This window comes from Lolium rigidum, chromosome 7, assembly GCF_022539505.1.
Source record: "Lolium rigidum isolate FL_2022 chromosome 7, APGP_CSIRO_Lrig_0.1, whole genome shotgun sequence".
Lineage (NCBI taxonomy): Eukaryota > Viridiplantae > Streptophyta > Magnoliopsida > Poales > Poaceae > Lolium > Lolium rigidum.
The window spans coordinates 308,654,834-308,718,864 of record NC_061514.1 but is presented as its reverse complement, the minus strand read 5'-3'; the positions used below and the strand labels follow the sequence as shown (position 1 = coordinate 308,718,864).

The 64,031-nt window shown below is 46.3% G+C and overlaps 4 protein-coding genes across 4 annotated transcripts; 2 read left to right on the top strand and 2 right to left on the bottom strand.

Moving 5' to 3' along the window:
- Positions 1-14,962: 14,962 nt before the first annotated feature.
- LOC124673144 (acyl-CoA--sterol O-acyltransferase 1-like) lies at positions 14,963-18,597 on the top strand. The gene is made up of 2 exons (XM_047209274.1): positions 14,963-15,602; positions 18,539-18,597. The coding sequence occupies exons 1-2, from the start codon at positions 14,963-14,965 to the stop codon at positions 18,595-18,597; spliced, it is 699 nt and encodes a 232-aa protein (XP_047065230.1).
- A 1,201-nt stretch (positions 18,598-19,798) lies between these two features.
- LOC124673143 (acyl-CoA--sterol O-acyltransferase 1-like) lies at positions 19,799-20,848 on the top strand. Its single transcript, XM_047209273.1, has one exon. The coding sequence runs from the start codon at positions 19,799-19,801 to the stop codon at positions 20,846-20,848; it is 1,050 nt and encodes a 349-aa protein (XP_047065229.1).
- A 1,764-nt stretch (positions 20,849-22,612) lies between these two features.
- LOC124676819 (receptor-like protein 45) lies at positions 22,613-25,769 on the bottom strand. Its single transcript, XM_047212846.1, has 3 exons — positions 25,058-25,769; positions 24,817-24,963; positions 22,613-24,732 (listed from the first exon to the last, which is right to left on the bottom strand). Exons 1-3 carry the CDS (start codon positions 25,458-25,460, stop codon positions 22,673-22,675), a joined length of 2,610 nt encoding a protein of 869 aa, XP_047068802.1. The 5' UTR covers positions 25,461-25,769; the 3' UTR covers positions 22,613-22,672.
- A 6,089-nt stretch (positions 25,770-31,858) lies between these two features.
- Positions 31,859-34,886, bottom strand: LOC124676638 (receptor-like protein 45). The gene is made up of 3 exons (XM_047212680.1): positions 34,472-34,886; positions 34,231-34,377; positions 31,859-34,151 (listed from the first exon to the last, which is right to left on the bottom strand). The coding sequence occupies exons 1-3, from the start codon at positions 34,869-34,871 to the stop codon at positions 32,080-32,082; spliced, it is 2,619 nt and encodes an 872-aa protein (XP_047068636.1). The 5' UTR covers positions 34,872-34,886; the 3' UTR covers positions 31,859-32,079.
- Positions 34,887-64,031: the final 29,145 nt, after the last annotated feature.

The following is a 64,031-nucleotide window of genomic DNA, read 5'->3' as shown; positions in this document are numbered from 1 at the left end:
GCCCCTACTTCTTCTCCCCCTCGTGAGGATCCCTCCTCCGGGGTACCGTCGATTAGGCAACGACACCCGGTAGCCCACCGTCATATGAACAGGTCCATCCACATTAGACAGCGAAGTTTCATCCACCACAAGGGGACTGCCCAACTCCCTAGCCCCCACCAGGAGTCGATCGCTGTAGCGGAAGGGAGGTGGGACTCCGAAGAGCTTGACTGGTCTCCACTAACTGCTCCACTGCAGCCGGGTCGGCTGTGTTGGACATGACTAGAGCATGGCACTGACTCGATGGAAGCTTGATGTCGCCCCCGCGGACTGCCATCGCCAGACTTTCTTTGGAGGGGAAGACAAGAGAAAAGTCCGTCTCTGAGACCTTTTGCACTTGCCAGTCCCACTCTTCTTCTACTAGATCCTTGAACTCTACTTCAACCTGCTCTGCCGTAAGCTCCCCAGCCTCGATGCAAACGATCGCCGAGGTCTCCACCAAAACCTGCCCAGGAAGGTTCTTGGAGCTTGGAGAAAATAGAACACATGGCGGATAAGTGGCCTTCCTTCTTGCAGTTGACACAGAAGGGATTGGCGGTGCATTCCACTTACATATGCCCTAGTTGTCCACATTTGTAGCATATGATACGAGTGACATCGCCCCCCGACGATTCACCCGCAATAGATTCCGACAGCCCGGCCTGGGGCCCGGATAGATCCGCCCCTTGTGGATATCTTGGCGGCCGATTGCGACGAGGGCCAGCCCCTTGCCTGAATTGCGGCCCCGCAGATTCAAAGGAGGGGGCGGCGGGAGCTGCTGGTCACGGGCGTACCTTTCTTCTTCCATGGGCCGCTGGGAGTTGTCATCCCACGCGCGTTGTTGCCTACGGTGCTCCTCCTGTTCTCGATCCAGACGTTGGCGAAGATCTTGATCCCGGTGGCGCGCCCCTCCGCCCGAGATCTCCTCGTAGTGCCGCTTCCCCGAGTTGTCGCCACGCCAGTTGCGGTCCATCAGCTCGAGGGAGAGGACGCCAGAAGCTGGGTCGATGTGGGGACGGAGAAGCTTGGCACGACGATGGTAGCGGGAGATGTCCTTTTCGGTGGCTGGGAACCCTAATGATGGATCTATTGTTCCAACCCTCAGCCAGAGCCACTTTTGTACCGGCGGCGCAGGGGCAAAAGCGGAAAGAGGGTGCCCTAATCCCCGAGCGTCGATCTGAACCGTTTCTTTTTGCCCCTGGGACACCTGGCGCGAATCCAACCGTTCCCCTGCGGAGACAAGTGGTGGCCCACGGCCTGGCGGACCAGTTTCGCTAGACGGCCCAACTGGCCCCGAAGAGCCGAGGCCCATCGTCGCACCCGCGAAAGGGGACGAAAACCCTAGCCTCGGCCCCGCCCCCACTTCGGGCGGCGGTGGCGCTCCGGTCGCCGAAACCTAGATTGGGACCTCTCCGACCAGCAGAAACGAGGCCGGCGGCGCAGAATAAGAGGCGAGGTTCCGCCCTCTTCCTCCCGAGCAAAGCGAGGGGAAGTCCTCAGAGGCGAACATGAACGATGGCGTCGGTGGTGGCACCTGGATATGGGGAGGGGCCCTCCCCTCCGACTCCGGGATAGCCTCAGGCGATGTTCCGGCGAGGAGTTGCAGCTCGGGCCCAAGAAAGTCTCCGAGCGAGGCCACCCCTGGCCCCGCCGACGCGGACGCACCTCCGTTGCCGTCAGAGACGCCCTCGTCTCCGCTGACGACGGCATGCAACACCGAGAGGAGCTCGCGAGCTTCTGCACCTCGATCTCCCCGGATCCGGCGCGCAGAGTTGCGGTGGGCAACACGGCGGGGTGGAGGCGGAGAGCTCCCTGCTCCTCGTGGAGAGTCGCGCGCGTCGCTGGTTTGCCATGGGCGTCGCGCGGTCAGACACATCCCTCCACTTCCGGAGTTGTTTCAGTTCGCTAGATGACCATGAATCATGAGTCACATTTTGTATAAAGTTGTATTTAAACATCAAATCATACATATATTAGTATATTAAATCACATATCAAAGTAATCCAGTATATAAGCTTGCAACTATACCTGAGCATTTCTCGGGCTGAGCCGAGCCGACCAAAGCCCAACATGAAAAATCTTGGCTCAGGCCCGTCGGGCAGGAAATCTTGGCCCAAGCCCTGCCCATTACAAGTAAAGCCCGTCGGGCCTTAGGCCTCGGGCCGGGCCACATCACTAAATCGGGTAAAATCAAGGCCCAGGCCTGGCCTAGCCATCGGGCCAAAAAGTTAGGCATAGGCCCAGAGGCATGGTCAGGTTGGGCTTGGCCCGGAAATTTCGAGACGGGCTGACCGGGCCGGGCTGCCCATGGCCAGGGCTACTTGCAACAAACAAATAAGAAGCTCAGAACGTTTTTTTTGAGATTAAGCTGCGGTATATTAAACATGAGATAGATCCATTACAAGTTCGGATTCAATATGGCTGGAGCTACTTCAAATCACTCATTACAAACAAGAAGGCCTCCCACAGAACACTCCATCTCCTCCCGTGAAAGAAAAATAGGCGGACGCTAGGGTGGAAACCCTAGCATCCGCTGCCATCTGCCTCGTCCCCGTGGTCTACGATTAAGAATTAACGGGTTCCTGCCTCCTCTGCTAGCTGCTATGGTGGCTAGAGGGGTGGGGAGACCTCGGATCTGCGCTCGGCGCTGTAAAAAGGTCCCCGAAGTTATAGTTTGGTCAATCAATGCCGTCATTATGGTGGCTATGATGGCATTGTGCGGGACACAAATAAGGTATACCTGCCTAGCTCCTCATCCATCTCGTCAGTGACGATCTCACCGGTTGCATTGAGGAGGGCGGGGTTTGTCTAGTCGTCTCTTCCATGGAATAGATGGAATAGATTTATTATGTTTGGGTGCTTTGTACTTCTTGTGAATTCATGGAATAGATTTTTTTAAACATAAAGCCTTAGCCCAGCTATATATATAAAGCCCCACACATCACCTTAGCCCAGCTATATATATGGTGTCGCATTGGGTTTAGTTGTGGGCTCTACTGTCACCGGAGGGACAGCGGGATTCTATGGCTACTGGATGCACACGGCTCCAGATGACCGCTCAGGATATCTTGTGCCTGGCTGGCTGGCGGCACAATAGACGGCTACATTGATGAGTAGTCCAGTTTATCCATGTTTTTTTCGCTGGTTGATTCTTGTATCAATGTTGGGCGATGATTGAGATGTTCTACAACTTTTTACTCATAACTATTATTAATAAAAGGCCGTGTGCATCATCATGATGCAGAAGCCGGGGTCTTACTCCCCATTTCGAAAAAAAAATCACCATAGTCATACAAACAGTTCCGATTCCAAGGATCACACACACACACACACACACACACACAAAACACCACCAAATACATGGTCTCAAGGATTACAAGCATACTAAGCAAATTTCTGTATGGGTGACACGCGTACAGCACGCGACCGTTGGGAACCCCAAGTGGAAGGTGTGATGCGTACAGCAGTAAGTTTCCCTCAGTTAGAAACCAAGGTTTATCGAACCAGTAGGAGTCAAGAAGCACGTTGAAGGTTGATGGCGGCGAGATGTAGTGCGGTGCAACACCAGGGATTCCGGCGCCAACGTGGAACCTGCACAACACAACCAAAGCTCTTTGCCCCAACGAAACGAGTGAGGTTGTCAATCTCACCGGCTTGCTTGTAACAAAGGATTAGATGTATAGTGTGGATGATGATTGTTTGCGAGAGAACAAGTAGAACAAGTATTGCAGTAGATTGTATTCAATGTAAAAGAATGGACCGGGGTCCATAGTTCACTAGTGGTGTCTCTCCCATAAGATAAATAGCATGTTGGGTGAACAAATTACAGTTGGGCAATTGACAAATAGAGAGGGCATGACAATGCACATACATGATATGATGAGTATTGTGAGATTTAATTGGGCATTACGACAAAGTACATAGACCGCTATCCAAGCATGCATCTATGCCTAAAAAGTCCACCTTCAGGTTATCATCCGAACCCCTTCCAGTATTAAGTTGCAAACAACAGACAATTGCATTAAGTATGGTGCGTAATGTAATCAATAACTACATCCTCGGACATAGCATCAACGTTTTATCCCTAGTGGCAACAGCACATCCACAACCTTAGGGGTTTCTGTCACTCCCCGGGATTCGACAGAGGCATGAACCCACTATCGAGCATAAATACTCCCTCTTGGAGTTACAAGCATCAACCTGGCCAAAGCATCTACTAGTAACGGAGAGCATGCAAGATCATAAACAACACATAGATAATAGATTGATAATCAACATAACATAGTATTCTCTATCCATCGGATCCCAACAAACACAACATATAACATTACAGATAGATGATCTTGATCATGTTAGGCAGCTCACAAGACCCGACAATGAAGCATAATGAGGAGAAGACAACCATCTAGCTACTGCTATGGACCCATAGTCCAGGGGTGAACTACTCACTCATCACTCCGGAGGCGACCATGGCGGTGTAGAGTCCTCCGGGAGATGAATCCCCTCTCCGGCGAGGTGCCGGAGGCGATCTCCTGAATCCCCCGAGATGGGATTGGCGGCGGCGTCTCTGGAAGGTTTTCCGTATCGTGGCTCTCGGTACTGGGGGTTTCGCGACGAAGACTATATGTAGGTGGAAGGGCAGGTCAGGGAGCCACACGGGGGCCCCACACGCTAGGGCCACGCGGGCCCCCCTGGGCCGCGCCACCCTAATGTGGCGGCGCCCCGTGGCCCCACTTCGTCTTCCCTTCGGTCTTCTGGAAGCTTCGTGGCAAAATAGGCCCCTGGGCGTTGATTTCGTCCAATTCCGAGAATATTTCCTTACTAGGATTTCTGAAACCAAAAACAGCAGAAAACAAGAATCGGCTCTTCGGCATCTCGTTAATAGGTTAGTGCCGGAAAATGCATAAATATGACATAAAGTATGCATAAAACATGTAGATATCATCAATAATGTGGCATGGAACATAAGAAATTATCGATACGTCGGAGACGTATCAGCATCCCCAAGCTTAGTTTCTGCTCGTCCCGAGCAAGTAAACGATAACAAAGATAATTTCTGGAGTGACATGCCATCATAACCTTGATCATACTATTGTAAGCATATGTAATGAATGCAGCGATCAAAACAATGGTAAATGACATGAGTAAACAAATGAATCATAAAGCAAAGACTTTTCATGAATAGTACTTCAAGACAAGCATTAATAAGTCTTGCATAAGAGTTAACTCATAAAGCAATAATTCAAAGTAAAGGTATTGAAGCAACATAAAGGAAGATTAAGTTTCAGCGGTTGCTTTCAACTTGTAACATGTATATCTCATGGATATTGTCAACATAGAGTAATATAACAAGTGCAATATGCAAGTATGTAGGAATCAATGCACAGTTCACACAAGTGTTTGCTTCTTGAGATTGAGAGAGATAGGTGAACTGACTCAACAATAAAAGTAAAAGAATGGCCTTTCGCAGAGGGAAGCATTGATTGCTATATTTGTGCTAGAGCTTTGATTTTGAAAACAAGAAACAATTTTGTCAACGGTAGTAATAAAGCATATGTGTTATGTAAATTATATCTTACAAGTTGCAAGCCTCATGCATAGTATACTAATAGTGCCCGCACCTTGTCCTAATTAGCTCGGATTACCTGGATTATCATTGCAATGCACATGTTTTAACCAAGTGTCACAAAGGGGTACCTCTATGCCGCCTCGTACAAAGGTCTAAGGAGAAAGCTCGCATTGGATTTCTCGCTATTGATTATTCTCAACTTAGACATCCATACCGGGACAACATAGACAACAGATAATGGACTCCTCTTTTATGCATAAGCATGTAGCAACAATTAATTTTCTCATATAAGATTGAGGATATTTGTCCAAAACTGAAACTTCCACCATGGATCATGGCTTTAGTTAGCGGCCCAATGTTCTTCTCTAACATTATGCATGCTCTAACCATTTTAGTGGTAAATCTCCCTTACTTCAGATAAGACGGACATGCATAGCAACTCACATGATATTCAACAAAGAGTAGTTGATGGCGTCCCCAGGAACATGGTTATCGAACAACAAGCAACTTATAATAAATAAAATGCATAAGTACATATTCAATACCACAATAGTTTTTAGGCTATTTGTCCCATGAGCTATATACTGTAAAGATAAAGAATGAAAATTTTAAAGGTAGCACTCAAGCAATTTACTTTGGAATGGCGGAGAAATACCATGTAGTAGGTAGGTATGGTGGACACAAATGGCATAGTGGTTGGCTCAAGGATTTTGGATGCATGAGAAGTATTCCCTCTCGATACAAGGTTTAGGCTAGCAAGGTTTATTTGAAACAAACACAAGGATGAACCGGTGCAGCAAAACTCACATAAAAGACATATTGTAAACATTATAGGACTCTACACCGTCTTCCTTGTTGTTCAAACTCAATACTAGAAATTATCTAGACCTTAGAGAGACCAATTATGCAAACCAAATTTTAGCAAGCTCTATGTATTTCTTCATTAATAGGTGCAAAGTATATGATGCAAGAGCTTAAACATGAGCACAACAATTGCCAAGTATCACATTATCCAAGACATTTTAGCAATTACTACATGTATCATTTTCCAATTCCAACCATATAACAATTTAACGAAGAAGAAACTTTCGCCTTGAATATTATGAATAAAGCCTAAGGACATATTTGTCCATATGCAACAGCGGAGCGTGTCTCTCTCCCACACAATGAATGCTAGGATCCATTTTATTCAAACAAAACAAAAACAAAAACAAACCGACGCTCCAAGCAAAGTACATAAGATGTGATGGAATAAAAATATAGTTTCACTAGAGGAACCCGATAATGTTGTCGATGAAGAAGGGGATGCCTTGGGCATCCCCAAGATTAGACGCTTGAGTCTTCTTGATATATGCAGGGGTGAACCACCGGGTATCCCCAAGCTTAGAGCTTTCACTCTCCTTGATCATGTTGTATCATCTCCCTCTCTTGATCCTTGAAAACTTCCTCCACACCAAACTCAAAACAACTCATTAGAGGGTTAGTGCACAATTAAAATTTACATGTTCAGAGGTGACACAATCATTTTTAACACTTCTGGACATTGCACAAAGCTACTGAAAGTCAATGGAATCGAAAAATCCATCACGCATAGCAAAACAGGCAATGCGAAATAAAAGGCAGAATCTGTCAAAACAGAACAGTTCGTAAAGACGAATTTCTAAGAGGCACCAGACTTACTCAAATGAAAATGCTCAAATTTAATGAAAGTTGCGTACATATCTGAGGATCACTCACGTAAATTGGCATAATTTTCTGAGTTACCTACAGAGAATTTTGCCCAGATTCGTGACAGCAAAGAAATCTGTTTCTGCGCAGTAATCCAAATCTAGTATGAACCTTACTATCAACGACTTTACTTGGCACAACAATGCACAAACTAAGATAAGAAGAGGTTGATACAGTAGTAACAACTTCCAAGACTCAAATATAAAATAAAGGTACTGTAGTAAAAACATGGGTTGTCTCCCATAAGCGCTTTTCTTTAATGCCTTTCAGCTAGGCGCAGAAAGTGTGTATCAAGTATTATCAAAAGATGGTGCATCTACAGCGGGGTGTGAAGTTTTCTCAACTATGCATTGTATCTTATCTATGTAAGTTTCAGAGGCTCCCTTTTTATTACCCTTAGGCTTGCTACTCTCATCAAACAAATCTTCAGGAACAATCCAATCAAAATTCTTTTCTAGTGCCTCGCACATTCCCAAGAGCTTGCAAGGTATTGATGTTTTAATATCCCCCTCATAATTAACTTTATTAGTGTACTTTTGTCTATCTTTTTCCATCTTTTCAAGGGTGCTAGCAAAGTTTGTATAAGATCCAAGCATATTATATTTAGTAAAGACCTTTCTAGCTTCTCTTGCTACATCACCAAATTCTTTGAGAAGGGTTTCTAGGACAAAATCTTTCTTCTCTCCTTCTTCCATATCACTTAGTGTAAGGAACATATGCTGCATTACGGGGTTGAGGTTAACAAATCTAGCTTCTAACATGTGTACTAAAGAAGCAGCAGCAATTTCATAAGTAGGAGCAAGTTCTACTAGGTGTCTATCTTCAAAATCTTCAACCGTACTAATATGAGTGAAAAAATCTTCTATATTATTTTTCCCGAGGATAGACCCTCGGCCTACCAGTACATCCTTAAGAATAAACTTAGGAGGGAACATGATGAAGCAAGTAAAGTAAATGCAAGTAACTAATTTTTTGTGTTTTTAATATAGCAAACAAGATAACAAATAAAGTAAAACTAGCAACTAATTTTTTTGTGTTTTGATATAATGGAACAAACAAAGTAGTAAATAAAATAAAGCAAGACAAAAACAAAGTAAAGAGATTGGGATGTGGAGACTCCCCTTGCAGCGTGTCTTGATCTCCCCGGCAACGGCGCCAGAAATTTAGCTTGACACGCGTACAACACGCGACCGTTGGGAACCCCAAGTGGAAGGTGTGATGCGTACAGCAGTAAGTTTCCCTCAGTTAGAAACCAAGGTTTATCGAACCAGTAGGAGTCAAGAAGCACGTTGAAGGTTGATGGCGGCGAGATGTAGTGCGGCGCAACACCAGGGTTTCCGGCGCCAACGTGGAACCTGCACAACACAACCAAAGTACTTTGCCCCAACGAAACAGATGAGGCTCGTCAATCTCACCGGCTTGCTGTAACAAAGGATTAGATGTATAGTGTGGATGATGATTGTTTGCAGAAAACAGTAGAACAAGTATTGCAGTAGATTGTATTCAATGTAAAAGAATGGACCGGGGTCCACAGTTCACTAGTGGTGTCTCTCCCATAAGATAAATAGCATGTTGGGTGAACAAATTACAGTTGGGCAATTGACAAATAGAGAGGGCATGACAATGCACATACATGATATGATGAGTATTGTGAGATTTAATTGGGCATTACGACAAAGTACATAGACCGCTATCCGAGCATGCATCTATGCCTAAAAAGTCCACCTTCGAGGTTATCATCCGAACCCCTTCTAGTATTAAGTAGCAAACAACGGACAATTGCATTAAGTATGGTGCGTAATGTAATCAATAACTACATCCTCGGACATAGCATCGATGTTTTATCCCTAGTGGCAACAACACATCCACAACCTTAGGGGTTTCGTCACTCCCCGCATTCAATAGAGGCATGAACCCACTATCGAGCATAAATACTCCCTCTTGGAGTTACAAGCATCAACTTGGCCAAAGCATCTACTAGTAACGGAGAGCATGCAAGATCATAAACAACACATAGATAATAGATTAATAATCAACATAACATAGTATTCTCTATCCATCGGATCCCAACAAACACAACATATAGCATTACAGATAGATGATCTTGATCATGTTAGGCAGCTCACAAGACCCGACAATGAAGCATAATGAGGAGAAGACAACCATCTAGCTACCGCTATGGACCCATAGTCCAGGGGTGAACTACTCACTCATCACTCCGGAGGCGACCATGGCGGTGTAGAGTCCTCCGGGAGATGAATCCCCTCTCCGGCAGGGTGCCGGAGGCGATCTCCTGAATCCCCCGAGATGGGATTGGCGGCGGCGGCGTCTCTGGAAGGTTTTCCGTATCGTGGCTCTCGGTACTGGGGGTTTCGCGACGAAGACTATATGTAGGCGGAAGGGCAGGTCAGGGAGCCACACGGGGGCCCCACACGCTAGGGCCGCGCGGGCCCCCCCTGGGCCGCGCCGCCCTAGTGTGGCGGCGCCCCGTGGCCCCACTTCGTCTTCCCTTCGGTCTTCTGGAAGCTTCGTGGCAAAATAGGCCCCTGGGCGTTGATTTCGTCCAATTCCGAGAATATTTCCTTACTAGGATTTATGAAACTAAAAACAGCAGAAAACAGCAACTGGCTCTTCGGCATCTCGTTAATAGGTTAGTGCCGGAAAATGCATAAATATGACACAAAGTATGCATAAAACATGTAGATATCATCAATAATGTGGCATGGAACATAAGAAATTATCGATACGTCGGAGACGTATCAATGGGCTCAGCATCAGACCTATGCTAAATCCATCTCCCCGATCTTGGCATGGAGTCCTCTAACCGCGCCTCGCGCCTCGTCTACCAGCGATCAGTCCTTCGCTCTGACCAGAACCCTCCAACTCTACATATGAAGTGATATGTGGAAGAAGACATCAGCTGGATTTTTCAAGATCTTTCCTTCAATAATTAGTTTGTTATGTATGAGCCAAAGCGCCCAGCACTCGCAAACGTAAACCTGACTAAAATGCGGAAGGAGCCTGAAAGCCCGTGGGTAATGGCTAGGAACTCCTCAGGGTTCCAATCGCACGAAGAATGTCCCGTATCCCGGCCCACACTAACCTTACCAACAAGCAAGCAAAGAAAATGTGGTTGCAATCTTCCGGCTCTCCACACAAGGAGCATAAGCCGTTCGAAGGCCCCTGCCTTTTCGCAAAGTTGTCACTTGAGGGAAGACACCCCCTGATGAGTTGCCAGAGGAATATCTTACTCTTGGGCGGAGCCCTAGTGCGCCACACAACCTTAAAGTGAGTGACCGTCGCCCCGTGCGATAGTCGGAGGTAGATGTATTTTGCACTAAATGCTCCAGAGGAATCCATCTTCCTGGACACCTCGTCCTCCAAAGGAGAGCAGGGGTCAGATTGTAATTTCCTACACAAGTTGTCCCATTTGAACTTTTTCGCTAGCCCCAACTGCCGACAGGACCCCACCCTCCAACCAGACGGAAAGTGAACCCCACTCACGGTGACGTGCGGGTACGTGCAACATCCATACAATAGCGGGAATCGATCTAGTATCGGTACACTCCATGTCTACCAATCCGACCAAAAGAAGGTTCGCCGCCCATTTCGAACCTTGTGCTTGGCCCCCACTTGGAAGTACCATTTGATCTTCTATAGCGAGTTCCAGAATTGGGATCCCTTGGCCGGGACCTCGCGCGAGAAGAGATCCGTATCCCCTAGATATTTCGCGCGAATGAGGTCAGCCCACAGACCCTCCCCGTTCTAATATAGCTTCTAGATCCATTTAAACATGAGAGCAATATTCATGACCTGGTATTAAGAATCCCCAGACCCCAAACGCATTTGGCTTACACACTGTCGGCCAATCCACCAAGTGGTACTTCTTTTTCTGCCCCACTCCCTCCCGAAGAAGTGAGAGCCTGCCGAATCCATCTTAACATGAGAGACCTTGTGGAGCAGATAGATACCCATGACGAAGAGCGGAATGCTCAATAAACATGAGTTAGTTAGCTCTAGTCTTCCTCTCGAGACAAGAAACAGCCCCTGCCATGGATCAACCCTATGAGCCACCTTGTCCGGGCAGGAAGTCCTAATCTTTTTTTCTTCCCGATTCAGGAAGTCCTAATCCGACATCTGAAGTTGTCGATCGCTGACCGGCAGCCCCATGTATTTAATGGGAAACTTACCCGCAAAAATGAGTGGACGATGCTTCTCTCAGTCCTCTACAACATACGGTTAAATAAAGCTTGTCCGATAAGATCAACTCTCACAAACAATTATATTTCGAGGCTTGCTCCCGTACAACCCCCCCCCCCCCCAAACTCAGTTCACGGTTTTATAATTTATTTGTTTATTTATTATGAGCCCTCGTAGGCCCAGATCTAAGCCCGGTACACCCACGTATGGATACACCATGTACCGCATAGGGAGCTAACATAGACCGCGGCTGTCAACACCGGGGGCGTGCGGTTCGTGGTGCGGACGGTGCACCTGGGCCATCCGGCATCCCGGAGTTGCTCCGGCAGGTGAAGAAGTACGGCTCCCCCACAGGGTGCCTCGCGCTCCCAGCGACGTCTTACGTCGCGACTCCTTGTCCTCCATCAAGTGCCTCTCCTGCCGTCATTGCCACCGCAACGAGCGGCCGCTGCTACAAGGGGTGGACGCGGAGAAGCTCGTTTTCTGATCGTCTGAGGTGACATCGTGCTTACCGGCTTTGCCGCGGTGCCGGCCAATGATGGAAGAAATTCTACACCCATCTCGACACCCAACTGTGGGCACAACCGCACAAGGCACAGCCTACACGGCGCGTGGTCTCCTACACTGCGTAATGACAACACCCACGATAGCTAGGTATAGTGGATAGTATTTCCATGTACCAATTGGTTAAAGATGACAAGGATTTTTGAGATTGTTTTCCCTGTAACTCTGGTACTTGGTTGTGCAAAATTAGAGATTGAATGGTTGATGCATTGCTTCTGTTTTACATAGTACAGTTTGTCATGTTTGCTGTCTATTAGCATGTGAAAAACTTCATCTACATGTGTTGCCAGACAGTCCGGCAATTTGGGCCGGACAGACTGCACATCTTCGTTTCCATCGCGTTGGATAGGCCGGCCAAAATGCCGCCAGACTGTCCGGCGCCGCCGCCGTTGTGTTCTTCCTTCGGTGCCGCCGCTTCTGTGTTCTGCCTTTACGCTGCCGAGACCCCTTAGTGGCCAGCAAGCACCGCTTTGGCATGCCTCTCGCCTGCTGGCCACGAACGTCACCGCCGTGCAAAGTCGTCGGCCGATGAGTTGACAATGGCTTACATACATATACTACTCATACGTATACATATGCGTATGTTACATATTTGTACAAATAAGTTGGGCCATACGGGTTTTATGTAGGGCTACGTATACCCATTTAGTTTTTAAAAGGCCACCATACCCTTAACTATGAAGGGGTATCGAGCGATCTCAGCCGTCTTTGTGTTTGATTTTATTTGAGTTTAGGAGGAGGGGTTGTACCGGAGCAAACGCCTTATATTTCCGAGTCATGTTTGCGAGCAGCTAACATCCCTGCGCCCCTCCCTCCACCCGACCCACTCCTCCACGCTAGCTCCGCCCATGCAAGCCCCAACCAGCAATTGTCCGGCCTAGATATGGGACCCAACACCGCACCTACGACCAACACGGGCAACGCTAGAAGCTCCACCATCCCATAGAAACAACACACGATGGCCTCCAACGCGACCAAGATCACGGTTCCACCGTTGTCATCCGCCGACTGGCTTCATCGACGGCATCAGCAACGATAGTGGGAAGGTTGTGTTGCCGGCCAGACAGAGCTAGGCGGCTGTTAACAGGGAATTTCGTGGCACTTCCCATTAGGGCATCTCCAGCGGCGCGATACATTTTAATGTCCGCGAGCATCCATTTGCGTCGCGCTGCGAACGCAAAAATGACCGTTTTTATCCGCGCGTCCGTTTGCGTCTGAGGTCTGCTCCAACGGGGCGACGCATTTTTTTCTTCCTTTTTTTCCATCTTCTCTATTTAAACATAGTTTCAAATATAACATTTTGAAACATGATTTTACACAAACTAACACATAGTTTGGAACATGGTTTACACAAACTAACACATAGTTTGAACCATGGTGGACATAAATATAAAATTTAAAAGAAAAAGAAGACAGTTGTGTTTATTTCCGTATGTTCGTTGTCAAGAAAGAACATTCGAGGGCACACTCAATCACCCAGACTGAAAAATCCAGCGGGAGGAGATGGTGCCCTTGTTGGTTCTACCGATGAGGCGAACATCCAGAAACCTCGACTACTGGCTTCGTCTGGCCCGTAGCCAAATTCGCTACAAAGAAAGAACACTCAACGTTCTAACTATCGGTGTCGGAGCTGGAGTCGTCAGTGTGGTAGTGCCTGCGGCAGGCTGTGTCATCGAGCACCTTGACGATCATCTCGCCGTCCCCCTCGTAGAGGAAGGTGAGCTGGCAGCCGGGCTCGAGCTCGAGGTCACGGGCGAACTTGTCCCACCCCGTGTGCAGGTACATCTTGCCATGCCCGTCGAACAGGACCTCCACGGACCAGCGACAGAAGTTGCAGCTGGCCTCCCGTAGCTGCAACTGCGCCGGCTCGACGCCGTCGACGAACTCGGCGAACTTGTCTTGTAGCCGCTTGATGGCAAGTGGGTCGTCGTCGATGCGGAGGAGGAACTCGAAGCAGCGCTCCTCCTGCGAGGACGAGGAGGGCGCAGGCGACGGCGAGCGTGGGCCCAGGGCCGCGTCCTCGACCGCCTCACCGGCCACCAGGACCGGCTATGGACTTCCTCGTGGGCTTGGCTGCGTCGCAGGAACACCTAGGCGGCGCTACGGTCGAGCTTTGTGGCGGCTAGGGTTTCTTTGGAGGAGTGGATGAGGAAGAAGAACGCGCGCCCCTTTATATAGGCCGGCGGCATGCGGTGGCCGCGGGACGCGTGGCGTCGCCATTAACGTGGTTGGCGGAGGTGGGCGGCCGCTCGACAGCCAAGGCATTGTCGCCATTAACGTGGCGCAGAGTGCCGAAGCGACGTAGCGACACAGCGGCGCAGTCAGTGGCGCGTTTGAGAAGACGCATCGACGCAGGGTCGCTGCCAGGCGGGCCCGACGAAACGTCCGCCAGACGCGAGCGGACGTTTCCGGACGTCCGCCAGACGCGAGCGGACGTTTCCGGACGTCCGCAGAGACGCATCCGAGGCGCATATTTGGACTAGGTTTACGTCTCCGCGGACGGCCCGATCACTTTGCGTCGCCCCGCTGGAAATGGTGTCAAACGCATTTCCGATCCCTACGGACGTAACCGGACGCGCGCCGCTGGAGATGCCCTTAGCATTTTTCCGAAATGTTTTTGGACAGCTTGCAAATAATTATTGTGCCCATACTCTTTAAAATAATACTCTTGACAATTAAAAAGTCGCGCTACCCATGCATGTAGAACTTCCAGGCATATCACAACCTGACATAGACGTGACACTGTCACTAAAATACACTGACAACATCCCAAACAGTGTAACATTTACTGCAATGTGCACTTCACAGCGACCAAATCATCCAATCCAAGAGCGTCAGGCAGCCAACTAGCGGCGGCAAGGCAGCAAGTCCCGAGCGACGACCATGGAGTTCCTGCAGGACAGCATCCCCATGGTGTCCGTGGCGGCGGCGGCCGCCGCGCTGTACGCGCGCGCGTCTTCGTCCGTCCTGCGCCCGGGCTTCCCGCGTCTCGTCGCGCTGCTCCCGCTCTTCCCATTCCTCGTCGCCGCCCCCTTGGCCTTCACTTCCTCCACCATCATCCGGGCCACCATCGCCTTCTTCCTCGCCTGGCTCTGCGCCTTCAAGCTCGCCCTACTCGCCGCCGGCCGTGGGCCGCTCGACCCCGCCCTCCCCGTGCTCACGTTTCTCTTCACCGCCTTGCTCCCCGTCAAGCTCCGACAGCGGCGCGGCGGTGCTGGAGCGGGAGCAGCGGCGTCGACCAAAGCCAGCAAACCGGATCTGTCACTGGTTTCTTGCGCGGTCAAGGCCGCGGTCATAGCCGTCATCCTCCGCCTCTACCAGTTCAACAACCAGCTGCATCTCTACGTGCGTCTCGCCGTGTACGGTGTCCACATATACTGCTTCCTGGACCTCTTCTTCCCCTGCATCGCGCTCGCCGTCGGCGCGCTCGGCATGGAGACGGAGCCGCAGTTCGACCGGCCGTACCTGGCGTCGTCGCTGCGCGACTTCTGGGGACGGATAGTTACAACCAAGAGTTTTGCTGGTCCATGGAATACTAGATAGGTATACAAACTTCAATTAGATGAAGTGAGTATCGCGGAGTTGGAATCTTCACCAGATGAAATAATCAAAGAGTTTTTGATTTCATCAGAGACGATGAAGAGACTTGCATTTGCAAGAAATTAAGTGGGAGCGCTGAGACATATTTATAATACTTATGTAGATGACATATAGTTGGTTATAAATGATGTTATTATATACTTGATTAAAAGGTTTCATTGAGAAATTAACTTCAATGAAAGGATATGGACTGAAACAAATTTTGTATCAAGATCTATTAAGATAGATTGAAACACATAATATGTTTAAGTCAAAGTACATAGAATGGATATTGAAATAGTTCAATATAGAAATATTAAGAAAATGTTCTTGTCATGTAAAGTTTTAACAAGACTTGAGTGTATCTGACACTCAATGAGTAAAAACACATGAGTGATTATAGATCACAAATAATATGTACACAATCAGATGTCATATGCTCTAAAAGTGTTATGAGCATGTACCAGAATGATTCATGTGATGATCATTGAAAAACAGTTAGAATATTCTTGAGTACTTAAGAAGAACCAAGGATATATATATAATTTTATATGGAGAAATGACAAACAAATTGTTGTAAGGTGTTGCACCGATGTTTGTTTTGTCACATATGAAAGTAAAATTTCAATCTCAAATTAGGCTAAGTGTTGTTTAAAAGGTACCACAATGAGCTAGAAGTTGTTTATTCTAGATTTAGAAGAGTTCTAAATATTGTGACGGATTCTACAAAAGAAGGCAGAGTATGTCATTGTTTTGACAATGACAAAGGATGTTAAGTCAAGAGGTTCTTTGAGAACTTGGTGTAGTTCCGACAGAGTCAGAACTTTCAAGCTATATTGTGTGTGACAATATTAGTGACATATTTCAGACCACGGAATTAAGGTTCCACAAGAAGACCAAACATATTCAATGCCGACTCATTTGGAAATGAGTGATGCGTTGAGACGCAAATGAATTACAAAATACATACGTTTCTGAGCGTGTCAGATCCGTTGACTAAAACCTCTCCCGTGAGCAAAACATGATAAAGCACCGGAAGGCCAAGGTGTTATATCTTTACAAATGTAAACTAGATTATTGACTCTAGTGCAAGTGGGAGACTATTGGAGATATGCCCAAGAGGCAATAATAAAATGGTTATTATAATATATCTTTGTGTTTATGATAATGTTTACATACCATGCTATAATTGTATTAACCGAAACATTGATACATGTGTGTTATGTGAACAACAAAGAGTCCCTAGTATGCCTCTTAACTAGTTTGTTGATTAATGGATGATTAGTTTCATAATCATGAACAATGGATGTTATTAATAACAAGGTTATGTCATTATATGAATGATGTAATGGACACACCCAATTAAGCGTAGCATAAGATCACGTCATTAAGTTATTTGCTATAAGCTTTCGATACATAGTTACCTAGTCCTTATGACCATGAGATCATGTAAATCACTTATACCGGAAAGGTACTTTGATTACATCAAACGCCACTGCGTAAATGAGTGGTTATAAAGGTGGGATTAAGTATCCGGAAAGTATGAGTTGAGGCATATGGATCAACAGTGGGATTTGTCCATGCCGATGACGGATAGATATACTCTGGGCCCTCTCGGTGGAATGTCGTCTAATTTCTTGCAAGCATATGAATGAGTTCATAAGAGACCACATACCACGGTACGAGTAAAGAGTACTTGTCAGGAGACAAGGTTGAACAAGGTATAGAGTGATACCGATGATCAAACCTCGGACAAGTAAAATATCGCGTGACAAAGGGAATTGGTATCGTATGTGTATGGTTCATTCGATCACTAAAGTCATCGTTGAATATGTGGGAGCCATTATGGATCTCCGGATCCCGCTATTGGTTATTGGTCGGAGTGAGTACTCAACCATGTCCGCATAGTTCGCGAACCGTAGGGTGACACACTTAAAGTTGGATGTTGAAATGGTAGAACTTGAATATGGAATGGAGTTCGAATATTTGTTCGGAGTCCCGGATGAGATCCCGGACATCACGAGGAATCCCGGAATGGTCCGGAGAATAAGATTCATATATAGGAAGTCATTTTATAAGATTTAAAATGATCCGGAAGGTTTTATGGAAGGTTCTAGAAGGTTCTAGAAAAGTCCGGAAGAAACCACTAAGGAAGGCGGAGTCCCGGTGGGACTCCACCTCCCATGGCCGGCCAACCCTAAGGGGGAGGAGTCCGAAGTGGACTCCCCAAGGGGGGCCGGCCACCCCCTCCCAAGGAAGGTGGGAATCTCACCTCTAGTGGGAGTCCTAGTTTGGGTAGGTTTCATGTGTTATGGAAGGTTTTGGTTTGGGGTCTTATTCGAAGACTTGTAGACCAACTCTTGGGTGTTCCACCTATATAATGAGGGCCAAGGGGAGGGGGCCGGCCACCCCAACAACACCAAGGTGGCCGCACCACCTAGATGGCCGGCGCCCCCCTCTCCCAAACCCTAGCGGCCTCTCTCCTCCACCACATCCCGCACGCTTAGCGAAGCTCCGCCGGATTTCTCCACCACCACCGACACCACGCCGTCGTGCTATCGGATTCAAGAGGAGCTACTACTTCCGCTGCCCGCTGAAACGGGAGGTGGACGTCATCTTCATCAACAACCGAACGTGTGACCGAGTACGGAGGTGCTGCCCGTTCGTGGCGCCGTGATCAAGATCTTCTACGCGCTTTTGCAAGCGGCAAGTGAACGTCTACCGCAAGCAACAAGAGCCTCATCTTGTAGGTTTTGGAATCTCTTCAAGGGTGAGACTCGATAATCCCCTCGTTGCTACCGTCTTCTAGATTGCATCTTGGCTTGGATTGCGTGTTCGCGGTAGGAATTTTTTTGTTTTCTATGCAACATTATCCTACAGAAACAGCCCCCACCATAGTTCAACCCTTTGAGCCACCTTATCCGGGCAGGAAGTCCTAATCTTTTTTTTCCCGATTCTGGAAGTCCTAATCCGACATCCGAAGTTGTCGATCGCTGACTGGGAGGGCGGGAGCCCCATGTATTTGATGGGAAACTTACCCGCAAAAACGAGTGGACGATGCTTCTCTCAGTCCTCTACAACATACGGTTAAATAACGTGGCGCAGAGTGCCGAAGCGACGCAGCGACACAACGGCGCAGTCACTGGCGCGTTTGAGAAGACGCATCGACGCAGGGTCGCTGCCAAGCGGGCCCGACGAAACGTCCGCCAGACGCGAGCGGACGTTTCCGGACGTCCGCTGAGACGCATCCGAGGCGCATATTTGGGGCAGGTTTGCGTCTCCGCGAACGGCCCGATCACTTTGCGTTGCCCCGCTGAAAGTGGCGCCAGACGCATTTCCGATCACGACGGACGAAAACGGTCGCTGAGCGTCCGTTTGCGTCGTGCCGCTGGAGATGCCCATAGCATTTTTCCGAAATCTTTTTGGACAGCTTGCACATAATTATTGTGCCCATACTCTTTAAAATAATACTCTTGACAATTAAAAAGTCGCGCTACCCACAAGGATTTTGTGCACATGAGAGTCAGTGCTCCCATCACTTTTGGATTTTTGAAAATTTCAGATTCTCATATTTCTCTGCTTTCAAGAATTATAACATTAAATATGTAGATAGATGTGTATACGAGGATTGGAATCAAAAAAGTCTCGTCAAAAAATACGTTATATTTTTGGAGATGCAAAAAAGACAAATTTTTAACAGTACACCGATAAAGTATACGTACTATTGTACTACTATTTATAGTCAGAAATTTGTGTTTTTTGTATTTTCCAAAATACAAAGTATTTTTTAATGGGATTTTTTTGACTACACTCATCGTGTCTTAATCTATCTATATATTTAATGTCATAATTTTTGAAAGCATAAAAGAGCGAGGTTTTAAAAGTTTTCAAAAATCTAAAAGTCTAAGGAGCATTTGTGCTCATGTGCACATGGTACTTTCCGCGCTACCCATGCATGTAGAACTTCCAGGCATATCACAACCTGACATAGACGTGACACTGTCACTAAAATACACTGACAACATCCCAAACAGTGTAACATTTACTGCAATGTGCACTTCACAGCGACCAAATCATCCAATCCAAGAGCGTCCGGCAGCCAACTAGCGGCGGCAAGGCAGCAAGTCGCGAGCGACGACCATGGAGTTCGTGCAGGACAGCATCCCCATGGTGTTCGTGGCGGCGGCGGCCGCCGCGCTGTACGCGCGCGCGTCTTCGTCCGTCCTGCGCCCGGGCTTCCCGCGTCTCGTCGCGCTGCTCCCGCTCTTCCCATTCCTCGTCGCCGCCCCCTTGGCCTTCACTTCCTCCGCCATCATCCGGGCCACCGTCGCCTTCTTCCTCGCCTGGCTCTGCGCGTTCAAGCTCGCCCTCCTCGCCGCCGGCCGTGGGCCGCTCGACCCCGCCCTCCCGGTGCTCACGTTTCTCTTCACCGCCTTGCTCCCCGTCAAGCTCCGACAGCGGCGCGGCGGTGCGGGAGCGGGAGCAGCGGCGTCGACCAAAGCCAGCAAACCGGATCTGTCTCTGGTTTCTTGCGCGGTCAAGGCCGCGGTCATAGCCGTCATCCTCCGCCTCTACCAGTTCAACAGCCGGCTGCATCTCTACGTGCGCCTCGCCATGTACGGTGTCCACATATACTGCTTCTTGGACCTCTTCTTCCCCTGCATCGCGCTCGCCGTCGGCGCGCTCGGCATGGAGACGGAGCCGCAGTTCGACCGGCCGTACCTGGCGTCGTCGCTGCGCGACTTCTGGGGACGGCGGTGGAACCTCATGGTGTCCGCCATCCTCCGGCCGTCCGTGTACGACCCCGTGCGCGCTCGCGCCGGGAACCCCGCCGGCGTGCTGGCCACCTTCCTCGTGTCCGGGCTCATGCACGAAGGTATGGTGTACTATCTCAGCCTGCGGCGGCCGAACGGCGGGATGACCGCCTTCTTCCTGCTACACGGCGTTTGCTGCGTCGCCGAGGGGTGGTGCGCGCGGCGGTGGACGGCGAGGGGGTTGCCGTCTCCACCGCAAGCCGTGGCGACGCTGCTGGTGGTGCTGTTCGTCGCGGCCACGTCATTCTGGCTCTTCTTCCCACCGTTGTGCAAGGACGGGGTAGAGGAGAAGCTGCTGGAGGAGTGGGCTGCGGTGGCGGCCTTCTTCCTCGACGCCGGCAAGAAGATTACATGGTATGGCCAACGTGGCAACTAGGAAAATAAATGTCAGAGCCTAACCAAACATAATACTAGCTTGCATTGTCTTGTCAAATATTTTTTTGACTTGTCAGTTGTCACACAAGTGACAAGTGTAGCTTATTAACGTCGATCTGCCAGCCCAACTTGTCAGCCCTATTAGAAAATCCAAAATCCAAAAATGAAATTTAAAAAGCTTAAAAAGGGAAAAATTAAAACTAAGAAGTCTTATTCCCTTGTCCACGCGAGACCATCGCCACGCCCGCTGCTCGCCGGCGAGCACCCTCGCACCCTTTCTCTTCCTGTAAGGCAGGGTGCCAACGCCCCTGTCACCTCGTCCTCTCACTCGCTCTGCTACGCTTCCTTTATGTGACAGAGAATGCCATCGATGCCGCGTCGCCGTGCCGCCAACGCGGTCCAAGCGCCTAGGAGCTCCGCCGCATTGACACCTCCATCAGGACAAATTGAAGCCGGATCCCCTTAATCACGGGTATCGTGGTTGTCTTTCTAACACCCCGATAGCACCATGGTCGGGTATGTTACCCGTGGCAGCTCTATAGGATATCTACACTGGCCCCCACATACCAACACTAGTCTTTTCTGCGTACTTTATCCTCACTTGTGTGCACCCGGGATTAACTTTTCGGTCGGACACCCACCCTTAAATCGCCCCAGACCAAGCAAACTTAACCTCAAAGTTCTTGGAGATGAGGTTCCGAAAATAAGTTGCAACTTGTTTTTATGAGTATTCTATCTATTAAACCCTAGGCTAGGATGTCATGGTCTTCTCCGCCTCCTTTCTCGGAATTAGTCCTGCAATTGAGGCCAACGTAGGGCGTCATGGTGCATGGCACGCCCAAGGACGGCAAGAAGGCCTTGGTAGAGGCCGTCGATTCGGTTCATGCCGCCAAGGCTTGGAGAAAGGGCGGCCCCTTCCCCATCAAAGCACGGTGGCGGTGGCGGTGGGCCGGTGGGATAGGTAGCGGTGGGGGTGGGCCGGTGGAACATGCGGCAGTGGTGCTGGTGTGGGAGACGAACCTCCCATTTTTGTTTTAATTCCTAGTTTTTTTTTCCTTTCTTGAAATATTGCCATTTTGTTAAATGGGCTAACATTTGGAGCCTAGTCCATCTCAGCAAAATTGGCCTTGACAACTGAGTCACGCTAGTCATGAATGATGTCAATTCAGCTTCAATTCAAGATTAGTGCACATTGTAAAACTGAGTGGTAGCATTTTGTCGTGAAAATGTAAAATGATAGTTCTTTGAACATGCACAAAAAATAGTAGTTTTGTGCTAACGACTCGGCAAATGCAGGTGCATAGAGTGATCAAGCACTACCTACAAATGAACATTTTTTTTAGAAACATAATACAAGTTAGCATTCGGCGACGGGCCTCGCTCCGCTCGTCAGAAGTTAGCCTCCCTTTAGTGTATGAATTTGGATCACAATACAACATCTCTTGGTCTTTCTTTTCCTCTAATATAATATACATGCAGTTCTCCTGCATTGTTCGAGAAAAAAACAGTCCGTTGACAAAGTTTGCAAAGAAAATCACAGTTAAAATAGCTTAAACCACAACCACCATGCCCTTCCTCCCATTTCACTTCATAATACTACTTCCAAAAGAAAAATGGGCTCTGAGTCTGAAAAATCCAACCAAAATTCACAGCCCCAGGACCCAACCTCTTCTGAACTTTATATTCAGTGGCTTCCGCTGAGATTTACTCACCTTGCAGCAGAACAAAATCTGGAATACTCCATTAGAGTTAACAGTTTCTCCAAAGAAACAGAATATAGCAGCACAGTTTACAAATACACACATACTTTACACACCAGTACCTATTACAGGTTGAGAATGATACGCTTCCCAAACGAATGGCAGAACACGAATGTGACAGTGGCCCAAAATGCCAAGACGAACGAAACGGCAGTGACCACATACAGGATTGGATCAGAATCATCAGCCACATTCCCTACTGTACCATTCCGTACCACGGGGCCTGAACTGGAAGTGCATGATCGAAGATTGTCGTTCCCTTTGTAACTGTCCATACCAAATGAGCCAAACTGACCAGAGTCTAGTAGACATCCCGATAGGTTGTTGAATGCCACAGAGAACACCCCTAATGATGATAGCCGGGTTAACTGCCATGGTATAGATCCATTTAGCCTGTTTTCTGATAGGTCTAAGCTTTCGATCTCGCTCAAGTTTGCGAAGGTTGCAGGAATGGATCCAGTAAAGAAATTGTTCGACAAATTGAGAGACTTAATATGGCTCAAGTTTCCTATTACCTGTGGAATCTCACCTGACAGCATGTTTGCAGACAGGTCAATGCCAGACATCGACATGAAGAAGTTGCTTCCATATGTGTATGGATTGCCTTTTGTTGTGAAAGTGAAGCCTTGGAGCTCATAGAGTATGTTATACGAGAATTGCGGACCATAATACTCCCTTGCACCAGCTGTGGGCCACCCAAATAAGTAAGTATCAGGGTATTTCAATGTCATGCCACCAATACATGGTGGTATGGAGCCTGAAAGTATGTTGTGTGAGATGTCAATTATACTCAAGAATTGGAGATGACATAGCTTTGAAGAGATCTGGCCCTCAAACTTATTCCTTCTTAACAAAAGTACACTGATTTGAGGAAGATATTGTGCCCACTCAAGATTGCCTGTGAACCTATTATGACTGAGATCCAAAACAACAAGAGAACTGTTGAAAATGGCATTCGGGGTGCCCCACAGAGAATTCCCAGATACACTTAGAAACCGAAGAGGTAACGTAATGCTGCAGTTTGGAATACGCCCTTTAAAGTAGTTATCTGACATATCTAACATCAGAAGACTTCTCAATGTGCAAATTCCTGGATGAATCTCACCAGTTAAACCATTACTAGCAAGGCTCAAAGCTTTCAGTGAAGGAATATTCCATAATGAAGTGTCGAGTTCTCCAGACATCTTATTATCATGTAAATCCATGATGACTACATCACCAGATAGATTTCTAGGGAGAGTCCCTTCAAATTTGTTGCTGCCTAGGTATATTTCCCTTACAGAGGACAAGTTACTAGCCCCGCCAAGGATCATACCGCCAAGGCTGTTGTTCGAGAGTTTCAGTGCTGTCAATTTAGAACAATCAGTGAACAAGCAAGATGGTACTTCTCCTGAAAATCTGTTATTTGATAGTTCCATATATTCTATGCTTCCAATGTTGCACAATGAAGACGGCACAACTCCAGATATCATATTATGAGAAAAATCAATAATCGCCAGATTAGGAAACATTGAACTGATATTCGCTGGCAGCTGTCCTTCAATATGGTTCAGAGATAAGTTCACCCGTTGAAGATTAGTTTGGTGTTGCAAAATCGGATCTAATGATCCAACCAGTGAGTTATTTGATAGGTCAAGGTCTACAAATGCCGCTTCAGTTGTGAACAGCCAGTTGGGCATGCTTCCTGGCAAATTATTGTTGGACAAATCAAGAAACTGTAGATGATGTTGTGTGCGTAAGAAATGTGGCTCCGTAATTATGCTCTTATCAAGGTTACACCAAGAGAGAATTAATCTTTTTAATTCAAAATTAGGTACCCAACCATGAAGTTTGACTTCAACAACCAAATCAGTATTTCTCGACAGATCTATCTCTTTGAGCTTGGTACAGTTTCTCAGCCAAAAGAAATCAAATATACCGCTTAGCATGTTTTCAGATAACCTGATAGTTTGAAGCATCGAGGAACACTTCCAAGACGATTTTATGGGTATCTGTCCTTGAAAAAGATTTTCAGAAAGATCCAGGTACTCAAGGCATGGAAGTAAAAATAAGGATGCTGGGAGGCTACCACTCAATTGATTGGATCCTAAATGCAATTCTCGCAGGTTCTGGAGATTTTTTAAACCTGTCATGTATACATTGTAGCAAGTAAGAATAAAGTGCACCAACTGAAAAGGGATGCGAAATTTATTCGTTCCAGTAGGAGTACCTATATTCTGAAGAGTCCCACTTATGTTATTTCTGCTGAGATTTATGACCTCCAAAGAAACCAGTCTGCTGACAGATCCTGGGATACTCCCTTTGAAAGTGTTGTCGCTGAGGTTGAGATACTTGAGCTTACTCAATCCTTGAAGACCTGAGGAATTGTTTGCTTCACAATAAGATGCTATGTAATGAAATTATAGGACGAACAAAAGTAGAGTTCCATGCATGCAACAGGAGTTACATACCACTAAAATCTTCAAAGCAAGCGTAATTTCCAGAGAAGTCCAGTAGCTGAAGCTCCCGAAATGAAGAAAAGATCGTCAAGTTTAGGTTCCAGCATGGAACTTCCATAGCTTGGATTGATACAGAACCATCACTTCCATCAGTACGGATTGACTGGTACATAAATGAAAGGTCGAGGCGCAATATTCGCCGTGTGCTATTGTCGCATGTGATTCCTTCCCACAAGCAGCAGTCATCACCATGCCCCCACGAGCTGGGAACCTCGGACTTTGAGCTCATGAACCAGGAGCTAATATCCATGAGGGCCACCCTCTCATCCACAAAGCAGCCTGAAGAACTCTGAAACATAGAGTGTAGCACGCACAGGGCCAGAAACAAGCATCCCATTGATATGTAGCAGCCCATTTGAAGAAAAAAGGTTTTGCCTTATCTTTGCCTTCTACGGTGTAGGTTTGAGAACCTGATGCCTGCATATTGTTCTGCTCCTTGTGGTGTTTATAATTGGCTACATGAAGACTATACACTTGCTTAGTATAAACAAAGTTTAGTCCATGGTCAAGGAAGGTATGGCTGGACGTTGGACAGCAACTTGAAGTAATGGCATCATTGACTCATTGGCGCTAGTGACCAAACTGGGACCATGGCCTAACCATATATATTGTTATTCTGCAGACACTCTGTGGACTTGAGAGTACCAAAGTTATTATAGTTGATATGGAGACCAATAGGACAGAGATTTGGTGCACATGGGCACCAGTGATCTTGTTTAAAAATTAAATAAAAAATCATATTTTTGAGTTTGAAAAAATCTGGAAAAAAAACCACACATAGACAATGATGTATCCCACAAACGTGCAAAAACTCAATTTCAAATACTTAATATTTTGAGCTACACAAAAATGACAAAATTGTAGATCTGAGGAGTCATTTTCAAATCTCAAAAACATATCAGATTTTGTCATTTTTCTCTAGCTCAAAATAAAAAGAATTTCGGATTGGGATTTTGCATGATTGTGGGATATATCAATGAAATTCTTCAGAATTATTTTCATGATTTTTAGAACTTGTAAAAATATTTTTAATTTTTTTTAAACATAGCGAGAGCACTAGAGCTCATGAGCTAAAAGCACTTTTCGGACCAATAGGGCAAGAAATGATCAAGATGTTGGAATAGACCATAAAGCTATCAAGCTCTCAGCTATCAGCTCTGGGTGACCGGTCCATATTGGATTCGAGGCAGTGACTGGGTTGTTTGTCATTGAAAGGGAAGTTGCCAATGTGACCATTTCTTCTTCAGTGCGAGCATTTTTCAAGTGTTAGTATGGACTACCTGAATAAAAATTGAAAAACAATCTTACCATGCTCTTCCCATGTGCAAGCGCCATGCCAACTAAATTACTGCTGCAAAGTATACTTACCCACTATACACCCCTGGAAGCATTACGGCCAGCTTGTTTGGTTCAAACCCCTGTTACAGCTTACAGAATACATGACCCAATAAGTTGCAGAGGCTGGGGGTTTCAACCTGCTTTTCGAAAAAAAAAAACTTGTTATTGGTTATACAAGCTGACGAGATCGAGGTGCGAAAACAAAATGACATGCCAATCAAGCAAGTTCTCTTACTCCGCTGTGGAATTACTTCAGAAATCAGAATCTTCAGTCTACCGCTGTGAAGTGTGAACCCCTCTGGCGCTGGCAAGCTGTACCGTTCATGAAATGTAAAGGCAGCCTTTCACCACCACTGGAAGTTTACCGCTGTGGTGATCTGAGCCTGTCTCCCCATCACGCGCATGCAAACAGAGGAGCGAGGAGGCAACATTGATGTGGGAGGAGCGCAGTTGACCACTCGCCCGCGTCCGTTGTGGCCGTCAGGGAAAGCCATGCCCGTGCCCAACTGCCAATGTTGAGGACCAGAACCGACAAAATTGTCTTCTTTAATCTCCGTTACATTTCGAGTTATAAAATATTTTGAATAATATATTTTTTTTTGAACAGGAAAGGTCCCGAAGGACCTAGGACTTCATTTCATACGCGGTGGAGTACATTTTATAGACAGGCCTGAAGAAAAACAAGAAAATTACAACCTGGCTCTTACAACTTACCCTGAGGACCCTCAAATAAAACGCAGAAACGCGATCAGGTCCAACTCCTTCTTCACCGCGACGAAGCTCGCCGGAGACAACCTCTACGCCGCCGGGGACGAGACCACTTGGGGCGCAGAGGTGGGAGTTAGCTCCGACGAAGATGGAGAGCCTCCGAATCGGCATGAACGTTTGACGGAGGTTGTTGATGCCTTGAGGACGGGCAGTCGCCATCACACGAGGATGGAGGGGCCGCCTTTCGGCCATGAAGAACGGCGACAGTGGCGCCGTGGTAAACCTCCGATGGAGGGGCTGCCTTCCAGCCATAAGATACGGCGACAGCGGCGCCGTGCGAAGCCTCCAAGAAGAAGCCGACGAGCTTCCCTGCTGCAGATGCGGTAGGCAGCGACGAGAAGGTGACCAATCCTCTTTTCCCTCACCGCCATGATGAGCAGAGAGGAGGAGGCCACCGCTGCATCGCCAGTTACCAGATCGACGGGAGATGGCTTTATTTATGGAGATCCTCATCTCCCTCCGCCGCCACACCTCTGTCTCCGACCGCCGGAGCTCCATGAGGTCATGGAGGAAGAAGACGCGGCGCCAGATCCAGCCGATGGGATCCGCCACCTCACTCCCGGCATGCACGCCATACGCCACTAGGGACCAAGATCTAAACATACTACTACTGCTATTTACTCCGGCGCCATCTCCTCTCCAACTCCGGCCGGCTAGCCCGGCGGAGAGGGAGGAGGAGTGGCCCGGCGAGAAAGAAGGAGGGCTCAGGTACCGTAGCTAGCTGAGAGAGGGAGAGGGGGGAAATGAGCGCTCTTCTATTTTGAATAATTTGATGTATAAACTACACATGAACTGAAAAGATAAACGAACAAACACACTAAAATGCCCTAGATACATACAAATTTAGAAAAGCTATAACATCTTACAATTCGAAATGGGCTAATACCGCTTAAATTTCAAACGAATCTACCTCCATGGAGTTAAAGTTGGTTATATCAACAACACACACCTTGTCACTGAATTTTTCAACTACCTCCGTTTCCAATGAATAAATTGTATAAATTTAGTAAAAGAATAGCGAAAATATCAAAACTGATACCGGTTGCATAAGCATATGCAATTATGCAACCGGTATGTACAAAATATATTTTGTAAAAAATTAAAAAATTAATGAAAATAGCGAAAAATCAAAACCGATCCCGGGTGCATATGCATCCAGTATGAACAAAATATATTTTAGAAAAAGTTAAAAAAATTAGAAAATAATTTCACATGTAAAGGGACGTGTTCTATGGGTTGGCTAGATTTTGGTCCGGGTGAAAAATGAATAGTGGGAAGAAACATACGGCTGAGATCTCTAATCAACAGGATCCGACAAAGCATGCACTAGTAGAAAACATGTTTTTTGTTCGGAGCTGCCCGGAGCACTAGTCCCGGCTCTGTTTGAATCCAGGACTAATATGCCCATTAGTCATGGTTTAAACGGCTAAGACGTTGATTTTTTTATTTCCGATTCGTAACGGACCCTTTAGTCTCGGTTGGTGTAAAAGGGCTGCGGCAGACCCCGACGGTGCCAAAACCTTTAGTCCCGGTTGGTATCCCAAATCAGGACTAAAGGTCCCGGTTGGAAACACCTTTATCGCATTTTTTTGCTTTGTAAAATATATAAAAAAATGATAGAAAATTCAAAAAGTAAAATCCTTCGAAATGTCCATGTGTTATGTATCTACTTGCAAATGAAATTAACAAACATGAATTTCGACTTTTTTTACAAAATTGCGTCATGTATCGATAAAACGGGATTTGCGGTTGCATATGAACTCGAAAAAAAACGTTTAATATATGAAAATGTATCTACACAAAAAATTTCCATTCGAATTCACCTGGGTTTACCCGATTAGCCAATTTTTAGATTCTCAAACTACCAAAGGAAAGTTTGAAAATTTTCAGGTTTTAGATTTTGCAAAAGGAAAGTTAAAAATACTTAAATAAATTTTTTTATTTATTCAAAATTATTATTACATAATTACTTTTATTTATTAAAGTAATTATTTAGAATTTAAATAATAAATTTTTTGACATGGTGACCAAGAGGTTAAAAGATTGATATGATACTAGATCAATAACATACGCGCAAAGCACTTGGAAGCAGGACGAAAGAAATTCGAAGGTTAAAAAACGTGCTAGTGCTAGAGTAGTGGGAGGATGGATGACTGACCAAAAATTTTGACCACGAGTAAGTAATTTGACTAGAGAACTGGTTAAATAACTCAAATGCTAAAAATTAATTCTGAAAAAATTAAAAAAAATTAGAATGGGAAAAATTGGAAAAAAATAGAATGAATTTTTTTTCTCGTGGAGTCTTTAGTTCCGGTTAGTGTTACAAACTGGACTAAAGGTCCTCCGTCCCGGTGCGTGCCCGCAGCCCACATGAAACCCACGTGGAGTAGTCCCGATTTGTAACTCAACCGGAACTAAAGGGTGAGACCTTAATTCCGTTTTGACAGTTCTAGTTGGGAAATCTGAACTAAAGGTTCTTCCCAACGGGAAAAAAAGAACCGTTTTCTACCATTGATATCACCTATGGATGAGAGGTATGGGTGCCCCGCGACTCTATATCTTTTAGATATGCCACGCATGCATTCAACTAAAATTCGAAAGTTAATAATCGATTACATTGACAACAAGAAACACATAACACGAGGTAGTACACTTGTTTTCACAATAGCCGAGCATATAAACTTCCTTCGCAAAAGAAAATGTGGAATTTTGTAGCATCGCACATGCTAAAATTTGAAGAAAAATTACGATTAAATCTCACAAATAATACACATCGAGGAAAAAAATTATGATTATCATCTGCAAACAAAAAAAAAACCTTTTCGAGAAGATTTTATGTCCTCATGCCATGGGCAAGATTTGCAGTACAAATTTGTGAAGGAATAGTTCTTTACCGATCTTACTACACTTCAACTACTACTCGGTAATATCTCATTGACGACCCTTTCTTCCATGAAATCCAAACTGGACGAGTTTCATGAGTAAGTCCACGTTTGGTGGCCGTCCCTGCAAGTTATTTTTTTGTCGGATGCGTCTAGTGCAGAGTTGATTGAACGGAAACCCTGACCGTAGCAATGCAATGAATAATGAACGGCTGATCCTAACCACTACGCCCAGTTCTGACGTGCGTTGATAGATGAACGGAGCCTGAACAGGAACCCCCGAACCCCAATCCACCAATCCTGCCTGCCGCTGCCTCATATCTCTTGCTCCTGGAGCGTCTTGTATAAAATGTATTTAAAGAGTAAATTTCATTTTTTACTCCCCTGTTTGACATTAGTGACAATAACTACCCCATTTAACACAAATTCTTTGCGTTCAACTATGACCCAGTATAAACTTCTACAACATTATTCTAGGTTAGCCTCCCACATATATCCCAGCCACATTTAGTCTTGCCGCATTTTATCCCGGCGATCTTTCCACCCTAGACCCCTAGTTCTGGCCCGCCTCCGTTGCGCTGCCGTCTCATACCGTGTTCTTCTCTCCCACGGGCGGTGTGGCATGTGTAGTCCTCTCTCGCTTCTCGTCTTTGGTGATTCTATGGTCGCTCCTACTTTGTCTTGCTTCGATCGCTTGGCTGAAACGTGTGAAGAAGCAGCTAGTGCATGCTGCGCTGACGAGAAGAAGAACAGCAATCAATTGACTAGAAATGGAGTACAACACTTCAGACAACATTGCGGTGGTTGTCATCACAAGCCATGACTGTGATGAGCTCGTCGCAGAAGAACATTACGGGTCTACGACCAACTTGTGTATTGACCCAACTTGTGTATTTCGTCGATGGGTGGGAGCACCAAATGGTGGGGCTATTTACACGGACGGACAAGGATGCCCACAAGGGAAACCATGGTGATGCAAGCAGGAGAGGAGATGAGAACATCGTGGGCGAAGACAAGGGCTGGCAAGAGGAAACATAATGCGACATCTCAGGGTAAAAATTTCGAATGGGTAAAAACTGGCAAAAGTTTCACTAAATGGGGTAATCAAGGATAATTTATGTTCAATGGGGTAACTGGTGTAAAAAATACCAAAATAGGAGGTACAAAGTGGAATTTACTCTTATTTAAATTGAAAAAAAGGAGATTTCATCCAATCTGTTTCCATGCCCTATCTGTGAGAAGCATTTCATGTTGTTTTTCCCCGTCACACTTCTACGCCGTTCTCCATGCATTATTCAGACTTGTAATTTCTCTTCAACACTTTGATCACATATATAATGCGCAAATCTTTGCCCCATTTTAAAATTTCTTAATATTGAAATAAATATAATAGACATAATGTGCGTGCAATCTTAGAAAGCACTGCTGCTTTAGTATATGTATTTAATCCAATATAAGAATGATGCTAGTTGATTTCTACAAATATAAGAAAAGAGTAACATAGCATAGAGGATTTCGAGGATTCGCCAAAAATCACAACCTCGCCATTCCACGCCTTGAGTTTAGACAGCAGAAAAAAAGCATCCATCACCCACATGGTCTTCGGAAAGAAGAGTTTGTGAAAAAGAGGTTTATTTTGAATAGTGCTTTAAAAAAATTTGCCAAAAAATCACTGTTGAAATAGCTTAAACTACAACCACCCTGCTCTTCCTCCCATTTCACTTTTATGATACTCTTACGAAGGAAAAAAATGGGCTCCGAAGAAATCCAACCAATTCACAGTACCACCAGAACAGTTCAGCAGTATCTTACCTTCCCCAGCACCACAATTTCTTCTCATGTTTATTTTCATATGGCTTCCAGTGAGATTTACCCACCTTACAGAAGAACAATCCTTTAGAGTTACACTCTCTCCAAAGCAACAAAAGATAGCACAGTTTAGAAACACACGCATAAAGTGACAGCAAATTCCTATTACTGGCAGCCCTACAGTTTGAGAATAACACGCTGCCCAAAAGAATGGCAGAATACGAATGTGGCAGTGGCCCAAAATGCCAAGACGAATGAAACGGCACTGACCACATAGGGAATTGGGTCAGGATCATCAGGCACGTGTATGACGGTACCATTCCGGACCACAGGACCTGAACTGGCAGTGCAAGATCTAAGGTTGTTATTCCCTCTGTAACTGTCCACGTCAAATGCGCCAAACTGGCCAGAGTCTGGTAGACATCCCGATAAGTTGTTGTATGCTACAGAGAACACCTCTAATGATGATAGCCCAGTTAACTGCCATGGTATAGATCCATTTAGCCTGTTTTCTGATAGGTCTAAGCTTTCAATCTGGCTCAAGTTTGCAAAGGTTGCAGGAATCGATCCAGTAAAGAAATTGTTCGACAAATTGAGAGACTTGATATGGCTCAAGTTTCCTATTTCCCGTGGAATCTCACCTGACAGCATATTCGCTGATAAGTCGATGCCTGACATCAAAATGAAGAAGTTGCGTCCATATATGTATGGATTGCCTTTTGTTGTGAAGGTGAATCCTTGGAGGTCATAGTGACTGCTATATGAGAAGTCCATGCCATCAAACCCCCCAAAGAAATTAACAGGTGTTGTGGGCCAATTATACAAGTTAGCATCAGGGTCTTCAAATGGAATGATACCAATGCATGGTGGTATGGGACCCGAAATTATGTTGTGCGAGATGTCAATTATACTCAAGTGTTGGAGATGACACAGATTTGAAGAGATCTGCCCCTCAAACTTATTCCCGCTTAACAAAAGTACCTTGATTTGATAAAGATATTGTGTCCACTCAATAGTGCCTGTAAACTGATTATGACTCAGATCCAAAACTGTAATGTAGGAGCTGTTGAAAAAGGCACTTGGGAAGCCTGACAGTGAATTCCTAGATACACTCAGAAACTCGAGATGTAATGGAGCATTGCAATTTGAAATACGCCCTGTAAAGTAGTTGTCTGACAGATCTAACAGCAAAAGACTTGTTAATGTGCAAATTCCTGGACCAATGTCACCAGTTAAATCGTTCCTGGCAAGGCTCAAAGCTTCTAGTAAAGGGAGATTCCATAACGAAGTGTCGAGTTCCCCAGACATCTTGTTACTATGTAAATCCATGATATATACATTACCAGACAGATTTCTAGGGAGAGTCCCATGAAATTGGTTGTTGTCTAGGTATATTTCCCGCACAAAGGACAAGTTACTAGCCCCGTCCAGGATCATACCCCCAAGACTGTTGTTTGAGACTTTCAATACTCTCAATGCCGAACAATCACTGAACAAGCAAGATGGTACTTCTCCTGTGAACATGTTATTTGATAGATCCATAAATTCTATGCTTCTAATGTTACACAATGAAGATGGCACAAATCCAGATATCATATTATGAGAAATATCAAAAATCCTCAATTTGGGAAACATTGAACTGATATTGGCTGGCAGCTGTCCTTGAATATGGTTCAGAGATACGTTCACCATTTGAAGATTAGTTTTGTGTTGCAAAATCAGATCTAATGATCCAACTAAAGAGTTATTTGAAAGATCCAGGTAAACAAGTGCCGCTTCATTTGTGAACAACCAATTGGGCATGTTTCCGGGCAAATTACTGTTAGACAAATCAAGAACCTGGAGATGATGTTGTGTGCCTAGGAAATGTGGCTCTGCAATTATGCTCTTATCAAGGGTACACCAAGAGAGCCTTAGTCTTTCCAGTTCAAAATTAGGTACCCAACCATGAAGTTTCACTTTAACAACCAAATCAGTATTCCTCGACAGATCTATGTCTCTGAGCTTGGTACAGTTTCTGAGCCAGAAGAAATCAAATTTACCGCTTAGCATGTTTTCAGATAACCAGATAGTTTGAAGCATTGAGGGACACTTCCAAGATGAGTTTATAGGTATATGTCCTAGAAAGAGGTTTTCTGAAAGATCCAGGTACTCAAGGCATGGAAGTGCAAATATGGATGCTGGAAGGCTACCACTCAACTGATTGGATCCCAAATACAATTCTCGCAGGTTCCGCAGATTTTTAAAACCTGCCATGTATACATGCTTTATATCAAATAAAAATCAATTGGACCAACTAAAAAAGGATGTTAAATTTATTTTCAATACCTGTATTCTGAAGAGGCCCACTCATGTTATTTCCTCTGAGATTTATGACCTCCAGAGAAACTAGTTTGCTGATAGATACTGGGATTCTCCCTATGAAAGTGTTGTCACTGAGGTTGAGATACTTGAGCTTCCTCAATCCTTGAAGACCTAAGGAAATGTTTGCTTCGAATAAGATGAAATGTAATCAAACTTACTAGAATAATAAAAATAGAGTCCCATGCATGCAACATGACTTACATACCATTGAAATTTTGTAAACAAGCGTGATTTCCAGAGAAATCCAGTAGCTGAAGCTCCCGAAACGAAGAAAAGATCGTCATGTTCAGATTCCAGCATGGAGCATCCACTTCAACTGATGTGGAACCATCACTTCCATAGGCAGCGTTTGGCTGGTAGATTTGGGAAAGGTCGAGATGCAATATACGCCGTGTGCTATTGTCACACATGATTCTTTCCCAGGAGCAGCAGTCATCACCGTGTTCCCACGAACTGGGAACCTCGGACTTTGTGCTCATGATCCAGGAGCTGATATCCATGAGAGCCGCCCTTTCCTCCATGATGCAGCCTGAAGAAGTCGGAAACCTGGAGTACACTATGCACAGGACCAGGAACAAGCATCCCCATGGCAAGTAGCAGCCCATTCGAAAGAAAAACGGTTTTGCGTTATCCCTTGCGTTGTAGGGTGTATGTTTGAGAGCGTGGTGCCTGCTCATTATTTCTGCTCTCTGTGGTGTTTATAATTGGCTACCCAAAGACTATACGCTTGCTTAGTCAACAAAGTTCAGTCCATGGTCAAGAAAGGTAAGCTTGGACAGCAACTTTAAGTGATGGCATCATTGACTTGTTGAAAAACATTTTGTTCAAGTCTCCACCAAACACATCACTTAGTGACCAAATCGGACCACGACCTAACCATCCAGCATTACTCTTGGCATATCTTCCTACGTACAACCATCTTGCCAACCCAATTATAGCTGCAGTCATAGCTATAAAAAAACGCTCTCACATTACAATTTCCAGTAAAGTGTACTTACACATTCCTGGAAGGTTTAGGGCCAGGATGTTGTCTGATACTCGGCTCAATCCAAAATAAAAAAAACGCAATCCCACAATTTCTTATATTAGGTGATGTGAACAGATCCCCCGCAAAAAAAAAAAAGGTGATGTGAACAGATAGAGGGGTGGAACTGACACACCAAGTACTCTGTAAGCAAGTTCGCTTACTCCACTGTGGAATTTCTTCAGAATCTTCACTCCACCGCTTTGAATCACCCCGGCGCTAGCAAGCCTGCTGAGCCGGTCCGTGGCCCACACCTGCTGCTGAGCAATAGCGACGGAGAGAGCGGGCAGTCGCGGTGGTGCTGGGGTCCGGCGAGGGTAGTGGCGGCCGCCCGGACCGGATGCCAGGAGGTGTGCCTGGCAGGTGGCAGCCTCACCGGATCCTAGTGACAATGAGATGCGACTCCCGGGGCGAGGGGTCAACAAGGGGAAGGATTGGAGGCGATCGGACGGGGAGATGGGGAGAGAGGGGATCCCTCACTAGACGGAGAGACGGCGAGATGGGAAATCGGACGGAGAGCCCGGTTGACACTTCATTGTGCCCGACAGGAATTCTGTTTTACAAATACTACTAAAAGTGCCCGTGCGTTGTTGTTGAAAATTTGTAATTCCTCCATCCTATTAGAAGTGTCTTAGATTTATCAAAAGTTGGATGTATCTAGACACTACTCAATTCGGCTCATATTCGCGTATGCTCCCTCTACCAAAAATTATATTTCGAAGCGTCGAAGTTTTTTGGAAAACAATTGGACATGTATATCTCCATAATATATGTGTCTTGTTCGTCAAGTTTCATGAAAACCCAATATTTTTTTGGTCTATGTAAAAAAGAGGAAATTTATCTTGTGAAAATCATTATTTAGTATTGAATTTTATCTTTTTACACACGTCGTCGATTTTTTATGAAACGACTTTGTGAGCGCATAGCATGTGAAGTATGTGCGAATTTTTTGTTTTAATTTTTTTTGAAATTGAAAATATGTGTAAGTTATATTCTCCCATGTTCCAAAACACGACTCCCATACACTGAAATTCAATTTTTGATAAATCTAAGGAACTTTTGGTGCAACGGAGGGAGTATACCACATAAAATTCAACAATTAAAAATCATATTTTTCTAAACGAAGAATTCCAGATTTAGATGTAGGTACAACTGAAATAGCTTTGTTGTCATGTCCTACCATTGGCTGAAGTCAAGATACCTATTAAGACAACCACGCTAGTGCAGCACCCACAACTGAAATAGCGTTGTTGTCATTTTTTTATCATTTGTTTCTTCTGTGAAATTCATCTCATCTCTTCAGTTTTGTTACACCCGCCATAAAATTTCTTATTCTTTCCTTAATTTTTTGTTTTATTTTGTAATTTTTCAAAAACTAATAGTGGCAGATGCAGGTGCAGTAATGATTTAGGAAGCTGCTGGGTGGTAGTTAGCTGAACTATTCGTTTTGCTGCAAAATCATGAAAATATGTTCGCTTGCAAAGATATATTTTATGAGTGTGAATCTACCTAGTAAAATGGTACAAAATCAATCCTTTTTTTGCTATGTTCTATAAGAAGAGTCTGAACTCCTCAGACTAAGAAGAGTTTCTGAATTCGTTTATGCATAAACTGAACATTGCCAGGCTACAGTTTGTGCCGTTTGGAACGACGATGGCTGACTGTTGCTGCCAACATCTGAATCCCAATGTTAACGCTGTCTGTTGAAAGATTGCAGCTCCCTGCTGTAGCCCGCACTTCTTGTGATGGATTTTCCTATGCATCCAAGTCTTATCGGTACATACACGGAGAGCAGCATCAGGCGATCACCATAATGGCGGCATTGGTCCGGCGCTGACCCTCGATGACGGGCGTGCAACAGTCGGGACCGAGAGGATCACTCGGGCACACTCACGCTAATGTGCTGGAGATCCATGGGTGACGCAGATTTGTGGGTGCAGCAGCCGGCCGAAGGCCGGAAGGATGGGGACGGGAAACATGAGCGAACTAAAATCTCCTATCCACCACCGCCGTACCTGACGAGACGATGAGACTGTTCGAGGATGGCGCCGGCGAGCTTGGCATGAAGGGAATCGAATCTCCTTGTCTGCTTGTCTTCGTGGCAACCACAACCTCTGTACGTGATGAGACTGTTCGAGAACGATAAAAAATTTCGAGACTCACGGCAAGAGCGGCGCAGATCGATTTCTGGCGATGGCGAGAAGACGTAAATGTCGAGCACGGGCGACAGCAGCGGAACCTGCAGTCGATCTGGGTTTCTGTCAAGGGTATCGAGTCTGTTTTTATTGGCTTCAGCTTGCCAAACGGAGTCCATGTCGGGTTGCCCGTGGGCGCCTGCTCTTACCTGAGTCCCAACAGGGTTCAAATCGTACCCGTCGGTTGTTGTTTGCCTTGTTCGACCTCATGGTTTTCGCGGGACGAATCGAGGCCGGTCTTCGGCAGCTCACGGGAGAGAAAGGAAAGGGAAAAGAAAGCAAAACGGTATGGTGTCAATAGAAGGAAAAAAAGTGAAACGGTACGGTGTCAATTTGGTGGTATTATGTGGTTTGGTGGGAGGGTAAAACGGTAAAATAAGGACGGACCAACAAGAAACCTTATTTTCTTTATTATTAGGTATAGATTAGTAGTAAACATTTCCGTTCGTTGCATCGGATTGTTTAAAATTTAGTATTTAGATTTGACTTCTGAACATTTTTATTACTTGCCAAAAATTTGGTAATATAATCACATGTGCAACTTAAATTTTCCTGATATTTTTTCCTTTTCATATTTTATCCTTCAACATAATACTGGTCTCGTAAGTATATTTTTTTCTAAAGAAAAGTTGTGTTTTTATCAATATATGTTTTACTCTCTAATTCTCACTCTATATATTATACTTATATATATAGGAAAATTATACGCGCGTTGCTACGGGGATAAAATCACACCATCCTTATGCTCCAAGAACCCAGTAGGACATTGGTAGAGGTGAATGTCTGTGTTGCTAAGAAATTTTAGTAATCTTAAAATATTGATCTGGGATAGGCTTATTGTCAATCTCATGAATCATCCATCATTGCTGGGAGTGAAGGTAGGAGCATCACCACTCGTCTCCCCGACGAGGCCCCCGATCGACGTTTTTTCCATCCGGACGGCGTAATTCGGCCCAGTCGCGCCCCCGGTTCCTCGTTTCGTCCGGATTTGGCCATAAATCCATCCGGCGAGCCCACGCCAACCCCGGTCCCCCGAGGCGAGCTCGGGGACTCCGGACGAGTGAAAAGAGGGGAAGGGCCCGCTCTGTCGGCGACTGGACACACGAACCCCACTCAAAATCTCTCCCACCCCTCGTATCTCTCTCGCCGCCGTCACCACCCCGCCGGCTTGTTGCCCAGATTCCGCCGCCCCTCCTCCCCCACCTGCCTATATTCCGCCGTCTTTCGACGATGGCCTATCTGGCTGCTCCTCCATCAGCCTATTTTCCGACGACGGCCTACTCCTCGTCGTTTGCGGCTCGGGTTGCCTCGACCACGCCCATCAGGCGTTCGTCCATTTGCCTCACCAGCCATGGACTCGGACGAAGAGGGGGAGCAGATGTTCGTCGAGCTTATGCGAGAAGAGATGGCAGCCACCGCCCAAGACGAGGAGCACATGCTGATCCTCGGTTTCTTATCAAGCATGTACGCCGGAGTGACAACTGGTCGACGTGGTGGGTCGGCACCAGGTCGCCTGAAGTGCAAGCGGAGACAGCGAATGGAGGGCTACTGCATGTTGTACGCCGACTACTTCGCCGACAATCCATTGCACGGTGAGACTATTTTCAGGCATCGTTTCAGGATGAGCAGAAAGCTATTTCTGCAAATTGTGTATGCTATCCGAGACTTCGACCCCTACTTCAGATGCAAAGCGGATTGCACTGGCTTGGTTGGATTTTCGTCACTGCAGAAGTGCACAGTGGCTATAAGGATGCTGGCTTATGGAGCTCCCGGTGATGGTGCAGATGACTATCTTCGGATGGCGGAGTCCACCGCCCTTGATTGTTTCTACCGGTTCCGCAGGGCCGTCATAGCAGTGTTCGGGGACTTTTACTTGAGATCACCCACTGTCGAAGACACTCAGAGGATCCTTGCAACAAATGTAGCTATGGGTTTTCCAGGGATGCTTGGAAGCATTGATTGCATGCATTGGAAATGGAAGAACTGTCTGTTTGCGTGGCAGGGAATGTACAAGGGTCACAAAAACGGCTGCACTGTGATACTTGAAGCAGTGGCTACCCATGATCTCTGGATTTGGCACTCTTTTTTTGGTATGCCTGGATCCAATAATAACATCAACGTCCTAAACTGCTCCCCGATCTTTTCCAAGCTTGTTGAGGGTCATGCTCCCCCGGTGAACTATGTGATCAATGGTCGGCACTACAACAAAGGATACTACCTTGCAGACTGTATCTATCCAAAGTGGTCAACATTTGTGAAGACTATCTCGAAACCTAGCACCCCCAAACTTTGCGAGTTTGTCAAGAAACAAGAAGCTTGCCGAAAAGACGTCGAGCGTGCATTTGGTGTCCTCCAGCAGAGATTTGCTGTCGTCCGATTCCCCGCTATGACTTGGTCCAAAGATCAGATGTGGGAGGTGATGAATTGTTGTGTGTGCTTACACAATATGATCATTGAAAATGAGCGAAAACATCCGATTCCTCTGGCTGAGCAGCAAGCACCATATGAGAGAGAGGGTCCTCTTGCACAGCCTAATCACCAGGTGCCTCCATCATGGGCCGCCTTCATTGCTATGCGCCAGGAGATTCGAGACTCTACAATGCATCAGCAGCTGCAAGATGATCTGGTGGAGCACATATGGACGCTCCGAGGCAACGCCAACGCCGACGCCAACTAGTCTGTCATAATTTGTTTCAAAAATTGTGAAATTGTGTGCTTCATTTGTAAACATTGTACTGATTATCGCCGAATTTGTTTCAGCAATTTTCGAACTCTTGCTCGCCGAACTTGTTAAATTTTATGTTGAATTTGTTTAAAATATGTCAAATGGTCGAGGTTGGGGGTTTCCTGCCAGGGGGACGGCTGGAACTTCGGCGCTCCCCAGGCCAAATTTTCGTCCAATCCGGACGAAAATTTCGCCGGATTTGGGCGTGGGGAGCGCCAACGAGTGGGATGCTCTAACACCGTTGGAGGGGAGAAACTACATCGTCATGCCCATTGTTGTTGCCAGGGTGGTTGTCTCCGGAGAGGAGGTAGCCGCCATGCCCGAGGCTGCCACGTGGAATGATTTCAGTTGACCATGTAGTTACTGGGATGATTTCAGTTGACCGAGGAATCAGGGGTTCCCATGGTGATGCGAGCTTATACCACTACATACCATTTGTTTAGCTAGCCTAGATTACTGGGATGATTTCAGTTGACCGATGTCAATCATAATTCAGAAGTCAACAGTTCACTAAGAAAACATGTAGTACTTAAAGGGAACCTGGTTGTGTAAATTAATCATGAACGAACCAAACGATTCACATACAACTGCAGCATACAAGGTTTAGAGAGTGGATTTTGTACACCCACGCATGGGTGTGGGTGTTTTCGTCACCGTCCATTGTGCTTTGAGATTCGGATAAAAAGAGGAGAGAGAAAGGAATCTTTTCATATACTATGGTGGGCACGAATCTCGAGGAATAAATGAACGGTGAATGAAACACCCACACCCATGCGTGGGTGTACAAAAGTATTTCCGTTTTATACGTGAATATTATATAGTTTTTTTTTTTTTTTGCTTAGGGAACCTCTCTTGCTGGGTTGTTCAACGACATCGCCTTCTGCGATGGTAAGGTCTATGGCCTAGTCAGGGACACAAAGCTATTCATGTTCGTTCGCACGGTTAAAGAGAGGCTGGCTGATGCTCACCGCCACCTACCAGCTGGGCATGAACCAGCTACCCGCGTACACGAGGTGGCCACGATCACAGTACGACATATGCTGGATGAACTACGTCCACAGCAGCTACATCGTCAGACACGACGACAATCTATTGATGGCCCTAAGGGTCCGATGGTCACGACACTGAACGACCATGCCTTGTTCTTGAGTGCAACATGCTCCAAGGCAGTGCACAGGTGCCAGCAGGTGGACATAGAAACCATATATCTACTACAACCATGTTTATTCAACAATTGAAGACGAGTACATCTCTGATGATGTTCACTTGAAAAGATGTGACAACGGTGACCATTTGTATTGTACGGAGGAGCAAAACATAAATGTTGTGGATGGCATCAAGTCTGTTGAATACTACATGACCGGCTATGGCCATCAATCGCTCAGATGGCTTTTCCCTCCAGATTTCTAGTTGCTCGATTAGTGTTCTCTGATAAAAATATTAGACTATAAAGCTTATCTTGTTTATCATTATTTTTTCTCTAGTGCATGTTCTTTTTTCTTCTCTCTCCTCTAGTGCGGTCCAACCGAAGACCCATGTAAGGATTGTGAAGTCCAAAAAATATTGGCCGTAACTAAGAAGCTAAAGTCCAGAATCTCGCATGCAAGGCAAGTCAAGCACGAGATAAGAAAGCATAACTTGTAACCGATCCGGATACGATAATGAGACTTATCCTCCTATATAAGGACCAGAAGGGGTCAACGGAGAAGACACCTGACAACAGATCCACGATACGTAATCTAGATCATACCAGAGCCATTAGAACGATAATGTAACCCTAATAATCATCAATCAAAGAGCAAACAAGCAACACATAGGGGTTTTCTCTCCGGAGGCCTAAAGTTAGGTAAATCGTGTCACGTGTTTGTGTTATTTGCACACCGATGATCGGAATCCACTGACGCATCTTCTTTCCCAAAACCCAAGTTCATAACCCATGTGCATTGACCGGTTATGGCCATCAATCGCTTAGGTGGGATTTCTAGTTGCTCGATCAGTGCTCTCAGAATATAGTTACTGGCTCCGATTAAATTATAAGGCATCTCCTTCGTTTTAAATTGTTAGAGATTATAATGCATACCTTATTTATGATTATTTCTTCTCTAGTCCATGTTCTTTTTCTTCTCTCTCTTCTCTTAATGCATATAAAACTATTAGTGCATGCACTAATTAGTGAAAGAGAGTAATTGACTTTCCTGATCATAGCAAATTGTCCATCATGTCTTATAATCGAGCAGCCGAAGCACCTGAAACGAACAAAAGATTGTCAAGTTCATCTTTCGCCATCCACGCTAGTAAGGATTGGTTTGTAAATTGCGGAAAGATCGACACGCCAAAGGAAGCTCTGCCGCTTTTCGTTGACACCTCCATCTAGATGAACTGAATCCGGATGCCCTTAATCGCTGGTGTTGTGGTTGTCTTCTCTACCTTCGGTTTCGGATTTTAGTCTTGAAAGAGAGGCCGGCGCACGGCGTTGTGGTGCATGATACGCCCGAGGACGGTGAGGCGATCTCCCCAACGCCTGTTGATTTGGTCCACGCCACTAGGGCTTGGAGAAAGGGCGGTGACGGTCTGCCTTGCCAGAGCACGGCGGCAGTGGGGGTTGGCCGGTGGCCCAGACGGTGGTGGTGTGGGAGACAAACCTCCCACTTTTGATTTAATTCCCAGTTCTTTTTTCCTTTATTAAAATATTTTTAGTTTGTTAATTTGGATGACATTTGGGGCCCATTCCACCTCAGCAAAATTGGCCTTGACAACTAGGTCCCACTGGTAAGAATTGTTTTCAATTCATGTTCAAGTCGAGCTTAGTGCACATAACAAAAAAAAAAAGCTGCATATAGTGGGTAACTTTTTGTTGCAAAAACAGAAAGTGTTAGTTTTCCGATCATTTCGCACAAAAGTAGTATTTTTATGCTAAAGACTGGCAAATGCAGGTGCAAAGATGGACCAAACACTACCTAGAGATTAACATTGTAACTTTTTTTTTGAGAAAGACAATACAACACATGCACGCATATGCACTCACTCATATGACTGCACACACGTATACTCTATCCTTATGAGCACTTTCGAAAGATTGAGCCGACAAGTTGAGTCTACAGATTGACGAAATCATGCATTTACCTTGTACCTTAAATATTTGTGTTTGACCGGAGGTTGCATCCAGCCGCGTAATGGTCTCAGTAACACACATGAATTCAAATATATCTCAATATTTTTTAAATATTTGTTGAATTTTCAGTAAAATATTTGGTCCTTGGGCATAAATGCAAAATAAAATCACCAAAATCCACCGAATTTAAGTGGTTTTATTTTTCTCAAAATATTTCCAAAACCGAAAAATTCAAAACACTGATCAGGTCGAGCATTGCTTTGAGTTGAGTTAATTTTTTGTGCATATGCATACATTGTATTCCTCTCGATTTGTTACCTTGGCTTGCGTGATCGATGGCCAATTACCAAACCGAAATGTTTAATTTGTTGCTTGCTGCGGGCGCATGTGTTTGCTTTTGCGTGGATAACTTCCTTGATTGGAAGCAAGAGCCAGGCAGCCAGCTTCGGGCAACATGAGCGCACACCCAATTTTCGAGCTTACCATCGAACCGACCCATGCCACTTTATAAAATCCTCATCAACACACCGGTCCATGATATTAACTCCAAAGAATTATCCCATTATAAGAAGCTAAACTGCAAAACAAGGACCGAGATAACATCCCAACGATGGCAAGATTTCAACAATAAATCAAACCCTTAACACTTTTAATAATGACATAAAGTGCCGAAAAAAGGTTCGTCTTCTAAAATCGAATACTCGACAATGATTAAGACATGTTATGATCAAATCATAAAAAAGAGTATTATAAACTGTAGGAGAGCTCTCCCAAGATTAGATTAGTGCGTTATTTAGGATTTTGCCTTTGAATAAAAAAGCACAAGTGAGATCATCACTCTATATGTATCTATTAAAGCCGAATGCAAGTTAAAAGTAAATTAAAGTAAATAAGACTTTTTATAAGACATATTTTTTTATATCAACCACAAAAGATATCGGATGTTCACGAAATTTTACGAATGCATATATATTATCGAGACATACATACATTAAAAATTGTTAGAATTTTTAGTAGATAAATCTTTTTCTTTTGCTAAAGAGATGGACACTAACGAATTTAAATAAATCTCATGATCAAGAGTGGATTTCCGCATGTTTCTTTGCTAAAGAGATGTATCTAGACACTAACGGATTTAAATAGGAATCTAGGGAGCAATCGGTCGCTAGTTAGTCCAAACTAGCCATCGCCCCGATTAGGAAACTCTCCCAACCAGAAGCGGAACAAACCAAATCCGGGTCAGGCCACCTCCGACCTGGTTTCTAGCCTAGCGTGCGCTGTCCCCAGGCACTCATGCCAACCACTCCCAGCAAGGTACCCACTTCCAGACCACGTGACGTCCCTCTCCCTTTACATTTCCATCAGAACGCGCAAGTTTTATCTACAACTCCGGTGGCAGATGTGAAACAATTGTTGTACCGAAACACCAGGATGCAAAAATAACAGGAGATTTGTTTGTAGCAGGAACACCCCAGGAATGCGCATCAACTTAGATAGATTTGTAACAATAATCCCACGAAGCAAAATCAACTACCTCCGCAGCAACTTAGTTCAATTTATAGATTCCCATTGTATGTAACAAAGAACAAACCTAAAACAACTTACATAACAAAATTAGAAATCTGATTCTTGGCGACAAGAACGACAAACCCTCCAACAACCAAGTTATATTCAAAGGTCCCCATGTGCATACCATATATAGCAAACCTGCATTAATTTCGACGGATGGGAAAACTCAGGTTTCATGCAACAAGAAAACATAGAAACCGTTTGAAACAAACTTAGTTGCATGTCCACTAAATCTCGGATACGACTATAGTAGCTACAGCCGCGATTGTCGGGGGGAAGACCCCGGGTAGGGCAATGGACGCGGAGCAGCCGGCTGACCACCGGCCGGCTCGCGGCAAAGGCCGGCTGAGGAGCAGCCGGCTGGAGCCGTGGCCGGCTGGTCCGGAAGCCGGCTGGCTCTAGGTCCTAGTCGGCCTGGCTACGGCCGCCAATGCTGTAGCTGGGCCGGCTTCTACAAGCCATATCCGACTGGGGGTTTGTACCTCAGACCGACTCGAGGTTGGCGAGTCTTGCACTAGAAGGAACCGGGTAGGTGATCCGGGTTCGGAAAGTCCACGCTGACTTCATCTCCCGTAAAGCGCGGGGCACTGTGGAGCAATAGTGCCACGCGCCGGACAGGCCATCATGGCGTACGTCGATCCGTACTGGCAACAGTGCTTGATGGCGACAGGGACACTTCCTCTCCATACCGCTGACTTCGGCAGCCGGATGGGACAGGCCATGAGGCCTCAACGGCTCCTGACGTCAGTGCCTCGGGAAGGAGCGGAAGCCGGAGCCGGCCAAGCCGGCCAGTAGACTATAGGGTCTTTTATGTAAAGTGTCGGCGCCTATATAAGCCGCACTACCCCCTCTCGTGCAGGGGATCGATCATTCTCATTTCCACTTCCACCCTTAGCGTTGCCCTGTGAGAGAGACTATCGTCTTCCTTAGCCTCCCAGGAGCAGCCGGACACAGCTCTAGGAGCGACATTGTATTGTGTGATCATCATATACTCTCATAGCAGGAGTAGAGGTGTTACCTCCATCGGAGGGCCTCGAACCTGGGTACGTCGCCGTGTCGCTCGTCCCCATACCCGCATCCGGATACCGCCGTGGGATCACCTAGGAACCACCTTCGTTAGCCACCCTATGGCAAATGCCGTGACGATACCACGAAATTTGGCGCCCACCGTGGGGCCTTCAGCATCCTCGGCCGGTGTCTTCATCTGGACGGGCCTCACCATCACCACCGGCGAGCGAGTCGCTTCAGGCTTGATCTGGAGATTCGGCTCCCTCGACTGCGTCCGCGACAACGCTGGCTGCTTCGCCGACCGGCCCTTCCCTGCCGGCGGCCGCATCATCTCCTTTGGCGGCCACGACGTCTACGTCGCCACCGTCGCACCGCCGCGCTACCCGCGGCAGGTGCTGCGCTGCGCAAGCCCTCCTCCGCGAGCCGGCGCCAGCAGCGCTCTGATACGTCCAATTTGCATCACTATTTTATATCATAATTTGCTGTTATTCATTGATATATTTCATATTGGGACACAATACTTATGTTATTTCATCTATTTTGCATGTTTCATCATTATTGGAGGATCAAGCACCGGAGCCAGGATTCTGCTGGAAAAAGCACCGTCAGAATGCAATATTTCGGAAGATCAACTGTGGAAGGAAATTATACCAAAAATCCTATTTTTCAAGATGACGAAGGAAGCCAGAAGGAGGAGCCGAGAGGACCCAGGGTGGGCCCACACCATAGGGCGGCGCGGCCCATGGCCTGGCCGCGCCACCATGTGGTGTGGGGGCCCCACAGCCCCTTTCGCCTCCTTTTCTTCGCGAAACCCTTCGTCCCGAAAACCTAAGCCACAGAGGGTACCTCGCGAAGAGTTACAGCCGCCTCTGCGGGGCGGAGAACACCAGAGAGAAAAGAGCTCTCCGGCGGGCAGGAATCCGCCGGGGAAATTCCCTCCGGGAGGGGGAAATCGACGCCATCGTCACCGTCATCGAGCTGGACATCATCACCATCACCATCATCACCGCCGTCTCCACCGCTGGACACCGTCACCGCCGTAGCAATTTGGGTTTGATCTTGATTGTTTGATAGGGGAAACTCTCCCGGTATCGATCTCTACTTGTTGTTGATGCTATTGAGTGAAACCATTGAACCAAGTTTATGTTCAGATTGTTATTCATCATCATATCACCTCTGATCATGTTCCATATGATGTCTCGTGAGTAGTTCGTTTAGTTCTTGAGGACATGGGTGAAGTCTAAATGTTAGTAGTGAACTATGGTTGAGTAATATTCAATGGTATGATATTTAAGTTGTGGTGTTATTCTTCTAGTGGTGTCATGTGAACGTCGACTACATGACACTTCACCATTTATGGGCCTAGGGGAATGCATCTTGTACTCGTTTGCCAATTGCGGGGTTGCCGGAGTGACGAAACCTAAACCCCCATTGGTATATCGATGCGGGAGGGATCGCAGGATCTCGAGTTTAAGGCTGTGGTTAGATTTATTCTTAATTACTTTCTTGTAGTTGCGGATGCTTGCAAGGGGTATAATCACAAGTATGTATTAGTCCTAGGAAGGGCGGTACATTAGCATAGGTTCACCCACACAACACTTATCATAACAATGAAGATTATTTAGCCGTATGTAGCGAAAGCACTAGACTAAAATCCCGTGTGTCCTCGAGAACGCTTGGTCATTATAAGTAAACAAACCGGCTTGTCCTTTGTGCTAAAAAGGATTGGGCCACTCGCTGCAATTGTTACTCTCGCATTTTACTTACTCGTACTTTATTCAACTGTTACATCAAAACCCCCTGAATACTTGTCTGTGAGCATTTACAGTGAATCCTTCATCGAAACCGCTTGTCAACACCTTCTCGCTCCTCGTTGGGATCGACATTCTTACTTATCGAAAATACTACGATACACCCCCTATACTTGTGGGTCATCAAGACTATTTTCCGGCGCCGTTGCTCGGGGAGTGAAGCGCTATTGGTAAGTGTAATTGGTAAGGAAAACCTTTACTCGTTTGTGCTGATTTTATTTCTCGCTCGTTGCTATAAGTCATTATGGAGTGATCTTCTCTTCAATTTTTATTTGGGAAATCTACTACTACGCAACGGTAGTGGATGAGGCGCCAGGTGAGGAAGTGATACCATATAAAATACCTATGAAAATTATTGAACGTGTTATGGATAACCGCTATGAAGGGGATGGAACTGTCCACCCTGGAGATCATTTATTGTTCTTACATGAATTATGCGGTTTATTCAAGTGTGCAGGTATTGCTATGGATGAAGTGAGGAAGAAACTATTCTCTTTATCGCTGTCTGGTAAAGCGGCGCATTGGTATAAATTACTGGATAATGGGAATTCTCTTGAATGGAATGATATTGTGCCCCGGTTTTATTCTAAGTTCTATCCTCCAAGTGAAAATCACAAGGATCGGAATCACATATATAATTTTTGGCCTCATGATGGAGAGAGTATTGCCCAAGCTTGGGGGAGATTGAAGTCTTTAATGCTCAAATGCCCCATTCATGAGCTTCTTGGTAATGTTATTATTGATAATTTCTATGCAAGACTTTCTTTTCAAGACAAGACCTTGCTGGATACTTCTTGTTCTGGATCATTTACACGCAACAAAGAAGAGTTTAAAAGGGACCTTCTTGATCGAATCCAAGAAAATACCGAAGGTTGGGAGAACGACAAGGATAGAGAATCGGGTATAATTTATGATTATAAATGCATTGAAGCTTTTATGGATACCGATAAATTTCGTAATATGAGTGCTACATATGGTCTTGATTCTCAAGTTGCTGCAAATCTTTATAAAGCTTTTGCCTCTCATTATGAATTGGCTAAGAAGAATTTTGATAAGTATCATGAACCGTATAAAGATAAAATTGATTCATCTATTAATAAATGCGTTGTAGTTGAAACTGCTGATCATGTTATTCCTGAAGCTTATATTGAAAAAACTCCTTTCCCTGCTAAAATGAAGGAGTACTCGTTATAAATAGTGCGGTTCATAAAAGTGAAAAGAAACCTGTAGAACCCGAAGAACAAATAAAAGTTGAACCTGCTGTTGCAATAGTTAAAGATCTTGTGATCGAAAAGTGGAGGATGGTCATATTATTTTCTCGTGAAGATGCTTCTAATATTGTTTCACATCCTAATAAACCCAAACAAGTTAGTGTTCCTATGCTATCTATTAGAATTGGTGATCATTGCTATTATGGTTTATGTGATATTGGTGCAAGTGTTAGTGCTATTCCTTATGAGCTTTATACGGAGATTATGCACGAAATTGATTCTTGTGAACTTGAAGATATTGATGTGGTTATTCAGCTGGCTAATAGAGAAACTATTTCTCCAATTGGTATTGTTCGAGATGTGGAAGTTTTATGCGGTAAGATTAAATATCCTGCCGACTTTTTGGTACTTGGTTCTACTGCTAGTGATTATTATCCTATTATTTTTGGTAGACCTTTTCTAAATACTTGTGGAGCTATTATAGATTGCAAGAAAGAGAAAATTTTGACTAAATTTGCTGGTGAATCTTATGAGTTTAACTTCTCTAAATTTACCAAAACTCCTTATAAAGCTGATTTGCCTAGTGATGATTTTAAAATGGAACAGTGTGCATCTATTGTTCTTGTTCCTAATAATCCTTTGCAGCAACATTTGGAGGATAGCGAGAGTGAAGTTTTTAGGAAAGAAAGAGATGAGCTTGAGGAAATTTTTCTTCGCCAACCTATTCTCAAGCATGATTTACCGGTGGAAGATTTGGGTACAACACCGCCACCAAAGGAAGATCATGTTTTTGATTTAAAGCCTTTGCACTGATAATCTTAAATATGCTCATATTGATGATAAGAAAATATATCCTGTTATTATTAGTTCTAAGCTTTCAGAGTTTGAAGAAGAAAGGCTATTGGAAATATTGAAGAAACACCGAGGCGCTATTGGCTACACTCTTGATGATTTGAAAGGGATTTCTCCTTCTATTTGCCAACATGCTATTAATATGGAAGATGATGCAAAGCCTGTTGTTGAACATCAGCGTCGTCTAATTCCGAAGATGAAGGAAGTGGTAAGGAATGAGGTATTAAGACTTCTTGAAGCTGGTATTATATATCCTATTGCTGATAGTAGATGGGTTAGTCCTATGCATTGCGTTCCCAAGAAAGGAGGAATGACTGTTGTGCCTAATGATAATGATGAGCTCATCCCTCAAAGAGTAGTTGTAGGGTATAGAATGTGCATTGATTTTCGAAAAGTTAATAAAGTTACTAAGAAAGATCATTACCCTTTACCATTTATTGATCAAATGCTAGAAAGATTGTCTAAAAATACTCATTTTTGCTTTCTTGATGGTTGTTCTGGATTTTCACAAATTGCTGTTAAAGCTAAAGATCAAGAGAAAACCACTTTTACTTGTCCCTATGGAACTTATGCTTATAGACGCATGCCTTTTGGTTTATGTAATGCTCCTGCTACTTTTCAAAGATGCATGTATGCTATTTTTCATGGTTTTTGCGAGAGTATTGTAGAGGTATTCATGGATGATTTTTCCGTCTATGGGAATTCTTTTGATAGTTGCTTGCGAAACCTTGATAAAGTTTTGCGAGAGATGTGAAGAAACTAACCTTGTTCTTAATTGGGAGAAATGCCACTTTATGGTTAATGAAGGAATTGTATTGGGACATAAAATTTCGAGAGAGGTATTGAAGTTGATAGAGCTAAAGTTGAAGCAATTGAGAAGATGCCCTATCCTAGGGATGTTAAAGGTATTCGTAGTGTTCTTGGTCATGCTTGGGTTTTATAGGAGATTTATTAAAGATTTCTCCAAGATTTCAAAACCTCTTACTAATCTTCTTCAAAAAGATGTACCATTTGTTTTTGATGATGATTGTAAGGAAGCTTTTGAAACTCTAAAGAAAGCCTTAACAAGCTGCTCCTATAGTTGAACCTCCTGATTGGAATTTACCATTTGAAATTATGTGTGATGCTAGTGATTTTGCTGTAGGCGCTTGTTCTTGGATAGCGAGTAGATAAAAAAGCTGAATGTTATTCACTATGCTAGTAAAACTCTTGATGCTGCTCAAAGAAATTATGCTACAACTGAAAAAGAATTATTAGTCTGTAGTCTTTGCTTGCGATAAATTTAGATCTTATATTGTTGATTCAAAAGTTACTATTCATACTGATCATGCTGCAATTAGATACCTTATGACAAAGAAAGATGCTAAGCCGAGGCTTATTAGATGGGTACTTCTTTTGCAAGAATTTGATTTACATATTGTAGATAGGAAAGGTGCTGATAATCCTGTTGCTTATAATTTGTCTAGATTGGAAAATATTGCTTATGATCCTGTTCCTGTTAATGATAGTTTTCCAAATGAACAATTGGCTGTAATAAAGGTGAGCTCGCGAGACGAGTCCTTGGTATGCTCGATTATGCTAACTTTATTGTTTCCAAGTACTTGCCTCCAACCTTTTCAGCTCGAGCAAAGGAGGAAATTCTTTTATGACTTGAGGCATTATTTCGGGATGACCCACACTTATACAAAGAAGGAGTGGATGGTATTATGCGAAGATGTGTTCCCGAATATGAACAACAAGAGATATTGAGTAAATGTCATGGTAGTGCTTATGGAGGACATCACGCCGGAGAAAGAACCGCGCAAAAGGTTCTACAATCAGGTTTTTATTGGCCAACTCTCTTCAAGGATGCGAGAAAGTTTATTTTATCTTGTGATGAATGCCAAAGGGTTGGTAATATCTCCAGACGTAATGAAATGCCTATGAATTATACTCTTGTTATTGAACCGTTTGATTGTTGGGGATTTGACTTCATGGGACCTTTTCCCTCTTCAGAAGGTAACACTCACATACTTGTTGCTTGTTGATTATGTTACTAAATGGGTGGAAGCTATACCTACAAAAAGTGCCGATGGTGAGACCTCTTTAAGAATGCTTTTAGACATTATTTTTCCTAGATTTGGAGTGCCTAGATATATTATGACTGATGGAGGTTCTCATTTTATTCATGGAGGTTTTAGAAAAACTCTTGCTAAGTATGGTATTAATCATAGAATTGCTTCGGCTTATCATCCTCAAACTAGTGGTCAAGTAGAATTATCAAATAGAGAGATTAAATCTATTTTGGGAAAGACCGTTAATAAAACTAGAAAGAATTGGGCTAGTAAATTGAAGGATGCACTATGGGCTTATAGAACTGCTTATAAAAATCCCATGGGAATGTCACCTTATAAAATGGTTTATGGGAAAGCTTGTCATTTACCTTTAGAACTAGAGCACAAAGCTTATTGGGCTGTTAGAGAATTAAATAAAGATCCTAAACTTGCCGGTGATAAGAGGTTGTTGCAATTAAGTTCTCTAGATGAATGGAGAAGTGAAGCTTATGAAAATGCTAAACTCTTTAAAGAGAAAGTTAAAAAATGGCATGATAGAAGGATTATCAAAAGAGAATTTAATATTGGGGATAAAGTCCTATTGTATCGGTCTCGTCTCGGATTCTTTGCGGGGAAATTACTCTCGAAATGGGAAGGACCATATGTTGTCGAGGAGGTATATCGTTCGGGAGCAATCAAAATTAGCTCTCTCCAAGGCAATGCTACGCAAGTGGTGAATGGACAAAGACTCAAGCATTATATCTCGGGTGATTCTTATAATGTTGATGTTGATATTATTCAAGTGGAAACACCGGAGGCTTTCATTAAAGGACAAATTGACAGTCCGCCAGAACTCGACTTTGAATAGGTAACGATGCTTGGTAATGAAAAGTACGCAATTTACTTTCCGAACAATATTTTTGCTGTTTTTGGAAAATATGAAAAATTACGAGTTCGAAACGAAGTGGAAAGGACGCACGAGGGGTGCCACCATAGGGCGGCGCGGCCTGACTCGGGCCCGCGCCGACCTATGGTCTGGCCGCCCCGTCGCCCCTTTCCGACTCTGGTTCGATCTGGTACTTTCCGTTTGTCGTGAAATTTTTGCTATATAATCCCCCGGACCCCTGGAGGTCCGTATATCGTTTTCTCGACGTGTTTGGTTTCGAGCTGTTTCTGCCAGGATTTGTTTCGGATCTAGAGCCATCATGTCTTCGTCGGAAACTCCGAAGGACAGCTCCTGCAAGGATGTTGGCAACTTGTACATGGAGGAGCTGAGGATGCACCCCAAGGAGTTGCTGCTCGTTGAAGGGGAACTGCAGGTCAAGGATGTCCAGGGTCCTAAAGGAGAAGGAAGCTTGGAAGACAGGATGGAGAAGCTAGAACAAGAGGTTTTCAAATACAAGAAGATGGCCGAGCGTGAGGTGGATATCTTCCACAGGATTGTGTCCGAACTCATTGCTGAACATGAGAAGGAAGCTGCAAAGCTTTGGAGCGACATCCTCTCACTTCACGACACCACCAACAAGCTCCAAGCACAACTCTATGATGTTCGAGAATCGAACTCGTGAGTATGAAAACAGGTTTAAATACATAAGCCGTGCTGCTAGTTTCAGGATTCCCGAGACCAAGATGTCGTTTCTTGATGGAGAGCCTCTTCCTTGGAAGTTTGATGACGGGAGTTCATCACCACCATCGCCAAAGGAGTAATTCATCATCGGTATTGGCATCCCCTTGGTTTGTTCCAAGCTTGGGGAGTGCCGCGGTATCACATCATCACTACCTTTTACTTTTATTGTCAAGTAGTGTCATATCATGAGTAGGGAAGTTATCATATAAGATGGGTTGCAGTTGGAAGTATCTCTCCTTTAGTTGGTTATCTATGTATCCCTTGGTGTGAGTTATCGTTATGGAATATTAATGAGAAGTCTTATCATTTACATATTGCACATCTTATTCTAGTTTGCAATCTCTATCATATGATTTACCTTGTTGTTAGTATTGGTATCACTTTGGGAGCATTGAATAAATCTATTTGGTTTTGGCAAACTTAGCATTGGTCAATAGCAACAACACTTTGAGGTTTAAGTAGAAAAGAGAAATACATGTAGATGTTTCATTGTCTTTCTTTCTTGTTAGCTCATAGCTTATTATTCTGAAGTTAAAACTGTTTGTGCTTGCAAGGAAGATGCATGATTGTTTCTATCACATGTATATTTGTTTGTTTCCCTCGACTCTTATGCTTGCTAATTAACCTTGCTAGCCAAAGACACATGTACTGAGAGGGAATACTTCTCGTGCATCCAAACCTTAACCCAAACCTATGTCATTTGTGTCCACCATACCTACGTACTACATGGTATTTTCACGCCATTCCAAGTAAATACTTCATGTGCTACCTTTAAACAATTCAAAACTTAGTATCTCTTATTTGTGTCAATGTTTCATAGCTCATGAGGAAGTATGTGGTGTTTATCTTTCAATCTTGTTGGGCAACTTCCACCAATGGACTAGTGGCTTCATCCGCTTATCCAATAATTTTGCAAAAAGAGCTGGCAATGGGATTCCCAGTCCCAAATTAATTAAACTAAATAGACACTCCTCCATGGTATGTGATTGATGGACGGCACCCGAAGGATTCGGTTAGCCATGGCTTGTGTAAGCAAAGGTTGGGGGGAGTGTCATCATCATAATAAAACTAAAATAAAAAGGCACTCCTTCATGGTATGAGATTGTTGGCAGGCACCCGAGGATTCGGTTAGCCATGGTTTGTGAAAGAAAGGTTGGAAGGAGTGCCACACACAAAATAAAAATAATATGGGAGCCGCTCTTTGAAGGTTGTCTGGCAAGGAGGTTAGAATACCCGCTACCAGTCGTTGACAACAACAAACACCCCTCAAAATGTTACTTTTATTCTCTTTATATGATTGCAAAACTGAAAAAGCTCTAGCACATGATTTAATCCCTGCTTCCCTCTGCGAAGGGCCTATCTTTTACTTTATGTTGAGTCAGTAAACCTATTTCCCTCCATCTCAAGCAAGCATTTGAGTAGTTGTGATCAAACCATTATATTGTGATTTGCTTCATCATGTCTTTTATTCTTCCTTGTTTAGTACAAGTTTTATCTGAATGAATATAGCTTTGCAAGTTATCAATGATCATGAAGAGACCATTATGATTGAGTATGCAAGTTGTGCCTTATAAACTTTAACATGAGAGCGCTGCTCAATGAGATAAGTATAATCTGTTAATTGTTCTCTGACCAAGAACGAAGTTTGCCATCACCAATTATGATTTCTTATGCACCTTTATTTGTGATTACCTTATACTTGTTTCAAGCTGAGTTATATGAGGAAGTTGACTACTATAATGTATTGTGCGAATGAATATGATGCTTCTTGTCCGTATTTTATTTATCGACTCTTCACTCCATAAACATGTGGTCTTGTTTATCGAGCTCAGTTTCGCTTGGGGACAAGCGAAGTCTAAGCTTGGGGGAGTTGATACGTCCAATTTGCATCACTATTTTATATCATAATTTGCTGTTATTCATTGATATATTTCATATTGGGACACAATACTTATGTTATTTCATCTATTTTGCATGTTTCATCATTATTGGAGGATCAAGCACCGGAGCCAGGATTCTGATGGAAAAAGCACCGTCAGAACGCAATATTTCGGAAGATCAACTGTGGAAGGAAATTATACCAAAAATCCTATTTTTCAAGATGACGAAGGAAGCCAGAAGGAGGAGCCAGGTGGACCCAGGGTGGGCCCACACCATAGGGCGGCGTGGCCCATGGCCTGGCCGCGCCACCATGTGGTGTGGGGGCCCCACAGCCCCTTTCGCCTCCTTTTCTTCGCGAAACCCTTCGTCCCGAAAACCTAAGCCACAGAGGGTACCTCACGAAGAGTTACAGCCGCCTGCGCGGGCGGAGAACACCAGAGAGAAAAGAGCTCTCCGGCGGGCAGGAATCCGCCAGGGAAATTCCCTCCGGGAGGGGAAATCGACGCCATCGTCACCGTCATCGAAGCTGGACATCATCACCATCACCATCATCACCGCCGTCTCCACCGCTGGACACCGTCACCGCCGTAGCAATTTGGGTTTGATCTTGATTGTTTGATAGGGAAACTCTCCCGTATCGATCTCTACTTGTTGTTGATGCTATTGAGTGAAACCATTGAACCAAGTTTATGTTCAGATTGTTATTCATCATCATATCACCTCTGATCATGTTCCATATGATGTCTCGTGAGTAGTTCGTTTAGTTCTTGAGGACATGGGTGAAGTCTAAATGTTAGTAGTGAACTATGGTTGAGTAATATTCAATGGTATGATATTTAAGTTGTGGTGTTATTCTTCTAGTGGTGTCATGTGAACGTCGACTACATGACACTTCACCATTTATGGGCCTAGGGGAATGCATCTTGTACTCGTTTGCCAATTGCGGGGTTGCCGGAGTGACGAAACCTAAACCCCCATTGGTATATCGATGCGAGGAGGGATCGCGAGGATCTCGCAGTTTAAGGCTGTGGTTAGATTTATTCTTAATTACTTTCTTGTAGTTGCGGATGCTTGCAAGGGGTATAATCACAAGTATGTATTAGTCCTAGGAAGGGCGGTACATTAGCATAGGTTCACCCACACAACACTTATCATAACAATGAAGATTATTTAGCCGTATGTAGCGAAAGCACTAGACTAAAATCCCGTGTGTCCTCGAGAACGCTTGGTCATTATAAGTAAACAAACCGGCTTGTCCTTTGTGCTAAAAAGGATTGGGCCACTCGCTGCAATTGTTACTCTCGCATTTTACTTACTCGTACTTTATTCAACTGTTACATCAAAACCCCCTGAATACTTATCTGTGAGCATTTACAGTGAATCCTTCATCGAAACTGCTTGTCAAAACCTTCTGCTCCTCGTTGGGATCGACATTCTTACTTATCGAAAATACTACGATACACCCCCTATACTTGTGGGTCATCACGCTCCCGCCACCCCCGCCGTCGTGCAAGTCATGATGGCTGGCAAGGAGCCCCCCATCAAGTCCACGCGCATCCGCGGCCCCAACTTGGAGCGCAACGTCGACCCCAACGCCTCCGGCTCGGGCCCAAAGGCGCCCCCGCCACCGTCCCGGCTGGACGAAGTCTGGGCAAAGCTGAGCTCTCCGCTCACCGCAGGCGGCGACGCCACCACCGTCGAGGCGGACCTGGAGGCGCATCGCCAGCTCCTCCTCCAGCAGGCTGACGCGCTGGCTACCGCCAAGCGCCAGCTGGCCATCACCCAGCGCGAGTACGAGCACGCCCATGGCTTCACGCCAGGCGGCAACAACCCCAGCCGAGCCGGCATGATCCGCCGGTGAGGAGGCGGCCTAGGCGCCGAAATCGAGCGCGACGGCGCGGAAGCGCCGGCTCCGTCCACGGAGCTACCCGTCTACAACACCCCCGACAAGAACATCCTCGCAGCCGAAGCCGCTGCGAAGGAGCTGGCCCTCCTCGAAGGAGAAGAGCTGCACCGCCAGACGCAGCGCGTAGCTGACCTGTGCCGGGCTGCAGCTGAGCAGACCAAGGACCCCAGGTATGGTGCCCCGAAAGCCCCTCCCGTCCGCGCTGCTGCAGGCAACAGCAAGGACCCCCACAGGGACACGGCCGAGTCCGCCTCGCCCGCACCAAGCCGGCACAGAGACTCTCGCGACACACGCGCAGGTTCAAGCCGGACAAGCCGGCTGAACAGCGGCCATAGCGGCCGCAGCCGGCCACCACCAAGCCGGAACCAGGAGCATGACTCCGAGCAGGCGGCGCCAAGGCGCCAGCATAGGCCGGCCCCAGAGCGAGCCGGCACTCGCCAGCCGGCACGTTCCAGGCTGGGCCCCCGCATCGAGCCCACCGATGCCAGAGACCGCCTCGATCGGCTGGTCGAATCCCGCATCGCGGAAGAAGAGGCGCCGGCTTGCCCCAAGTGCTTCGGGCCCCGCATCGCCAACGAGCCCATGCTCGACGGCTTCCGGCTCCCCGCGACACGCCCAAGTACGACGGCACCGCCAAGCCGGAGGACCGGCCGTAGGACTACTCCACCGCAGTCGGCATCTCCGGAGGCAACAAGCGGCCGGGCGGTGCGATACTCCCCCGATGTCTGGTCGGCTCCGCCCGCACCTGGCTCAACAACCTGCCAGCCGGCAGCATCAACGGCTGGCTTGATTTCGAGGAGGCCTTCATCAGCAACTTCACTGGCACCTATCGCCGGCCGGGTCGCCCCCAGCAGCTAGAGATGTGCAAGCAGGACCCGGACGAGATGGATCGCGCGTACCTGACGCGCTGGTGCGAGATGCACAACTCCTGCGAGGGCGTGCACGAGATCCAGGCCATCAGCTTCTTCATGGGCGGCTGCCGGCCCAACACCATGCTGTGGCACAAGCTGCGCCGCAGCGAGCCCAAGTCCATGGCCTCCCTCATGGCCATTGCCGACAAGTACGCGCTGGCTGAAGAAGCCGACAAGGCGACGGCTGAACCAACGCCGGCTCCCTCCAGGCGGGACCACCACAATTCGGCCGAGCACAAGCCGGCAGACGGCGCCTCTCATGGTAGCCGGCGGGACAACTACCGCGGCAAGCGTCACAGCGACCAGCCGGTACGGCTCCGCCCATGTGGCAGCCGTGGCAGACAACGCGGCAGGCGGCAGCCGCCGCCAGAAGCAGGACCGGCAATGGAAGCCGAAGTACACCTTTGAGCAGATGCTCGACTCGCCGTGCAAGTACCACAGCGGCAAAAACCCCTCCAACCACACCACCCGCGACTGCCACTTCATGAAGCGGCTGACAAGCGGCGAACCACTCCCGCCTCCACCCTCGCCCCCTCCAGCCGGCGGGCCGGGTGGCCAAGCCGGCGCAGAGAACGCCAACCTCGAGCACCACGAGGCTAACCAAGTGCACCATGGCCGATATCTGGCCGAAGATGCTACCTACATCATCTTCACTTCCGAGCCCGAGGAAAAGATGAGCCAGCAGAGCCGTTCCCTCGAGGTCTACGCGGTCATACCGCCGGTCCCCCAGTACCTAAACTGGTCAGAGCAGGCCATCACCTTTGATCGCTGCGACACACCGGCTGTCCTGCCGAAGCCGGGCAGCTACGCCATGGTCCTCGACCCCACCATTGGCACGACTCAGCGCAGCGTGCGTTTTTCGCGCGTCCACATCGACGGCGGCAGCAGCATCAACATCCTCTACCGTGACACCGCCCGCAAGCTAGGCATCCAAGAAGCCGAGCTGCGTCCCACCCCCACCGTCTTCCATGGCATCGTGCCAGGCCATTGCTGCCAGCCGATCGGCCGGATCACGCTGGAGGCGATGTTCGGGAAGCCGGATCACTTCCGCACCGAGAAGATCGAGTTCGAGGTGGTGGACCTCGTCAGTCCCTACCACGCGCTCCTGGGCAGGCCGGTCCTGACCAAGTTCATGGCGGTGCCCCACTATGGGTACCTGAAGATGAAGCTGCCTGGCCCTAAAGGGGTCATCACCATAGCCGGCGACTACCGCCGCTCCATGGACTGCACCATGCAGAGCTCCAAGATGGCCCAGACGCTGGTCATCGCCACCGAGAAGCAGCTCATCCACGACGCCGTCGCCCTCGCCAAGGCCACGCAGACGGACATGCCGGCTGCAGGCAACCTGGCTGGGACGACTCACTTCCAGCCGGCCGAACACCAAGAAGATCCTGCTGGACCCGGCGCAGCCGGACAAGTACGTCACCATCGGTGCCGGCTTGAGCAAGAAATAGGAAAGCGAGCTCACCAGCTTCCTCCGTGAGAATCGGGACATCTTTGCATGGACTCCAAGAGACATGCCGGGTGTGCCGAGGGGTTGGCTGAGCACCACCTCCACGTCCGGCCTGAAGCCAAGCCGGTGAAGCAGCCTCTCGGGCGCTTCGCCGAAGAAAGAAGGAAGGCCATCGGTGAAGAAATCGCCCGGCTGCTGGCAGCCGGCTTCATCATGGAAGTGCTGCACCCGGACTGGTTGGCGAACCCGGTCCTGGTTTTGAAGAAGAACGGCTCCTGGCGCATGTGTATCGACTTCACCAGCCTGAACAAAGCGTGCCCGAAGGATCCCTTCCCCCTGCCGCGCATAGATCAAGTCATAGACTCGACTGCCGGCTGTGAACTGTTGTCTTTTCTAGATGCCTATTCAGGCTACCACCGGATTCCTTTGAATCCGGATGATCAAATAAAGACTTCGTTCATTACCCCGTATGGGGCTTATTGCTACACGACTATGCCGTTCGGCTTGAAAAATGCAGGCGCCACCTATCAAAGGTGCATGCAAAAATGCTTGCAGGATCAAATCGGCCGAAACGTTCACGCATATGTGGATGACGTCGTTGTAAAGACCAAGGAGACGACTACCCTCCTTGATGATCTGAGAGAAACCTTCACCAATCTGCGAAGATTCCGGATGAAGCTCAACCCGGCCAAGTGCACATTCGGCGTGCCGTCTGGCCAGCTCCTTGGCTACCTCATCTCTCAGCGAGGGATCGAAGCCAACCCGGAGAAGATCATTGCCCTGGAGAAGATGGAACTGCCGCAGTGCCTCAAGGACGTCCAGAAGTTCACTGGCTGCCTGGCCTCCTTGAGCCGCTTCATCAGCCGGCTGGGGGAGAAGGCACTGCCCTTGTACCAATTGCTGAAGAAGTCGGACAAGTTCATCTGGTCACCGCAGGCGGATGAAGCCTTCCGTGACTTAAAGCGCGTGCTCTCAACCGCGCCAATCCTCGCAACGCCGGCTTCAATGGAGCCGATGCTGTTGTACATCGCAGCCACCAATCGAGTGGTTAGCGTTGTCCTGGTGGTGGAGCGTAAAGAAACCGGCAGGGAGCAGCTGGTTCAGCGCCCAGTCTACTACCTAAGCGAAGTGCTCTCCCAGTCGAAGCAAAACTACCCCCACTACCAGAAGGTCACCTACGGCGTGTACATGGCGGCCAAGAAGCTCAAGCATTACTTCCAAGAGCACCCCATCAAGGTAGTTGCCACAGCGCCCTTGGCGGAAATCATCGGCAGCAAGGACGCCAATGGCCGGGTTGCCAAGTGGGCTCTGGAGCTGGCCGCCCACACCATCCTCTACGAGGCCCGCACGGCCATCAAGTCGCAGATCCTCGCGGACTTCTTCGTCGACTGGGCCGAGATACAGTACCTACCGCCTGTGCCGGATTCCACACATTGGAAGCTGCACTTTGACGGCTCGAAGATGCGCAACGGCTTGGGAGCCGGCATCGTCATCACTTCTCCCAAGGGAGACCGATTGGACTACGTCCTGCAAATCCACTTCGCCGCATCCAACAATGTGGCGGAGTATGAAGCGCTCATTCATGGGCTGAAGCTGGCCAAGGAGACCGGCGTGCGTCGCATACTTTGCTTCGGCGACTCCGACTTGGTTATACAGCAAGCGTCTGGCGACTGGGATGCGAAGGACGCCAACATGGCCTCGTACCGCTTCCACGTCCAGCAGCTATCCGGCTTCTTCGACGGCTGCGAATTCCACCATGTGCCACGGGCAAACAACGAGGCGGCTGACGCCTTGTCCAAGATTGGCTCAACCCGGCAAGCCATTCCGCCGGGTGTTGCCTTGGCGGTTCTCAAGAAGCCGTCCATCACACCGTCACCGGACTCGGATTCAATATTCGTGCCGGCTGACCCGGGGCTGCTCAGCCGAACCCGGGGGCTTCATCGCCCAAGTCGGGGGCTAACAAGCCAAACCCGCCGGCTACCATGCCGAACCCGGGGACTTCTCAGTCCAACCCGGGGGCTTCATCGCCAAACTCGGGGCTAGCAAGCTGAACCCGCCGGCTAGCAAGCCGAACCCGGCGACCATGCGGTCGAATCCGGAGCTCCCACGCAGGAGGCCTTGTTGGTTAGCGTATTCGAGATAAGATGCGTACCTTCATGGGCACAAGAATTCCTCTCCTACCTCACCGACGGTGTGCTGCCTGATGATAGAGTCCAGGCCAAGCAGATTGAGAGAAGGGCCAAGGCCTATACAATCATCAACCACCAGCTGTACAAACGCAGCGTAAGTGGGGTGTTCCAGCGGTGCGTCGAGCCGGTGATACGTCTCCGACGTATCGATAATTTCTTGTGTTCCATGCCACATTATTGATGTTATCTACATGTTTTATGCACACTTTATGTGATATTCGTGCATTTTCTGGAACTAACCTATTAACAAGATGCCGAAGTGCCGGTTCTCGTTTCTCGCTGTTTTTGGTTTCGAAATCCTAGTAACGAAATATTCTCGGAATTGGACGAAATCAACGCCCAGGTTCCTATTTTGCCCGGAAGCATCCAGAACACCCGAGAGCCACCGGGGAGGGGCACGGGCCCACCAAACCACAGGCCGGCGCGGCCAGGGGGGGCCCGCGCCACCCTATGGTGTGGGCACCCCTTCGACCCTCTGGCGCCGCCTCTTCGCCTATTTAAAGCCTCCATCGCGAAAACCCTGATACGTTCGACGAAACCCACAGAAACCTTTCAAAGCCGCCGCCATCGTGAGGCCAAGATCTGGGGGACAGGAGTCTCTGTTCCGGCACGCCGCCGGAACGGGGAAGTGCCCCCGGAAGGCTTCTCCATCTACACCGCTGCCATCTCCACCGCCATCTTCATCACCGCTGCTGCTCCCATGAGGAGGGAGTAGTTCTCCATCGAGGCTCGGGGCTGTACCGTAGCTATGTGGTTCATCTCTCTCCTATGTACTTCGAGTACAATAATCTCATGAGCTGCCTTACATGATTGAGATTCATATGATGATGCTTGTAATCTAGATGTCGTTATGCTAGTCAAGTGAGTTTTACTTATGTGATCTCCGGAGACTCCTTGTCCCACGTGTGTAAAGGTGACGAGTGTGTGCACCGTGTGGGTCTCTTAGGCTATATTTCACAGAATACTTATTCACTGATGAATGGCATAGTGAGGTGCTTATTTATATCTCTTTATGATTGCAATGTATTTGTATCACAATTTATCTATGTGCTACTCTAGCAATGTTATTAAAGTAGTTTTATTCCTCCTACACGATGTAATGGTGACAGGTGTGTGCATCCGTGTTAGTACTTGGTTTATGCTATGATCATGATCTCTTGTAGATTGCGAAGTTAACTATTGCTATGATAGTATTGATGTGATCTATTCCTCCTACATGTGCATGAAGGTGACAGTGTGCATGCTATGTTAGTACTTGGTTTAGTCGAATTGATCTATCTTACACTCTAAGGTTACTTAAATATGAACATTGAATTGTGGAGCTTGTTAACTCCGGCATTGAGGGTTCGTGTAATCCTACGCAATGTGTTCATCATCCAACAAGAGTGTAGAGTATGCATTTATCTATTCTGTTATGTGATCAATGTTGAGAGTGTCCACTAGTGAAAGTCTAATCCCTAGGCCTTGTTCCTAAATACTCGCTGCGTTACTACGCTTGTTTCATTGTTTCACCGTGTTACTACTCGCTGCAATACTACCACCATCAACTACACGCCAGACAAGCTATTTTCCGGCACCGTTGCTACTGCTCATATATATTCATACCACCTGTATTTCACTATCTCTTCGCCGAACTAGTGCACCTATTAGGTGTGTTGGGGACACAAGAGACTTCTTGCTTTGTGGTTGCGGGGTTGCATGAGAGGGATATCTTTGACCTCTTCCTCCCTGAGTTCGATAAACCTTGGGTGATCCACTTAAGGGAAAACTTGCTGCTGTTCTACAAACCTCTCGCTCTTGGAGGCCCAACACTGTCTACAGAAAAGGAGGGGAAGTAGACATCAAGCTATTTTCTGGCGCCGTTGCCGGGAGGAAAGGTAAAAGGTACTCACACTCGGATCTCGGCTACTAAGCTATTTTCGCCGTTGTAAGTACTCGAAGCTATTTCCTTTAGATCCTGCAATTGCATCTTTTTGTTTCTTGTTTACACTAGTTTGGCATAATGGACAAGAATGAGCTTCTTATTCTATTTCCTGATTTAAAACATGGATTGTTTGATGCGAAAATTAAAAAACCTATGGAATCTTATTTGCATGCTGGTAGTAATATTAGTATGAACGCTTTGAACACCATTGTTGCTAATGATATGGAAAATTCTAAGCTTGGGGAAGCTGGCTTTGATGAGCATGATATTTTTAGTCCACCAAGCATTGAGGAGGAAATTTACTTTGATGATACTATGCCTCCTATATTTGATG

What these genes read in the sequence shown, in the direction of transcription:
- LOC124673144 (XM_047209274.1), top strand. Translation starts at nt 14,963, where the DNA reads ATGGAGTTCCTGCAGGACAGCATCCCCATGGTGTCCGTGGCGGCGGCG. An exon ending in TACAACCAAGAGTTTTGCTG is followed by an intron (nt 15,603 to 18,538) that starts GTCCATGGAATA and finishes ATTATCCTACAG; the next exon opens with AAACAGCCCCCACCATAGTT.
- LOC124673143 (XM_047209273.1), top strand. Translation starts at nt 19,799, where the DNA reads ATGGAGTTCGTGCAGGACAGCATCCCCATGGTGTTCGTGGCGGCGGCG.
- LOC124676819 (XM_047212846.1), bottom strand. Translation starts at nt 25,460, where the DNA reads ATGGGCTGCTACATATCAATGGGATGCTTGTTTCTGGCCCTGTGCGTG. An exon ending in TTGCTTTGAAGATTTTAGTG is followed by an intron (nt 24,964 to 25,057) that starts GTATGTAACTCC and finishes ACAATTCCTCAG; the next exon opens with GTCTTCAAGGATTGAGTAAG. An exon ending in TGGGACTCTTCAGAATATAG is followed by an intron (nt 24,733 to 24,816) that starts GTACTCCTACTG and finishes TATACATGACAG; the next exon opens with GTTTAAAAAATCTCCAGAAC.
- LOC124676638 (XM_047212680.1), bottom strand. Translation starts at nt 34,871, where the DNA reads ATGGGCTGCTACTTGCCATGGGGATGCTTGTTCCTGGTCCTGTGCATA. An exon ending in TTGTTTACAAAATTTCAATG is followed by an intron (nt 34,378 to 34,471) that starts GTATGTAAGTCA and finishes ACATTTCCTTAG; the next exon opens with GTCTTCAAGGATTGAGGAAG. An exon ending in TGGGCCTCTTCAGAATACAG is followed by an intron (nt 34,152 to 34,230) that starts GTATTGAAAATA and finishes TATACATGGCAG; the next exon opens with GTTTTAAAAATCTGCGGAAC.